Raw genomic sequence first — 72,089 nt, forward strand, 5'->3', positions numbered from 1 at the left:
CCCGACCCGCCACTAACCATTCAGATCAAAGTCTTACCATTCCGATCAAATAAAGTAGTTAAAGAACAGATCAGCCAATGTTCTACCTCTGACAGCAATCGTACGATAGTTATGTCTGGCAAAACTAGTGACAGTCTCCCACTGAAAATCGTACGATCGGCAATACACGCAAAGATATTATCGGCATACGACAGAAATTTTCTAACCTGTCCGATTGACCAAACGACTGATCTCCGCCGGACGAAAAATGTCGGGACTCTCCACACACGGTCCGGAAATCGTACGAATCCACTATTCGTACGATCGGATCGTTGCGTCTATGGCCAGCTTAAGGGAGCTGCAAGTGTACTTAAGAGCCTCCTCCTGAGTACAGTGAAGAAGTCCTTTGGTAGGTTTTTAGGTGAGGTGAAGGGAGAGGTAATTGGCTATTGCCGTGGATTATCCTATCAAGGTGAATTAGTTCATAGTTTATTATATGTGATGTCGCTGTGTCAGATACAGATTTGGATGAAACCTGAACTGAATCCAAACCCTTCCCTAACATAAGCATGTCGAATGATTTTAAGGATGTGGATTGGTTGAACCAGGCAGTTGAATTTAGCCAAATCCAAAAAGGCAAATCCTGACCAAATCCCAAACCAAATCATGTATTAATGGACAATGCCAAAAGAAAACCTGAAAGTACATCAGCCCACAAAAATAATTTTTTGCCTAATAAAAGAAAACACAATTTGAAGATCTTTTTTTTTTTTTTTTTTACCCGAAAACTAAGATCTCTTATGCTTTTTGCCCAAAAAAAATCACATTCCTCGTTTGTATTCATATTAGCAGAAATCTGGCTTTTGAAACAAGTAACATAAGACAACGAAATTACAGACTTGTCTTGCTGTAGGAGACTGTTAAAGCACTAATAATTTCATATTGGAAAGTTGCTTATAATTGTTATTAGCCAAAAAAATAGTTTTTTTGGTTTGACGTGTCCTTTAGGAGGCTATTTATTAGGGATGCACCGAATCCGGGATTTGGTTTGGGATTCGGCCAGGATTCGGCCTTTTTCAGCAGGATTCGGCCGAATCCTTGTGCCTGGACGAACCGAATCTGAATCCTAATTTGCATATGTAAATTAGGGGTGGGTAGGGAAATCAAGTGACTTTTTGTCACAAAAGTAGAATTTCCACTTTTTCCTTTCCTGCCCATAATTTGCATTTGCAAATTAGGATTCAGATACGGTTCGGTATTCGGCTGAATCTTTCACCAAGGATTCGGCCGAGTCCCAAATAGTGGATTCGGTGCATCCCTATTGTTTATCAAAGTCCGAATTTATCTCAATATTTTCTGCTACAAACTCCAATCAAATCCGCTCAGGTTTTTTACGCTTATTACATTTTACAGAAAATTTGTTTTGTGGGAAAAAATCTGTTTTGTAAATTTTTTCAGATTTTTCATCCGATTTTCAAAATTGTTTGGGTTTTTTACCCGAAAACTCAGATCCCTTATGCTTTTTGCCCAAAAAACCTGAAAATTTTAGGGTATTGCACGAAACCCAGCACACATCAAAAACTCATTGGGACTTCTCCCATTGACTTATATGCAACCTCGACAGGTCTGAGATGCTGGATTTTCAGATTCTAACTTTTCCATCCTCTGAGTTTAATAAATTCTGAAAAATGTGTGATTTTTTTAAAGTACGATTTTATAAAAATAAAAAATCACACATTTTTTGTAATTTTTGCATGCAGAGTATAACCCCCTATATGTTATTGGCAAAGAATAGATCTGAAATGACTGGGCAGCAATATCAAGGTATTTCTTTAGTCAAGTTATTATCTTATATAGCGTCACTTTAAAATTTGTATCACATTCCTCGTTTGTATTCATATTAGCAGAAATCTAAGCAGTAGCTTCTAAGTTTTCCATTTTTAAAAGTGATGGGTGGATATTGCTCACAAAAATCACACATGAATACACACTGAACTGACAGGCTGAATGCGTGTATGCTTCTGTGCCAGTGTTTTTTAGTGCACAAATACATAGGGGCAGATTTATCAAGGGTCGAATTTCCATAGTTAAAGTACACAAAAACTAGCTCGAAATTTGGATTTTTTTAATTAGAATTTTCACTTCGACCTTTGATAAATCTGCCCCATAGTGTGTTTCCAGCTCATTGAAATAAACCCCATGTGCCATAAACCTTATCGAAGGCTTTAGATCAGCAGCCCTTTTCCCTGATGTCTGACTTGGATCAGATGAGTATACTCAGTGCTACTTCTAAGCATTTGAATGTTCTAACTCCAAGTTAGTGCATTTGTTGTGATGTGTGTTACAAAATCTGCCTCACGTATGTTATTATGGGGGAAAGCATGCAGCATGCATTCAAACCCTTGGACTCGGCATCCTTTCTTTTGGGTTCCATTATGGGGCTAGTCCAACTTTTTTAGAATCACTGTCCTAGACCATTTTGCTCTGAATTCTACCATGCAGGACTGCCATTTTAATAAACAGCATACAGCATTTAGTCCCTGTATCTATGACCCTTTCTGTAAATGCTGCTATTTAATGATACCTTTCAGTGTTCCTCCCTCTTGAGCAGTTGTTGATTTTCCAAACAGCACATACCAGCTGTGTCAACAAGGTTATAGAGACTGCATTATTTAACACTGCTTATGTTGTGTGTTACTGCCATATTCCCAAAGTCTCAAGTAAACACATCTTTTCCCACGGAAGGCAAGGCCTCTATAGGGAAATAAAGTGTTTTTTTGGTATTAGGTCATTGCAGAGTCATTGTGCTTCCTTGGTTTATACAGTAGTTTCTAAAGAGAACTAGTGTGGCAGCGCTGCATTAACATATAAGAGAGGTGGAGGACACATGGATATCCCCTAGAATACTTTTAGCTTTCATATCATTCAAAGGGTGCAAATGTCAGGTATTATAAGGAATAAGTAGGCACACCTCTTTAAGGCATGGAGCAGGGCTACAACGTTGCTGTCCCTAGCACGTATTCAGTTACTATCCCTACTTTTGCCTTACGCAGCAACCATGCACGCACGCCCTCGGCTGCACGCCGTTGCGCACGCGCGTCCTCGGTTGCGCAGGGTTACGCACAATTACGCACGCGCGTCATCGGTTACGCACGTGCGTCCTCAGTTACGCACAATTACGCACGCGAGTCCTCGGATGCGCGTCCTTGCGCACAGCTGCGGAGGGGACCTAAATTGCCAACGGCCAGCTGGGTTGCCTGGGGCAACTGACAGACCTAGCCTGGCACTGGTCCTATGCTAACTAGAATAAAATAATTATTTTTTTTGTTTTTTTTTCATGCAGGTTTATCTTTGTTAATCATTTTAACAGCAATTTCATAGAGCTCTGATAGTAAAAAGGATTTACTCCAGTTGAATATGTTTCTTGGTAACTCTTAAACCTCTGTATTTGTGTGCATCTCACCCTAAATGATTTAACCCCTTTTAAACCAACTACAGTATTTAGCCAGCTTGCTTTCGATCCGTTATTATTTTGGTGGCCTGACAGTTAATAACTCAATAAGGGTCATTTACCATGTAGTGCTTATTCAAGATGCACTTGTCCAGGTACTCTGCACATTGAGCTGGATTAGTAATCCATTGCAGGCAGTAGGCACAAGGCAGTCCTTACCACCTTCCCAAATAGAATTTCTTTGCAACCTGTGTCTCTGGCACTCCCTGAATTATGTTGAAGCTTGGGACCAGGTAGAGGGCAAAGGAGGGGGTGGCTACATGCTTCAATCCACATGTCCCCCCTAATTAATGCAGCACTGCCAAACACAGGTAATCCGGTATCTGAGCCGAAAGCAGAGCCTCTTGTGTTTCAGACCTGGGTCAGTAAGCTCACCTACAGGCCAGGGTGCAGAGTACGAGAAAGTGGTGGCTTTTGTTTTTACACACTAGATCCTACCTAGCCCATGAGTGATTACCAGGGCCGCCATTAGAAATCACGGGGCCCCGTACAACAAAATTTTTGGGGCCCCCTGGGCCCCGCCCACACTGACGACCAAGCTCCGCCCCATATCCCGCCCACATCGCAGTTAAAAGACCACACAGACATCAGCGCTAAAAAAGTAACCCCCCCCCCACACACACAAGTTGTAAAAAGCTATTGATGGTCAGGGCCCCCTTATAAAAAAAATTGGGGCCCCAAAAAAAAAAAAATTAAAATTTTTTTTTTTTAAAAACATTGGTGGCAGGGGCCCCCTGTTAAAAAAAACTTGGGGCCCCAACAAAAAAAATGTAAAAAAAACTAAAAAATAAACAAACATTGGTGGCAGGGGCCCCCTTCTAAGTTAAAAACAAATTGGGGCCCCAAAAAAAAATTTGAAAAAAAATTAATTTTTTTTTGAAAAAAAAAAATGGCGGCAGGGGCCCCCTTATAAGTTAAAAACAAATTGGGGCCCCAAAAAAAAAATTTGGAGAAAAAAAAATTTTTTTGAAAAAAAAAAATGGTGGCAGGGGCCCCCTTACAAGTTAAAAACAAATTGGGGCCCCAAAAAAAATTTAAAAAAAAAATAATTTTTTTTTGAAAAAAAAAAAAAACTGGTGGCAGGGGCCCCCTTACAAGTTAAAAAAATTTGGGGCCACCAAAAAGAAAATTAATTTTTTTTTTAAAAAAAAAACCCAAAAAAAAACAATGGTGGCAAGGGGCCCCTTACGAGTTAAAAAAAAAATTGGGGCCCCAAAAACAAAAGTTTTAAAAAAAAGATTGGTGGCAGGGGCCTATAGAATATTAAAATAATACATTGGTGGCCAGGGGATTAAAAAAAAAAAAAACACAAACTGGTGTTCAGTAGAATTGAACTCATGGCTTCAGTACTTCAACTTCGCCTCCTTTCGTGACTTCGGGTCTTTTCACCGCTTCAGGACTTCGGCTTCGGCTGTTTTCGTGACTTCGGGTCTTTGCGCTGCTTCAGGACTTCGGCTTCGGCTGTTTTCGTGACTTCGGGTCTTTTCGGCGCTTCGTGACTTCGGGACTTCGGCTTTTTCCGTGACTTCGGGTCTTTTCGTCGCATCGGCTTCGGCTTTTCGGCACTTCCGCATTCGGCACTGAAGAGGCAAGACGTACGGCTCGGGCGCTCGTAAGGGGGGCCCGGATCTTCAAAAAAATGCAGCGCTGCCGGGCCCCCCTTCATGCCCGGGCCCGGTACGCTTGTCCCCCCTGTCCCCCCCTGATGGCGGCCCTGGTGATTACTAACCTCTTATATCTGTATCTTGTGTAATATCTTTGAGGCAAACATACAAAATATACTAATTTTCAATATACCATAAGTGCAGCAGCATGTCATTTACAAGGTTATAATACACTTTTACTTTTGCTTTTTAAAAGATTAGCATTATTTTGTTAGTGTCTTCAAACAGCTTAAGTAGTATTGTATAGGGAAGATGAATCTGCCAGTACTCCCAAGTAAAGACAGTTTGCTAATACATATTTACATAGGCCCAACACAAACTCTACACAAGACCAGTAATTCCCAACACAGAGATGTGGTAAACAGATGTTAACACTCTTGCTCTACTGTAACCTATTTCGGCAAGCTTTCTATAATAAAGTAACATTATCAAGTATGGATTATTAAAGCTGCACCATGAACACTCAGCTCCCTCTGGAATTTTATCAGATTGGATTAATGATGATTTACAAACACAATAATATCAACCAAAACCAAATTCTTTAGTAATCAATTAAAAACCTGACTGTTCAGAATTTAATAAGAGAATTTATGTAAATTTGTAATCATGTTATAACTTCTACTATGGAGGACAAGGAGAGCCCTAATTATGGTTTACATCCCCTAAATGGTTGCCAAGAGGCATAAAGATTTTGATTTTTAAAAATGTTGTCAAAAACGGTTAAATCTGCCCAAGCTCCTAAAAACCTGATTGCACAGTGGAACAATGCTTAATGCTGTTGGAGTCCATCAATGCATTAATGTAACTACCCATATCCAGGCTGGGAGGCAGGCTGTGCAACCGGGCACCCCACCCAGGCCCGGACTGGCAATCTGTGAGTTCTGGCAAATGCCAGAGGGGCTGCTATAAGGTCCCATAGAAAGTCAGTATTTAGTGGACTGGTGGAGGCTGTTTGGGCCTCTGTGTGGGCTGATTGGGCCTCTGTGTAACGGAAATGCCAGGGCCTATTTTAATTCTCAGTCCGGACCTGACCCCACCCCTTCTGATGCGATCTATGCAGCAAATTTGCACTGAACTGCTGGGGGCCAGAGGGGGTGGAGCCCCAGATGCAATCGCACCCCCCCTGCAATTGGCAATTCCACCACTGCATCAATGGGATCCAGGGTACTATTTGCAAGGAGTGTGTATGTTCTTTCTATGTCTTTGTGGAGTTACCTCCAGGTAGTGTGTGTAAATGTGTTAGTGACCTTAGACTGCAAGCTTCACTGGGCATGGAATGATGTGCTAATAGTATTCCAGTCATGAGGCAAGCTGAGAAACTTGCCTCAGGGTATGGCAGAATAAAAGATGAATTTACATTTTTGTAACTGGAAATGTGACTGGTCTTGTGCAGAGAGTGCAATTGCCTCTAATTGTGGCAGGCCATGGACTTGCATTTGGTCTAAACATTTATTATTTATTAACCTGATTTTGCAATAAAATATCTAATTGTAATGAAATTTTGATCTGCAGGAAAACAGTACTTTTATATATTGTGCTTTAAAGAAACATCAAATTATAAAGAAAGTCGTTTTATGTGCGTTTTCAGAACGCTAGATGAATTCTCAGTTTTAAATCTGTCCATTGCTATAGCAACTGTGAATGTATCAGCAACTTCATTTAAAAGAACTTTCCTTGCAGTGATCATGTAAAACCATATTAAACAATGTATAGTTGCAGATGTTAAATAGCAGTATCAAACTGATGTTGAAATGCAAAATGCAGAATGAATGGCACTTGTTGAAGGGATGCATAACTAATATAGTGACTGGCAGACAGATCAGTTTTGCATGGTAGACGCATACCAGTATAATTCAGGGTGAGAAAGCATATGGATATTTAGAGAGGTTTTTGTTTTTATCATGATTCGTAAGATCTAGCATTGTATTAGCTACTCAGAACTTAAGAGACAAAAACTTTTACAGCTATGATATCTGTTATCCGGAAACTCGTTATCCAGAAAGCTCCTAATTACAGAAAGACCATCTCCCATAGACGCAATTTTATTCAAATAATCCACATTTTTAAATGGGGGAATGTAAGAAATGGCCTAAAGTTTGCTACTTGTCTAGTAACCTATATATGTTTGAAAACACACCTCTGACTTCTGTTCAAAGATGTCTCCCCAAATCTGATATTTATTATTATTCTCGCTTGAAGATCAGTGACTTCTACATCATAAACACTGATCAAATAAAGCTATTCATAGATACAAATGTAGATAAAAGTAATATTTCAGATATACAGAAAACTATATTTTCACTAGCAGGTTTTTAGAATGCCATGTGATTTGGCTTTGTATCTTTGCAGATGATTACATTTGCACCAGTTTCCTTCCTCGTCACGTGGTTTTCCTTTAGCCTGCAGTCTCTGCAGAACAGTCCTGTGGGATACATCGAAGTGCTGCTCTCCTGAATTTTAGAAAGCTCAACCCTAGCTAATGCACAAAATCCATCTCTGTATTTTACATTTGCCTAATCCCGATAGGTAATTAGCGAGTGACTACCAAGAGATAGCAAACAAAACACAGAATTATGCTAAATCTGCATTAAAAAATTATTTGTCCTGTTTCTAAATCTTCCTTTTCTGCACATTTGCATCATTGTAGTCTTTTCATTTTAATATGGGGTAAAATTGTACTTAATAAGAGATAATATGCCAATCCTATTATTATACCACGGCATAACCTTTTTGTATGCTAGCAGTAAAATAACATATATTATTAATTTGTGTTAAAGATGGATATCCAGTCCACTGAACATCAGAATGATTGCTTTACTCACTGTATTTCATTGTCGATCTAATTAATTTTAAAGGAAAAGTTAACCTTTACTTTCAAGCAAATGGAAATAATCTGCATTTGCATTTATGTTCTGCTTCACTCATAAGTACAGCTAAGGATGCCTATTAGGGCTAAGGATGAATTATTTTTTTTACCCAGTACAGTTTTGCAGTGAAATCTGCAGTTTTGCCATTGGCAAAGTTTTTTTGCAAATTGGCACTAGAATTTCACCATGTGCAGGGTCGAACTGGGCCTTTTGGACACAGAGAAATCAATTTACAAAAACGTATCTTACTGTTTATCACGTGAAAACGCTATTGGAAAAACAGAAAGTGAATTTGGAGAAAAGTTATTTCTCCTTGGATTGAATCTCGTTCATGAGTTGTCATGTGTGGTAACTTTTTCTCACTAATTTGAACCTGGCCCATAGTTTGGAAAACACTAAAGCAATGGCAAACAGCACATTTTGATTGTTGCTTCTTTTAGTCAAGTAGCAGTTCACTTCCCATCATCTTAAATGGCAAGAGCTCTAGAGCAACATGCTTAGATAATTATTGGCTGAATAGTGACTATGTGCATTTTCAGGGGATTATAACCTATGTAAGAGGTGACCTGTGGTGTTTCCAATTCAAATTAACAATTGCATAAAATGCCCATGTGCCATATTCCTAAGTCTTACTTGGCATATCCATTTATGATGGGGCTAAGCCTTTCGACTTCAGTAGCTCTTGAAAGAAGCTGTTATCTTCTAATATTCAGTCTTTACAAACATTTATGAGAAGTCATTAAAGTTCACTTACAGCGTTGCATCAAGCTTGGTTTGCTTTTCAGCAATGCAGTGTTTCCTTGGAATAAAAATGTGAGAGGGTGTTGATATAATGAAAATGGGCATGATAATCCATTTAGGAATAGTACAAAGTCAACATTAGCCAGTATCACCTCTGTTATACATAATATTATATTCTTGGACGAAGCTCCAGCTTTTGCCGCCGTGCTAGGTTTGGACTGGTCTGTCTGCACAATTTGTATGCTGTACTTCACTGGGTTATGACAGGCTCCCTTGGAGATGCATTTAATTTATTGAACTAACTGTGCCTGCAGCAATTATCTTAACTCACTCCCTGCCAGAACAATCAGCTGGGAATAGTAATGTGCTAAACAAAATACACAGTTCTCAATACAAGCCCGCTCTCAAGTTCTTGGCTTCTTTTAATCTTTGGCCTCAGCCTTAAGCTCCCCATAGACGCGACGATTCTTCTTGCCGAACGACCGATTTTAGAGAAGTCCGACCAATACTTCTAAATTATCGTGGAGTTAGTGGGATTCGAACGATCGTACACCTTACGATTTTTCGGCCGACATCTGTCAGGAAATTGATCGGCCAGGTTAAAAAATCTTTGTCGGTCCCAGTGCAATCTATCTATGTTTGCAGGGCCAAGCAGGCAGCTACTCTTTGTTTTCCTGGCAAATTGGTCTTTTTAGTTGATGGTCAATTTGTACGATTGTACGATCGTTCCCAGAAAATCGTGGTCTCACGATGAGGATTGGATCTTTTAAAAATCTCAACATCTATGGCCAGCTTTAATTATTGTGACGTTTAAGTATTAAAGAAACAGCAAAATAAATAATTTTTGTTAACTATGGCTAAACTGTTAGCCACAAAACTGGCCAGATTTGGTCAGGATTTTGTACATACTGGTTTACAGCTTGGTTATGTATGCCAGTCAGGGGTCAGTTTTGAGGACCCATCCTGTGATCCTGTCAAATCACAGATGATCAGTCTGTCATGTTTGACCATGTCAACGAGTGCATAGTTAACTGGCAGATGAAGAAATGGAAAGGGTCCTGTAGCTCCTCTTCACTTCCTTCAGTTAACATCATTCAGGCATTTGGCCCAAATTAACTGAACAACAGAATGTATTCATGCATGTGAATGGACACTCATCAGTATCAAGGATGATATATTGGCAGCAACTTTTTCTAGTTTGCTGAAATACTACATGTTTATAGGCCAGATTACATTGAAATGATGATATCGTACACAGCAATCAATGGAGCCCATAGGTAAACAAGGGCCAGTAAATAACATGGAGGGTTACATTTGACCCACAGGTCTCTACTTGGATAGCCATGATTATAAGTTCATCCATTGTAAGGCCAAGACTTTTAAGGAACACACAGACATGAGAATGTAAATTTGTATTTTTTTCAAAGTGCAAACATAAAATAAGCAAGAAAATTCACACGTTTCCTGATAGGCAGGTAATGTAGTAACAGAGATAACGCTGACCCAGTATATTATTAATTTTTGCTAATGGATCAGCATTTAGCTTTTACTTATCTAGTACAGTAAGAATAATAAAAGTAGACATATTAATGGTTGTTATGGGTTACTGAACTGCAACAAACATTGGTATAACTAATGTAATGCTCAGCATACAAAAATGAAGGGAACCCATAGTGACTGGAGACAAGTACAGCTCCCTGTGATAAAGCAGAATACTGCCTGAAGGGAATGGAATAGAGATCATACAGAGCAGGTCAGATAAGGGCAGAAGCTTATATTGGGGATGGCATGAGCTAAACAATGTCTATTTTCAGGTGAAAGGTTAAGGCAAGCAGCAGGAATAAATGATAGAGAAAAGGACAAGGTCAAAATATATTGGGCAGTAATGAAATGCATCAGATAAATCTAGAAACAGGATCCGAGCTTGGATGCCAAGCAAGGGCACTGCAGCAATAAATAATCAGATGTGCATCAGAAAACTAGATGGTATGTGTATGTTTCCTTATAGCTAATGTTATCGTGCAGACACTCACTTCTCATATAACAGCATATACAGTAACATAATGCAGAGTAATATGTGTACACACCACCAACGGATTGTCATGGTGCAAGTACATGCCTAAGAGGCATAAAAGTGCAAACATATAGAACAAGAGTGCAAATGTGCAAGTGAGATCTTGTGAAAAAACAGAGGCAGACTAGAGTTTCTTAAGACATTCATGTAGTATCACGTCACAAGGTGAAGGGGGGGATTTTATGGTAGCAGAAGACTGGATCAAAGCTGATCCTTTCTGTGTCTTGGGGCATTCTCAGGCATATAAATTGCACCACTTACAAGTGATTTGATTTATTTTATTTTGCACAGTTTGTTGCCTCTTCCATCTTCTACCATATCCTTTTCCCAATTCCCAGTTCTGTTCTTATTTTTGTGTTCCCCTGGTAAACTGGTGCATCTTGCAATCATACACACGCTCAAAATGGCAAAATCTTTTATCTGTAATATGCAATTTCATAAATTCTTTATTCAAATGGAATCTGCACATGAATGTAATAAATGAAACTGCAAGTCCAAATAAATACAAGTTATTTATTTCCAGTGTTATAAATGCATATTCTAGGATGCATGTTGTGGACTTGGGACCTAAGGGTTTGTGCAGTGTCATATATGCCTTCAATGAAAAGAAGTTACTACACTTCAATCCCAATCTCACCTACTCAAGTGAAGTTCCTGTTAAAATGAGTAACCCACCACAAGGCTGAGGTAACCAAACACCCTAAATATTAATACCAAGGGACTACTGAACAGTTTGATGCCGAATATGCACAGATATACCAAAGTGGGTGGACTATACGTTCCCCAGATGAAAACAGAGCATATGAATTTTTTTGGCTGCCAATTTGCCTTCTGTGAAAAAAGCCCCCTGATTGTATATTATGTGCCGTAAGACCCCTTACAGTACAGACTCCCCAAAAACCACATATTTTTGGAAAGTACACATTCTATTGAATCCAAAAATGGGTAATTATGTCTTGCTACTCCAAACCACAAAACTACAAACTATGCTTACATAAGGAACAACAATGCAAAAATCAAGTACAATTAGGCAAATAAATGAAATAAAATAACTGATCCAACAGAGTGCTTAGTGGTCAGAATACTAGCCACGCTGTGATATCAACAGTTTTAGGGGAAAAGCAAAATGTACAGTAAATGATAAAATAAAGAACTTAAAAAAGTTTAAAAAGTATGTGTGTGTTTGCGTATGCATTTGTGTAGAGCTCTAAAAAGTGTGTAAATGTGAATGTGTGCAAATATATGCAAAAGAAAAAAAAAGCCAATTTTTAATAAAATGTGCAGTGTGTAAAAGCAGGAGGGTCCTTGGCAGCATTGGACGGTCCCAGGTTCACAGATCCTAGGCAGCAGGAAGTAAGTTGGTGGGCACTGGGTGCCTGGAAGTCGGGTCCTGCGTTGGGTGGTGCGGAGCTGCCTGGTCCTGCAACAATTAGGTAAGAAGTTAGGCCCTGCAATGACAGTGTCGCAGCACTGACATGGAAGTCCCATTGGCTCGTTGCTTAGGGGAGCCATCTGACCCACTGCACAGCGGCAAAAGCCACTAGTGCAGCGAGGAAGCATTTTAATGTGAAGCATGTAGCTACTATGTGCTTGGCACTTAAATCATTTTTCTGCCAGCACGTAGTACCTATGTGCTTGGCAGGTAAAGGTTTACTTTTAATTTTTAGTGTGATGTAGAGAGCTATTCTAAGACAATTTGCATTTAGTTATTTAGCTTTTTTTCAGCAGCTCAACCAAAAACGTGTAGTTGGTCCTTCATGAAGAGCAGGTGAGCACTCTAACCAGGGAGTAGAACTTAAATTTCAAATAGGTGCCCAAACATAATTGTATGTAATGTACTGCCAACACTAACATGACATTTTAAACTCTATTAGCAAGCATAAGTCATTTTGAGATAATATTCTGAGAGTTTAAATAAATGGTTAAGCTAAGCAGAAACATGAACCTCAATTAGGAGGCATTCTCCTGCTTTGTGAGGCGTCATGGTCCAAAAAATGAGCAAGAGATCCAGGATTCATCAGGATTTGAACAAATCAGAACTTTTTGAAGGATTCAAATCTGAATCTTTACAGTTGTATGACTTGAAAATACTTGACAGCTGAATGAAGTTATTTATTTTAAGGTTACATATTTGTATTTATTGAATATGCAAATGAAGGTTAGTATTTAGATCAAATTTATTGTGAAAAACAAATTTATTGTGAAAAACGTAATATACGGGCAAATCCAAAAACAAATGGTTTTATGCATTACTATATAACTATATATTTTCACTATATTATAAGTGAAAGCCTTCTTAAAACAGACAGTATTCAAGTGCCTCATAAAACACACACAGCATTGCTTTAAAAGATGAGGGGATTTAAAGTTGACAAGGCCAAGTCCCATAAAGCCATGGTCCAATTTATATTAGGCTCTTCTTTTTGGTTTGGGTTCCCATTTCTAGCCTTGACAGGGATCCAATGGTCTGGTTAGATATGAACTTATTGCTGTCACAAGAAAATGTTAGCAGAGGGGAAATAAAAAAAAAAAGATTAAATTCTGGCATAAGAACCAATTTTGCATCCACACATTTTTGGTGAATATCTACTGTATATGGGTCAATAGCTATACTATAGGCAAATTATTAAAAAAACACTGTGCACTTGAATATAGTTGCGCTTGGCTCCTCCTGTTTGGAATTGAGTGCTTCTGTGCCTATTGATCCAGGGTGCTGTGGGAACCTAAAGCCACCTTGAGTCAATAGGAGCAGTGCAGACGCACATGTCACTCTTACACTGAACACTGGAAATGAGGCCAACAAGACTTTTATTGCAATTGCATCTAAGTCATGTTGAAAGTGTGAGTGCAATTGTATTCATTTTGACACATTGGCACAATTGGGTCATATGTAACTCCCCATGTAGACCTTAAAAACTTTGGAATTCTGTGGGGAAAATGCTGCATTGTTGGAAAAAGCTGCATTGGACTGGAGCCTTGGGGGCCCACCAGGGCTGCATAATGAAGGGCCCTCCTGGCAGTCCCTGGGGGCCCCCTCCCGAATGCTAAACGATTGATGCATGCATGTGCAAAAAACGCAGCGACACAGCACAGCAGCTGGTCAGCCGGGGGAGAAGGTCTCTGCTGGGGCCCACCGGGTATTTTCCTGGTGTCCCGCTGACCCAGTCCAACTGTCCGACCCTGAGAAAAAGCATGACGATTGTTCTATAAATTTCACTTTGCTTACTGTACTTACAGTTTGAAAAGACGCCTTTTTTCAATTATGAGTAGCTTGCACTGTAGGGTTTATTTTCTATTTGCAGTGCAAATAAATACCCAGGAAGGTATTTGTACAAACTCAAAATATAGCTTGTCTATTTGAAAGGAGATTACTATGTATAGCTGAAAGAAGCTTATATGTTTATAAAACCTAGGGGAATGTCTTTTTTTTTTGTTTTATTTTTATCAGCCTTAAGTGCTGCATATGTGCCATTCCTGTAGACTTATTAAATAAGAGCTGACATCTGGACCCTGACTAGCCTGCTTAATTATTAAAGCATCTTCACTGCTACAAGTCATTTCCAGAAAAGAAGGCAACCTGCGCTTTCTCAGACAGCCAATTTTATTGGATTTAGCCTCAGCTCATTTTATGTGATCAGCCTAGAAATCTCTGTTACTCTTTGTTTGCTAAATACATTTTTTGTTGCATAGAATTCAGTAGCTGGTTGATATGGTTTGATTGCTGAATTGCTCCCAACTTTCTCATCTGAATTACATGCAAATTGGGGGGCTGTATATGAATCATGGAACATCACTGCTAACTGCAGGCAGTGCTGTATTCTTTGGAGAGGCACTGGCTTTTGCACAGCAATTTGGAAAGCCAGGTAGGGTGCAAAAAAACATGGTGCTTTTTGCCAGTTTTTAACACCTGTACTGCACACTGTCCTGCACATTGTAAATAATCCCCATAGTCAGAGCAAACCATTTCCATGCCACCTGTATATAGAAAGCATGCAAATCTCACAGTCCTTCTATTGCAGTTTTGTTGACAGCCAAAGAGGGCTTTAACTGGAAATCACCATAATAGGGACAACTCCCTAGGTATTTTTATAGGTCTTGTCATAGCCAGTACAGAAAACATATCAGCAAATTCCCCTGGTACTATGAATGTTTTTGCAGTGAAATCTGAGGGTATGGTGGCTTCAAGACCATAAACTACTACAAATACTATCCAATCTCTCTCAGGTTGGAAGTAAAAAAAGACCATGTTTGTATTCTGAAATTTTCTTTCTTTCTAAGCAACTCTATTGAGCATTTAAAGACAAAATGGGGTACATTTATCAAAAAGTTAACTTATCCATTCATTTCTATGGGATTTTGAAAGGCATATTTATCAAAGGGCGACCTTACACTTTCACTCATTGATAAATACTCTTTTAAAAATTCCATATAAATGAATGGATAGTGGTGGAATTTCACTCTAGGGGGCAGTGTCAGACTGGCCCACTGGGATACCAGGAAAAGTCCCAGTGCGTCCAGGTGTCAGTGGTACCTCATGCTTCTAAACATTTGGCCTATTTCATGGCCATTCCCTATTTCTATGAGAAAAAAAGATGCTCAATAGATGGAAAAATAGAGGATAGTTTGTAAACAAAAGAGACTAGGAGAATAGAGGTTGAGTGAGGAGAGGAAGAAAAATAGTACTAAGAATACCTTGGAGGACAACATCCAGGCCGCACCACTTCAGCTGAACAAGCCTGATTTGGAGAAAAATGAATGAAATCCAATAAAATTGTCACAAATTTGTCTCAAAAGAAAAAAAAACTTCTTTCCTGACTTTTACTGACTAAAATGTCAATTAATTGGCAGGTATTTTTTTTTAGATTATTTAATGAGCTGTCAGATAGGAAGGAAATGCAAGAAATGCTGATTACATTAGAAATTAAAATAACCTCCTGTTTTCAGTTGTCACATCAATATACTAATTTCCAAGTCTAAACTGATGTCAGACCTTTATCCAGGAGAAACCAGCAGTGAACATGGAATCCATAAATGATTTCAGGGAAATCAGCAAAAAGGGGTTCATTTTGACAATTACAAAATGGATAAATGTGGTTATATAAGAAACTAGGACCAGTAAATTAGAAGCATTCATGCTATTCTCATCCAAGAACAATGATTGAAAGAAAAATGTTGAATCCCCATGCCTCACAAATTTGAACAGCTGTCTTCAGGAAAACATAGGACCATATTCACATAGACAATGTCAGATGCATGTATAGTGAATTCTGTGCTGTCCCTTTAAAAGGGCAATTGTTGTTACTGATTGCTGCTTTGTTACCAGATAATCATAGAATTTGCCTGCTGGCATTCCTTATTTTGTTTTAAACACTAATAATTAAAACTTAACTGTGTCTATCTTCAACATGTCTTTACCTGACTTTACTGACAAATTTTATCCACTTGGTCCTTACTTCTGGAAGGAGGACTAGTAGTCCTAGTCCCTAGTAAGTAAATGTATCTGGCTCCAAAGTAGCAAAGTAGACTTTCACATGAAATCAAAAGTAGAGAAGAATGAAGAATGGAAAAAGAGGAACGTGGACCTGGCTGAAAGTTGATCTGATGTGCAGCTCTATGACAGAACAAATAGCTGACAGGGTTCTGTGAATTAAAAGGGATCCCACAGGGGATAGCTGTTTATATGGATTATTCCTAGAACCAATAATCATTGGATATTCAAGTGCTACTGCACATGACACTTCCATTTTGATCATTTATATATCATAGATTCTATTGCCAGCAAATATGTTTTTTGGTTATAGATATATTATGTTTAAGAATGGGGCATGTGTAGTAGCACTTAAAACTTGTGATGGGTCTCACACTGTCTTGACTTATTCTAAAGCTGGTGAATAGTAGATCACAGCAACATCCACCAACGTCTACATCATACTTTTGGGTAATTCCCATTTAGATTTTTAAAGCATTATATTGAAAAATGGGTGTTATCGAAAAATGACACTTAGTCTCAAAATCAGCAAAGGTACATTAACTATGGCACTGCAATACTTGAGGGTAGATCTCCACTTAAGTCTGGACATTGGTGATGCACAAGATGGAAGTCTCTAAGACTGCACCTGCACCTTCTGCTTGACAGGGTGTACTACCAATGCACCAGTGAACAGTAGTGAGGGACAAAAACAGGGTGGAATACCAGTGCACACCAGTAGTAAGCGAGAGGGAGCTAAATGGCGGCTTCTCAATAGGCAGAGAAAACCCATTCCTAATTTCTAATATACTTTACTTTCATATACTCCCTGTATTATGAGAATCTAGTGCTTAGGAACCTTGTGGTGTAACATGTTATTGATGATGGGAAGTTGGGAATATATGGACTGTAAAGCAGAAGTGTTAAATTAACTATCTCCCTAGAAGTGAAAATTCACACACGTTTCAAAAAAGTATAATATAACTGTTTAACTTGCTGTTGCTCTGTGCCCTAGGAGTATTTGGTTTCCTTAATAATGCCCCTTTTTAAAAGACACTCCTTTGGGTTTATCGGGTAGCACCTCTGCATGTTTGGACTCAAAAATAGAAATATACTATAGACAAATACTGGAGTAGTAAGAGACAATATAGGTAAGGACCTGCTCACAAAAGCTTCCAATTTAAGAGGGAAAGGAAGTGAGACAAATACAGCAACTCTACAGTAATTGTAGAGTTACTGATGGTTAGCGTAGTAATGATAAGTGCATAGTGAGACATTGAAAACAAGTAGTTAGGTGTGAGTGAAGAGGAAGTTAGTTAGGAAGGTGGTAAATTATTGAGGGCTTGGGTTATAGGCTTGAGAATAAAGTTGGGTTCATTTAAAAGCCTAAAGGCTCTAAGAATGTCTAATGGAACATGGCACATGAAATGCAGAAGTGAGAAGAGGTAACAAGTGAGGAGGAATGAGGGTGGTCATGTGCAGATGAAATGTTACATCTTGGGGTTTGTACTTGGTGATTAGAGAGGTTATTATATAGGTGTGACATGGTTGAATGTATGAATGTGGCAATAGTGTTCATAATTGTTTTATTGAGGAAGTGTATCACTAGGCTTTGCTTGAAACATGTTGTGTGATATACTTCTTCAATAAAGGAGACATATGGGATATGTGAAAACTCCCCTAATTTTGTAGGCAATAATAAATAATATATGTTGCCTGTTTTACTTTGGGCTAAAATGATCATTTACTTTAAAAAGTGCCCCCCCTTATTGGAGGTCCCTATTGATCTGCTACAGTTGCTATGTGTTTCAAATGAGGGTGGGTGTGTCCAAATGATCCTTGCCAGAAACACAGTAGCAGGGAATAGTCAACCACAGCCCTGTAATCACACAAGCAAAGCCAGGCTTCAGTTCATTATCAGGTCATCCTAGCTGCTGATTGGCTGCTATCCTACAGTTCAATGTGTTAAGTGCTGCTGGCTTCCCTGCACAGCCTGGGAAAGGAGGGAGCAGGAAGTGGAACAGTTGGCGGCACTAGTAGGCTGCTCATTTTTTAAATAAATCAACCTGGAACACTACTTTTTTCTATATTGCATAAAGCACTAGCACTAGCACAATGGGTCGGATTCAATTCAGTGAGAAAAAGGTTTATCAAGTGAAAAGTCATGGACTGAATTCAATTTGAGATTAGTTATCTCACAGTTTATCACGTGAAAACTCTATTGAAGTCTATCTGCAAAAACTGGAACTGTTTTTTTTTATCCTTAAATTGAATCTTGTCCACACGTTTTCATGTGATAAACCATAAGATAACTTTTTCTCACTGAAATGAATCTGGCCCAGTATGTCACCTTTAAAATTGCACTGACATATTTTTTGTTTTAAATTTCACATAATATAAAGTCTATCCTAAACACCTGTTCGCTTCATTCCCAGCAGTCTGTGGATTGTAAGCAGGCTGCTTCCTCCACTCTGCAGAATGTTCATGACAGTGGTGCTACTGGATGATGTCACAGCCTGACATATTCCATTTGTTGCATTTCCCAGTCACAACAGACGAAACTTGTCAGGCTGTGACTTCATTCTTGTACTTAAAAGCCCCTGTGGAAGTCTTATCAGATGAAAAATGCCAGGCTGTATTGTAATAACATAGTATACAGTCTGTGCTGTGGCATAGTATTCTATATTTTGTGCATTACTATAAATTAGTAAAAAGTGTGGGAGACTCAAATGCAGTAAAGCATCTCCTACTACAGTAAATAATATTGTGTAAAGCAGAGAGATCACCAGTCAGAATGCAGCCTATTATGGGATATTGTGACAATGGAAGGACACTACCAGTGTAGAAATCGATTTATGAAGCACCCAAGAGCAACAAGAACAATACCAAGTCGGGTCACGAGACAGAGGCAACTAAGCAGCAGATTTACTGTCTTCTAATTTATGATCTTAATTTACATGACGCAGAATATCTCACTCGGCCACGAAAAACTATAACTTTATTGTTGGAAGTCTCAAGTTAGCAGACATTGACCATTTTCGAATTGTAGATATAATACCCAGTGTCAATGCAGGCGAGAAGCGACTGGAAACAAGAGAGCAAGGAGGGAGTCGTAGTCTTTCGTGCAAGGCGTTTCCCTAGAAGTACATCGGTACCGCATGTCTAAAAAAACTACGATTCCCATCAAACCATGCGGCCCTACCCTGTCACCCTGGTACCGCACTATTTCTGCCTGGAACTACAGTCAGCCAAGACCTTTTAGTGAGCGAAGCACAAACTGCTGCCCTTTTACGGTAGGTGACGGCGCCAAATAGGCGGGACTTATATGTATATATATATTCGAAATGACGTCAAAAGGCCGTACTGAGATTGGGAGGTGGAGTGGCAGAGGGGCAGTCGCTGGTGGTGCTACAGACAGGGTAGTAGCTAGGCAAGCACCGTTATTTGCTAGTAGGTGACAGTGAGAGGAAGGAGACGTGTAGATAACTTAAAAGACACTTTTGGTTTAAAGGGAGTCTGTGCCCTGGTTCAACCTCTTCATTTTTTCTGTGTTGTCTGAGCTGCAGTCTAGCGCGAATCGCTAGCCCCGAACACATCCTCGCGTTCTCCTCACACAGCCTCTCTCTCACCGCAACATGGTGGACCGCGAGCAGCTGGTGCAGAAAGCCCGACTGGCGGAGCAAGCCGAGAGATATGATGATATGGCGGCTGCTATGAAAGCCGTAAGTGTGGCGATTGGGAGCTGGAGGGGAGGGGGTGTACCGGCCAACCTAGTAACTGCTCCTCCACTTTGCTACTCGAATTGACCATTTACTACTGCACTAGGGCATTTATACGTCCTCATTCGCACGGGTGTATTTGTATTTTAGAGCGAGGTGGGCATTACTGATTAAATATATATCTCTTGCAAACTGTCACTTTTCTCCTCACTCCCGACTGTCACCTGCTGACCTTTAGTCCCGCTCTTACTGCAGCAGGGAGTCTTTATGGCAGAGGTGCGCAGCTATATGTCCCTGTGTGTGACTGGACTAGCTTGGGCATTCCTGTCTTTGGGGACGTCTTTGTGCAACGCGTAGGATTTCCCTAGAAGCATTAGTATGCACCCGGCATATGCACCCGGCATGTACACCCTGCCTGGCTAGCTGAGAACATCTACTGATGCTGAGATTTGTAGTCCAGCAACACCAGGAGAGACTAGAGCAGCCCGAGTGTATGTACAGTGGGAAATCGGTTAAATATTTAGTTGCAGAAAAGAATAATTGCGTTTGCGGCCGTGTGCCTCTATGGAATGTCATTTATTTTTCAATGGACATGTGTTGGCTTCATGCTATAATCTTTGGTAAAGCTGTGAGGGGGTTGCCCAGGAATATCTTTCTATGGCCCCTCCCACATTCTGCTCATTTGCTACATTCTTACTGCCTGCCGGTTACATTTTGAGACCCTGTCTTGTCAGATTTGCATTTTTGCATGGGCTGCTGCTGCTCACATTGGGGGTCATTCATCAACACTGGCAGATGGGCAGAACCCCATGGCAACCAATCAAATTGCTGCAATCATTGTTTTACTTGCGGCTGGCTTTAAAAAGGTAATCACTGATAGGTTGCTATAGGTAACTGCCCGTGGGCAAATTTGCCCAGTGTTGATAAATGAGCCCCATTACTGAGTATCTGTGACTGACAGACTTAGACACTTATTAGGAGTTTATAGCCTTCTATGCAGAACAAATAGCTTAAGTGGGAGCACTTACCGGACTTTAACTGGCTTCAGCATGCTGCACGTGCACCGCCATCCCCTGCAGTCATGTCTTGTCCATATTAGATTCAAAGAACAGAGCACCGAGGAGGCCAGTTGTTAAAAATCTTTAAAAAAAAAAAAAAAAAAAAAAAAAAAAGTCAAGATTTATTCAAAAATTAATTTAAAATCTCCATAATTACAGCAGCAAAACACACACTTAGGCTGCCTGCTTGATGCGTTTCGTGGCTCCCTGACACTTCATCAGAAGCTTCTATGCAGGCAACACTTTAATGGTAGCAGTAGCCATTTCTCCATTTACCCTTGAGCCCAGTAGGTAGGGAATGCACCATGCTGTCATTGCAGTTCTACTGGGGGTGAGACATCACATGTACATAAATGTACTTTCGTTTTTTTGGGGGGGGGGTGTTACTTCGCAACTTCTGAACAGATGCATGTTAAGTAGCCATTGGAAATTAGGGACAGCCTTTCCTCTTTCCCTTATCCCCATCCTGACGGTAATTCCCTGTAGGTAGGGCACTTTTGGGTCATGCAAAGCCTCATGTTACTATGGTATGTGCACATAATTGCAAATCACAAACAAATGGAATATGTATTAACCACCTATCTGAAGTTGACTAGAACTCGTGCCCCCCATTTGATCCTTGGAACATATCCGATAACCTGCCTTTTGTGTGTTTTACCTATGCTTTATAGCCTCCATGCTGGATTGAATCCAGCATCAGCCGTTTTGTATTTATTTCATGAGCCTATTAAACATGTTGCTGAAACAGGAATTTCCTTATTGTGGCCCTTCTGCTGTTAAACTTCAAGCTGATGGGGAATGCTAATATTTGTAGTTTAACAGTCCAAAGAACTGCATGGGTGGACATTGCTGGCAGTAATTAATTTGGCCATTTTCATCTTGTAGACAGCTTGACTATTATTATAAGAATAACATTATTATTATTTCCACTTTTCATTTTAATTGAATTGCCAGTGAATGTCAGCAGTAATCTGTTCATATACAGAACTACTTGATATAAGGAAACATGGAGGCATTGTGCACTTTCCTTTTATTTTAAATCTTTTTTTTAAGAAATAAGTAGAAAGAAAGGGTTAAAAGCCGGCCTCCGATATGATATGTGTGAAACAAAGCAGTAGTGGGAGGCAGTACCAGCCCTTCCAGAAGATTCTGCATTTGTCATATTGCAGAGAGAGGCTGGACTGGTTAAAGGAGGGAGGGGAATTGAGGTGGGGGAGGCAATTGTTTGAAAGGATGGCAAAGTCCTTTTTTATTTTTTATATCTTGATTGTAGGGATTTCCAGTTTTTGCAGGCAATGAATTTCCGCCATATTTCCAGTGAGCACCCTCTCTGTCTCTGTCTTCTATTTATAGTGGGAAAACAGCCATCCTTTGTATATTTGTATATATTCCACTATTTGGACATTTGTTCTTTTTAATCATTATGGGTTTTTTTTTGTTTTTTTTACCCTTTTTGGATTTATCTTTTCTTTAGAGAAGTATCTCAGATCTGCATGTAGTCACGTTTGGTAGCAGCATGTGCATACTCTGTTCTTTAGAAAATGATTATGCAAATAACATAAAATGTTACATCCACGTTTTTGTGAAGCTTTACCATCAGGCTATGGTTTGTCCTTCTCTGCCCTCATCTACCTTATCTGAAAAAGTCGCTTTACTGATTTCCATAGCAACCTATGATGTCAGAGGGAGACTAAATCTGCATTGCACCCAGGTGGTTACCAGACAGGGTAATTGGCAGCATTCCAAGGTATTAATGTCATATTACCATTCTGACGATTTTCCTAAGTGCTTCTGATTTATACCCCTTATCAGAAGTATATTAAAACTCTGCAACTTTATCAGGGTTATGAAAATAAATTTAGGTGCTCTTATTAAAATATCTATACCCTTGCCAATTAAAGAAAGAGAGCATGTAAATCAGCTAAAGATATGAAAACCACACTAAACTGCTAACTGTTCTGACCCATCCAGGGCCTTCCATTTGTGGAGATTTATAGTCTGCTTTATTATGGCTATATTCACAAGGGCTGTGGCACTAAATAGATTGGTCCATTATATGGGAAATAATGTACCAGTATCTGCTTTGCAAATTATTAAAATGCTTTTATCGGTTTCCAAAGCCATACAATACTTTGCAAATTGTAAGTATTTTGTGATCCATTCATTAGACACTTTTGACATCTCTATTTCCATACAAGTTCCTGTGCAAAGTAAGCTCTTAGAAATACTCTTATTTTCATATTGTACATGATTATGATCCTCACATCATGAAAAGAGATTCCAAACAAGAGCGAGTCATTATATATTTTTATATCTGAAATATCTCTACTTCCAATTTTATTCACACTTTCCATTGCAGGATTCAATAGATGGGTACTCGGCACACAGCCTGTAACAGGCTCAATGCATCAAACCCAATCTACAGAGCTTCACTCCAAGGACAGGCAATAAATCACTTCAGTGGGGAACATAGACCACTCTAAATGCTTGCAAGATAGCTTTATTACAGTTCAGTATACTACAGCATTACAGGATTCATCAGATACAGCGGAACCTTTGAATCTGAAAGTTTTTTTTCTACTTAATAAAAAAAATGCACAAATTCATCATGCAGCAAATTGGCATCTAATTCCTATGCTAAGTGATATCACTCGGACTGGGAAGAATAGGTATATAGATATACAAATAAGTGCAATATCTGTAATATAGATAGAGATATTGCTGAATGCTACACTAGGCCTCTGTAAATAAGTACCGGTAACAGACATTTACAAGTACAGATATATGATAATTCCTTACTGGTAATTTGTGAATTTACATCCCACTGCAACTTTCCAATTACATGAAAGCAAATGTATTCAGAGGCTGCAATTGATATATACAAGGTGCACCCCATACAGGTAATAGAAGTCTGAAACAGGACTCCATAGTTGTGCCAAAAACTGTGCAGCATTATATGGCATTAAAAGCAGTCATACATGTCCAGACTATATGGTTTCCTTACAACGAATTCTGTTTTTGGTTATGTGGGAGTAGAATTGCATGCAGTGAATCAGGAAGATTAAGCCACGGTTTCCCCTTTTTTTTCTGGGATTGAGAGCTGTCGGGGGATTAGGTTTATTAGTTGCTGTCACAATTATGGCACTTCCAGTTGCATATGACTTTAGGTGTGGCTATCAGGGGTCACTAACTCAGTCTCTCACACACCTTGCACACAGGTTAGACCAGTGATCCTCAACCCCCTTGGATGTTGGTCCCAGTGGCCTCAAAGCAGGTGCTTATTTTTGAATTCCAGACTTGAAGGCAAGTTTTTGTTGCACTAAAACCAATTGTACTGCCAAACACAGTCTCCTGTAATGTTCCAGCTCACATAGGTGCTACCAGGTAGCCAATCAAAACTCTTTTTGGGCAGCCCATCAAAGCCCTTATTGGGCAGCCCAGGAACTTTTTTCAGGCTTGTATTGCTCCCCAACACTTTTTAGATTTGAATGTGGCTCACGGATACAAAAGGTTGGGGACCCCTGGGTTAGACTAACACCAAACACCGTCACCAACCAACACCCACAAAACTCATACAAAACTTGCTGCCACCAGTATCAGGACTTGAGATATTTTAATTGTTATACAACAAACACACAGGCTTTCATATGGCAAGGCTTTTATGAGTCCATAATCAGTCCATGGTTTTAGAGCAGGGCATCACAGGTTGTGATCCCTTTACACATGGGTGATTCCAGACCTTATTTAGCAGAGGCCATGTTAACTATCTGTGGCTTTTAATGACAGAATGTTTTTTCAGGATACCTTAGACTGTTTTAAAGGCGACATATAGGATAAATGAAAAAACCCTAATTTTGTAGGCAATTATGAGTAATATATGGTGTTGCTTTTACATGGTCCTAAAAATTAGTATTATTTTTAAAAATAGCCCCTTTATTAGAGCTCCCTATAGATGTTCACTGGTCCCTGTTTCAAAGGAGGGTTGGACGTGTCCTAACGGTCCCTGCCAGAAGCACAGTAGGAGGGGGACAGCCAATCACAGCCCTGCAGTCACACAAAGAAATACATGCTTCAGTTCCCTATCAGGTCCTGCTAGCTGCTGATTGGTTCCTGTCCTACAGTGCAGTGAACTGAGAGCCGCAGGCTCCCCTGCACAGCCTGGGAATTCAGGGAGCAGGAAGTGGAAGTGAAGGGAGGGATTATTAGGGCTTTTGCAGAAATATTCAATTTATCAGCCTGAAACACTACTTTTTTTAAGCAAGATTGTTCTATATGTAAATGAGTATAATGCACTGGTGCGTTCTTATTTTTTGCACAAAATGTCTCCTACTCTTACAGGCCTGTACCATGACAGTTGCATGATAAACACAATGCATTATTGGAAAAATAGTGTGTGTGTGTACAGCAAAAGTTGCAAGCGGAATAGTGAATTAAACGCACAAGTGAAAAACTATAAAAAAAAAAATAAGCTTAGCAACTAGGTCATGTTTAAGTCATGTATTTGCCCTTTATAAAGCCTATTGAAATAATTTCACAGAAGAGAGTACAAATATATTCTATACAATATATTCTCCTGTCTAAAGGCGTTACTAGGAAGTGACATCACATCAGTCTCCTAGTAATTGTATAATCAATCAATTTTCCAGTTGTACATTACTAGTGATGTGGGAATCTGACCCTTTTCAGTTCGCCAAAAATTTGCAAAACAGCAAAAAAAGTCACCAAACTACACAACGATTTTTTTTTTTTAAACTATCCATTATAGTCTATGGACATTTTTTTCTGCAAACAGAGGTGAAACTTTGCTAACATATATTACAGAACAACCCACAGTCACTTTAATCCATTATTGAGCTAAGCTTCATTTTGCTTTAGCCTTAATTGTCCCTTCAACTTTATAGATGAGACCACAAGGACGTATCACCACATAAATTACTGTATAAGTTGTGTTGTATCCACACAGTTGCAACGTAGTACCCATACCTAGATGTACAAACCTCTTGCCCTTAGTGTTGGTGCACTGCATGTACTCTCCCCAATCTTTCATTAAGAATTTGGGTACCGTAAATCCCACATATGGTGGATCTGTCCATCCCTAATCTGTCTATCTATCTATCAATCTATATATCTATGTATATACATATAGACTTTTGTATGTATATGTGTATATATATATATATATATATATGTGTATATATATATATATATATATATATATCTCAAAAAAACCGGCACTCACGAAATGGAGGTCAAGCGTGCCTGGGTGCAGTCCAAGATCGGTAACATCAATTAGAAGTGGTAGAGATCGCGCTCACAGGTCTTAATATTGAAAAAGAAAATTTATTGTGGACAAGTGCGAAAGGCTGTTGTCTCAGCCGAAACGTCAGCACTTGTCCACAATAAATTTTCTTTTTCAATATTAAGACCTGTGAGTGCGATCTCTACCACTTCTCTATCTGTCCAACTATCTTTTGTACATGAGTACATTTAGAAACCGTTTATGCTGTTTTTCATAGTTGTAAAACTGCAACAGGAAAGCAGTGTAGGAAAGCAGTGTCTCTGTGCATAAAAGACAGGTATATGGGACATATACGGTATATAAAGCCCAAAGAGCATAACCAAATTAATGGAATAATCACCCTATACACACTGTAAAGATCTATACCAACTAGTAATGTTTAATAGAATAGTAAGAGACATCTCTTGACTGACATCTGCTCCACTGTTTGTGTGCGCAGATGCAGGCTGATCAGATCCAAATAAATAGAGCAGGTGCAGGAATCGCATCAACTTCTCTCAGCCTGCAAAAATATAAAAAACATAATGCCTATGTATGGGTGTTGCATTGAAACCTAATTACCCCAGACTTATGACGGGAAAGCAAAGGCTAAGGAATAAATGTAAACTTTCTATTTTTTGAAGTTTAATTTTTCACCTTCTAAATCAGCTCTGGAGGGGGGGGGTCACCAACTCTTTAACAGTTTTAAATTGATACATGTGTTATCATTTGTTATACACACTAGAGACCGTAACATTAAACTTTAGATTTTAGGAAAACTGGAAAAATTAAAAGATGGGAAGCAATTAAAAAAGTCTTATCAACTTATCAACTGGACTGAAAAGTGTTTGGAAGGTGAATAACCCCTTTAATAAGACTATCTTTTATTTCTAAATGTGTGCTATTATTTCTGTTTTTAAAATATAGGTATGGGATCTGTTACCCCATGAGCTATAAATTACAGGAAGGCTATCTGTCATAGACTCTGTTATAATCAAATAACTCATATTGTTAAAAAAAAATTTCTGTAATAATGATGAAAAAAAAAAAAGAGCAACCATGGCACACCATGAGATTGGTCAGCTGCGATAAATCTTCTCTTTGACTATGAAGAGGTGTATGCTCACTGCCTCTGCTCCAATAGAAATCAGGCATGCGCAGTAGGTGCCTCTTTGAGGTCTTCATAGTTGGAGAGAGAAGAGTGCTCAGAAAGCAAGAGGGACGGAACTTAACATTTGACAAGGATGTAACAAAAATACCTGCAGTTGAACTGACTGTAGAGAAATTAACTGGATTTGAATGCAGGGAGAAATGTATGTTATTCTAGGGGCTATTTAGTGTCCATGAAGACCTATATGTCCCAGGTAGCAATCATAAACTGGTGACTTGTTCCTTTAGTTCACTTTAAGGTCCTTGGCTGTGCAGGGCGTTCAAGAGGATAGGTCATGCCATAAGAATTCATAAAAAGTTTAGGGCTTTAAAAATAGAATGGCTCCCTTTGGAAAGACTGGTGTTTACTGATATGCCTACCACTCTGCTACATCATATTTATTCTTTTGACTGTTAATATTGTATGGCCAAAAATAATTTGGGGGTAAAAATATCTTCCAAAACCTTTACACTCGAAGTGCTATAATTCTCTATTTTCTATATAATTATTATTTTATAGCAAAGATTCTGTGCACAAGACAAGCAAAAGATCAGTAGCTCTCACAGCCTGCTTCCCTTTTAGCAGAAGGTTAGTAAAACACAGATGACTGGATTTGGCAGTTTCTAAAGCTGGCCCTAGACATGAAGATATACCGGCAATATCGGTCGAACGATAGGACGTCCCAATCTCCCGACCTGCCACTAATCTTTCAGATAAAATAAAGTAGTAATCGTACGAAACTGTCAGACAAAAGCTGGTGACAGTCTCCCACTGATATTGGCAGATCTGCAATACATGCAGAGATATTATGGGTAGCCGACAGAATTTTTCGAACCTGTATGATCCACCTATCGCCATGGCACGAAAAATGTCTTGACACTCCACACACGGTCCAAAAATCGCACCAAACAAAGATTCGTACGATCATATCTGCACGTCTACGGCCAGCTTTACTCTCTGCATTAGATCAGAAAGTGGAACAGACTACACCAAACAAAACTATAGACATTTTAAAATACGACAAGATGAGGGCAAATCACTTGCTAGTCAGTGTTAACCAGGCTGTATAAATAGGACCACCTAACCAATTCATGTCAGACAAGGCTAAAGAAACTGAAGAAAATAACTAATATTCGGTCAGTAGATGCAATACAGAGTTTAACTTGTTAGGGGATAGAGTGGGGAAAACAATTTGGACATCGGAATGAAGGGTGGCTTGGTATTAAAGCAGAGGAAGTAACACTTCTACAAAATATTACTTTTTTAAATGTTTGTGTTTTGTTTTCTTTGCACATTGAGATATGTGCAAAGCAATAAACCAGAAATAGAGGGCAATTTTTATGTTCGGAAAGATGTGTTTCTTTAGATTTGGCCACCTACTTTGCTTAGTAAGCTCTTCGCTGGCAGCATCAGCTTATGCATGGCCAGTTTAAAGGAGAAATCAACCTGTGGGGAAAAAACCCCTACCCCCACCCCAGGTAGCCCTCCCTCCTCCCCCCAGGCTGACTCCCCCCCCCAGTAGATGCACCATACTCCATACTTACCCCTCGTTGCAGATTCTTCCAGCGAAGTTCCACGCGTCCATCTTCCGGCTCCTCTGTAAGCTGACTGAGATCGGCAATTTCCATGTAATTCCGCGCATGTGCAGTTGTCGCAAACCATCAAATTGATCCAACTGCGCATGCACCTAAATACCGATCTCTCAGTCAGCTTACAGAGGACACGGAAGATGGACGTGTATAACTTCGCTGGAAGAATCTGTGCCAAGGGGTAAGTATGGGGCATCCCCCGGGGGTGGGAGTTAGCCTGAGGGAGGGAGGGCGGACTAGCTGGGGTGGGGGGTAGGGGTTTTGTTTTTCCCCACAAGTTGATTTCTCCTTTAAGGATTAACAGGATCATTGAGGCTCAGTTAAGGGGAAACCTGATAAAATTTAAGGGTGATGACATTGAGGTTAGTTGCCCACAATAAATCTGCTCTACTGCAGGTGACTATTTCAACATGTACCATAGCCCTAACATACCCCTTCCCACTATCCTACTTGAGGCTGTAATCCAATGGCCTTAATATAGTAATAATTCGGGTATGGAATCTCTTATCCAGAATTTTTTTCCCCTCTGTAATGAGATACTGCATTAATACTAAATTACACTATGTACATTGCAAATAATTAATTCTACCACATGCATGGCATAAGTTCTGCTGAATGCTTCGGACCTGGGGTTTTATAATTTGGATCACCATACTTTGTCTAATGAAAATAAAAGCATGTACAAAACCCAACCGTTTTGCTGTCAAACATGGATTTATGCAGGTTAATTTCCATCAAATGCAAGATGTGGTCTCTGATAAGCAACTAATCAGTGGCGTAACTAGAAGTTACTGGGCCCCACAAAATGTCTAGAGGTTGACCTGTTTTACCAATATTTATTTAAATTGTATATGAATTAGGGCCTCATGGGGTCCTTATACCTCCTGGGCCCCCCTGCAGTCGCAGGTTCTGCTTCCTCTGTAGTTACACCTCTGAGCACAGTACTATATTTTAAGCCTTACCATGTGTCATAGATCTGTAGTAGTCCTGGAACCAGAGGGTTATATAATTTAATTGCTGCTTGGCAAGAATGCAGAATTTAGAACATGACTGTATTATGGCCAGAAATAAGAATATAAGTAAAATCAAGAATACCAAAAACTAACAATAAAAGATAACGTGTGTGTTTGTGTTAAGCATAGTAAACCCATCTGAAGCCTCTCTAATTTGCCTCAGAGGGAATAATTGCTTCCTGACTCCAATCAGACCAGACCCTGGATCAACTAGTATTTATCTAGAAGAGTGTGCTGCTCCTACCTGCAAAACTGTACATATTTTTGACAGCCCGACATAATGTGCCCAATATAGGCAGGTCTAAAGAAGAGTGGCAATATAAGTTTGGCAACACCATCTACATGTCATCTGCAGAAAGGCCAATTCCCCAACCAAGAATGGCAAAGAATTGTGGGTCCACCAACATGGTGCATTAACTTAGTGCAAAGTCGGCTTGTATACAGTAGGTTATGGGGAGAACTGCGTCCCTGTGAAAAGAACTGCGTTCCGATTTATACTCCACCATAGGGTTGGCCGACACAAAACTGAGGATTGCCATATCAAGCTCCATTACGGGCCTAACTTAGTCTTACTCCAAGCCTCGTGGGTCATTAGGAGCTACCACGTCTCCTCTCCGTGATGCTACTACCTGGAAACTTTCTGGTAATCAGGTCTCGTACTCAAAGGCAACACAAAGGAACATAACTCTGCTAATACATTATGTCACAAAGATAAACACATATTTCCACAAACAAAGTGCAAATTAAAGATCACAAAAACAATTAAGGGATAATGTTTCATCCGTCCTCTTGGAGCCACAGTCTGTAATGAGTAAATCTAGCGGTTTCAAGTTTTTCAAGGGACCATGGAAGAAAAAAAAAGTATAATAAAGGTATGTAAAATCGGGGTTCTACTGTAAAAGAAAATCTGAAGTGCAGGGAAGTGTGTGTTTTATTTGGATCTTTTTGCTAGAATGTCGGTGGGCAAAGCTGTCATCTGTCAGTAAAGAGTTTCATAAAACACATTTGTTGCATCTGTAACAACCTGGTTTGGAGCCAGGATTTAGTCTTAGTATCTGAAGGTGTAACGTCAGTACAGGCCAAAAGGTCCTGAAGATTGGAACCCCTGCGCAAACCTAATGTCAAGGTCTTACTGTCCTTAAAAAGTCTCAACTTCTCATCAGATGCCACCAGTGGCCAAAGGTTTTTGACATATGTATGTGTACACATACATTTATACATATACACTCTCCCCCCCCCCTTCTATGTCCCTTTCTCTCTCCCTCTCTTCAATAGCAGAAAGCACTCATGTAAATTTTTGTTTAATAGTGGTTTTCTCCTTGCAACACTGCTATGCACACATTAGCTGCATTTCTGTTTGTTAAACCGGAAATTCGGCTTTTCTAGCGCAGAGAGCACAATTTCTCTCTGTGCGCTAGCGATGTGCCCCAGACCCCCATCAGTGATTTACAGGCTGAAACGCGACTGGGTGTGGTCTTTATTAGTAGACCACTCCTGGGTGGGTGTGGGGTCCATAGGAATCGCTGTTGTTCGAGAATTTCCACAAACCTGTATTGCTAAGACTAGAGTTAGATAGTAAAGACTATATAGAAATAGGGATGCATGGAATCCACTATTTTGGATTCGGCCAAACCCCCGAAACCTTTGCAAAAGATTCAGCCGAATCCCGAACCAAATCCGAACCCTAATTTGCATATACAAATTAGTGGTGGGAAGGGGAAAAATGTTTACTTCCACGCAATTTCCCTCCGCACTCCTAATTTGCATATGCAAATTAGGGTTGGGATTCAGTTCAGCCAGGCAGAAGGATTCGGCCGAATCCTGCTTAAAAAGGTTGAATCCGGGCCGAATACCGAACCGAATCCTGGATTCGGTGCATCCCTATTAAATAACGCAGGGCCTTCCACACATTACACTTAGGGGCCGATTCACTAACTTCGAGTGAAGGATTCCAAGTTAAAAAACTTCGAATTTCGAAGTTTTTTTTTGGGCTACTTAGACCATCGAATGGGCGACTACGACTATGACTTTGAATCGAAGGCTTCGAAGTAAAAATCGTTCGACTATTCGACCATTCGATAGTCTAAGTACTGTCTCTTTAAAAAAAACTTCAACCCCCTAGTTCGGCATCTAAAAGCTACCGAAGTCAATGTTAGCCTATGGGGAAGGTCCCCATAGGCTTGGCTAACTTTTTTGATCGAAGGATAATCCTTCGATCGTTGGATTAAAATACTTCGAATCGTTCGATTCGAAGGATTTTATCGTCCGATCGAAGGAATAATTATTCGATATTCGACCCTTAGTGAATCGGCCCTTTAATAATCGTTCTGTACATTGAAAGATCCAACTATAATTTACTGTAAAATGTAAAGTTGGATCATATTCCTTAATGAATAAATTAACATGTAAATGTTCATGACTCATTTATTTAATCGTATTCTCTTTTGTGCTGTGTAATCAAGCCCAAAAGCCAGGGCTTGGGTGGGTTCAGGCCGACAAATTGCTGGTTTTAGTGGGTGGTGGGCCAAACTTTGCGCACACCCATACCCATACAAAGCATTGGTGCACTCCTATTCCCTTTTCACTTTTTCTGCTGTCAGTATTTTATAAACATACTCCTTAACTGACCCCCTCCAGTGCTGCGAGAGATTGGGCAGGGATAGGTACAGTATATAAGAAGTAACGGCTTACTGGGTACATGTTAGGGACAGGTGTGTGTTAGTTTTAGGACTAGATATGAAAAACCGGTTATATTTTAGGTCATATGTATTCGGAAACATTTTAAATTCAAAAGGGTTTGCAAACTTACAAGCACCACTGTAAATTTGTATTTTTATTTATCTTTTAGTCCCTGTGGTTTTCAAATACCATTTTGGTTTTAAAGTCGCTCCCTGGTTTATAGTGTAATTAACCACTAGCAACCGGAAGGCAGTTTAAATCCTGAGAGCTCCTGAGAAAAGTGTACATAATTGGAAAACCATGAACAATGTGATGAATTGCAATTTGACTTAGTGTTCTACTGTCTACACTATATAAAAGCTTATTTTAATTTGAACATTCCCTTTAAGATTAAACATTCTCTCCTTCATCTCCTTATCTTAATTATGAATTAACTTAGATGCATGCTGTGTTATTGAACAGAATATTGAATATGCATTTAAATTAGCTGTTAACTGAGCAGGCACTTAATGTAAAATATATACTGTATGTTTAATTAAAATTGCAGAATCCATTACAATAATATTGTTCTCTGATTGTGGAAATTTATTTTAACATATTGGGAACAATGTTTTCTCTAAGCTGGGACTTTTTATGCATTTACAGTTGTAGTCTACTAATATTTTTGAAGTCATGTGACTTGTGCCTGCACTTTAGGAGAGAAATGCTTTCTGGCAGGCTACTGTTTTTCCATCTCAATGTAACTGAATGTGTCTCAGTGGGACATGGGTTTTTACTATTGAGTGTTGTTCTTAGATCTACCAGGCAGCTGTTATCTTGTGTTAGGGAGCTGCTATCTGGTTACCTTCCCATTGTTCTTTTGTTTGGCTGCTGGTGGGGAAAGGGAGGGGGTGATATCACTCCATCTTGCAGTACAGCATTAAAGAGTGATTGAAGTTTATCAGAGCACAAGTCACATGACTTGGGGCAGCTGGGAAATTGACATTATGTCTAGCCCCATGTCAGATTTCAAAATTGAATATAAAAAAATCTGTTTGCTCTTTTGAGAAATGGATTTCAGTGTAGAATTCTGCTGGAGCAGCACTATTAGCTGATTCATTTTGAAAAAAATTGTTTTTCCCATGACAGTATCACAGATGAATGTTGCTAAAAATGACATATTTTACATACTGAACTTATTGCATCAGGCAAAGTTTCATCATCTCAATAGCACCAATGATCCAGGATTTCAAACTTGTCACAGGGGGTCACCATCTTGGATAGTGTCTGTGACACTCTGAGCAGCTGTTGAGAAGCTAAACATAGTGGTTGTTGCAAATTATCAAGCAGAAAATGAGGTTGGCCTGTAATATAAGCTGATGCTACAGGGCTGATTATTAAATTCTGATGCTAGTTGCACTGGTTTCTGTCATGCCATGTAGTAATTATCTGTAATTACTAATTAGCCTTAAATTGTGACATTTATATTCTACGTGTACTGTATATTTTGAGTCGGTCCCTAAGTTCAGTAAGTGACAGCAGCACAGAGCATGTGCAGTGAATCAGTAGAAGAAAATGGGGAGCTGCTTGGGGCATCTTTAGAGGCACAGATCTTCCCTGCTATAGGGCTGTGGGTGCCTTAGGCCTACTTCTTTAGTTAGGCTTTAGTTTTTTAGTCATTTAACTGTCAAATGTTCTAACCTGTCCAATCGACTAAATAATTGATCGCCACATTATGAATAATGCCTATCCACACATGGCCCGAAAATCGTACGAACCTTTGTTTCATACAACTTTATCTTTGCGTGTGTGGCCAGGTTTACTGCTATATGAGTCTCTGGTGCAGTTGCACCAAAACTGATTGTCTAGTATTAGATTTGGGCTCATTGGTCATTCAGGGGGTTCTGTATTGCGCCATTGATATGGTTAACTCATGGTGCTGACTTGTTATTCGTGTGTGTATGGAATCTCATGGGATCGGTAGTCTCTGATGTATGGGATAGGATGCCTTAAATTTCTAATTGACTGGAGCAATTTTTGATATTTGAGACATTTCCTCAAACCATGTTCATGTATATTATGTTATCTGTCATATATTATCTGTCATTATTCACATTTTGTATAGCTCCCTCAACTTCCTGGTTTAAAATACGATTGGTTTCTGACGCAGTACAGGTCCCTCCTCACTTTGGTGAAGTCTGTCCCTACAGAGCATGAATGACTCACAGCAAAGTCAGCCCAGTTCTCTTAGATGAATATTTTTTCTAAACCATGGTATTGAGTTTACAAAACTCTTGTAATTTACACCGCTTTTTTACAGGATAGGAATAAAATGTAAGCCAAATGAACAGGTTTTTGGGGGTGTAATAGTTTTTTAAACCCTAAACAGCTCTCCCTACATAATTGGAAAATTACTGAGACATGTAAATTTAGCCTCTTTTTTTTTTTTCAATGGAAAAACATTGTACTGGTACACTGCCCTCCCTGTAAAACATCTTAAACTCCTGCTTCTTCAAGGAGTATAATATTCTTAAAATCATTATTAGGTTTGTCCCTATACCTGGAAGCTCAGGCTGATGATCAGGGTTAGGGCAAGATTTTCTGTACCATTTCAACCCCACCCATTATAATACTGATAAATAAAAATCTATGTCTAACAAGTAAAAAAAGTTAGGGCAAGAAATGCACACTTAGGTGTGAATTATGGCTGAATTAATGACAATATTTTCTTAAATCTATAACTTGTGTTATAAGACAAAGAGATCCTGACTAAAATGTAAACTTCAAACTTAGTCTTGAACTAAAATGGTATGAAAACATCTTCTCTATTAAGTGGGATACAACAGTGTTTGGAACAATGGTTGACAAATTACTTTTTTTGGTACTGACTTGATTTTTCTTTCCATAATATTTTTATTTATTGTATTATTTTTTTGAGTGAGTAATTCTGCCATGTGAATTTGTGATGTTATAAACTCACTCAAAGTGTGTGTGTGTGTGTGTGTGTGTGTGTGTGTGTGTGTGTGTGTATATATATATATATATATATATATATATATATATATATTTATTATTATTTTTTTCTTCATGAATTCATGTCCAACATGATTCAGTAAATAGGGTTGTGCTATACATTCTTTTTGCCTATTGGTTTAAGTAAGAAAAGTCTTTGGGTTTTGCTGTAAGAGAGCTGTGAAAATGTCATCCTGCCACATGGTGGCAAGATCTTCAACATCCTGATTCTATGGAACAATAATAGTTGTATTAAGGTGATTAAATTATCCTTAAAGGAGAAGGAAAGGCTTCGTACACTTGGGGTACAAGTGATTGTATTGGCTTATCTGAAACCCAGGGCTGATGCTGCATTCTGCACCGGCCCAGGGTTATACCAGTGAGCACCTCGGAGCGACCTTCTTCCGTCTTCTTCTTTCCTTTGTGCCACTGCGCATGTGCAGTAAAACGAAAAACCGAACTTTAACTAAAAAGTCGGCTATTTCGTTAAACTGCGCTTGCCCCGGCAAATTTGAAGAAAGAAGATCCCGGAAGAGGGTTGCTCCATGGTGCTCACTGGAATAGCCCCAGGCCGGTGCAGTTTTCTGCTGATAGGAGCACCAGTCCAGGGTTTCAGGTAAAAATATACAATCACTTGGGGGTGCCTAATATTTGTCACCCCCAAGTGCACCAAGTCTTTCCTTCTCCTTTAAGGGTTTGAAATGTGCGTGAATAACTTACCACACCAGGTTAACTGAAAATTTCCCTCAGATTAGTGGTGAACTGTTTTTAAGAATCCTTAGCGAGTGTATTTGCTTTAGAATATTATCACTACTTGATACTGTATATTTGTCTTTTCACATTCGTTTACTAACTGTATCAGCACAACATCATATCAATGGTTACTTTGCATGTTCTTTGAATAACAGACTAGAGGAGGGGTGAAAAAGTGCAAGGTATGGTGGGAAGGAAAGCACTTGTGCTGGTTGTTTTCAGTATGTGAAGCCTCAATATACTTTGGCATAGCATCCTTGCATGTTCAGTTATTTGTCCATCCTAGCGTTGATATATAAGCTCAAGTCAAGAAGTGACTTTATTCATAATAATAGCAATAGACACTTTTTGCAGCATAATTTCTCAGTTCATTGTGCATGATCCTTTGCTTTCAGGAATATAATGAAAATAATGTTTTCAGAAATAAAATTTAGGGCTAATGTTCCTCACTGTTTTCTAAATGTAATTGTGGATCTGGAAACTTTGTTCTTGCAGCATAGAAGAATGGATCTGTTATCTTGTTACCGGCCCATTGTTCTCTTGATTGGCTGCTGGGGGTTGACATAATTCCAACTTACAGTGCAGTAAAGAGAGGTTTATCAGAGTTCAAGGCTAATGGCACTTGGGAAAAGTAAGAAGTTGGCTTACCCTATGTCAAATTTCAAAACGAAATATAAAAACCTGTTTGCTCTTTTGACTGGTACAGGATTTTGCATAAAGGGCACCTGTTGCCTGAATATATTATATTATTAAGGTGCGGGCTATAGTGCCCGCTCTATGGTTGGGGGTAACCGATTTTTTTTTTTTTTTTTTAATTGCCCCCCACCAGCAGTAGGACATGTCTGTGAGAGAGCATACGCATAATGAGCAAGTTGTGGCATTCTCTCATTATGTACATGTGTGTGCCCTAACATAGCCACTCTAACCCAGGACTACCTCCAGGGTTGGGTGGCTTAGCGCTGGCGGGGGCATTTAAAAGAAAAAAAAAATACTTTTACCCCCAACCAGAGTGCAGCTCTATTAGCCCTCACCTTTAAGGAGCGCTATTACCTGATGGCATTAAAAAGGTTCCCTAACACAGACACGCTTTAAGTATTCCTTTTTAATTGAGTTGGATTTACACTAAGGGGCAGATTCATTAAGGGTCGAATTTCGAAGTTAAAAATACTTCGAAATTCGACCCTCGAATTGAAATCCTTCGACTTCGAATATCGAAGTCGAAGGATTTAGTGCTAATCCTGCGATCGATCGAAGCATTTTTCGTTCGATCGAACGATTAAATCCTTCGAATCGAACGATTTTAATCCAACGATCGAAGGAAAATCCTTCGATCAAAAAAAGGTTAGCAAACCTATGGGGACCTTCCCCATAGGCTAACATTGACTTCGGTAGGTTTTATCTGCCGAAGTAGGGGGTCGAAGTTTTTTTTAAAGGGAAAGTACTTCGACTATCGAATGGTCGAATAGTCGAACGATTTTTACTTCGATTCGTTCGATTTCGTTCGAATTCGAACGAATTTAACCAATTCGATGGTCGAAGTACCCAAAAAATACTTCGAAATTCGAAGTATTTTTCATTCGAATCCTTCACTCGAGCTTAGTGAATCGGCCCCTATGTGTAAGAAAATGTAATTTGTACATCTAATATTCTAAAATCGTTTATCAATTTGTATTTTCTTGCAATAAATTGTATATATTTTTATACAGGTTACAGAGTTGAATGAAGCACTCTCCAACGAAGAACGAAATTTATTGTCTGTTGCTTACAAGAATGTAGTTGGAGCTCGACGTTCATCCTGGAGGGTTATTAGTAGTATTGAGCAGAAGACATCTGCAGATGGCAATGAAAAAAAGATAGAAATGGTGCGAGCTTATCGTGAAAAAATTGAGAAGGAATTGGAAGCAGTTTGTCAGGATGTGCTAAACCTATTGGATAATTTCCTCATCAAGAATTGCAGTGAAACCCAATACGAAAGCAAAGTGTTCTACTTGAAGATGAAAGGAGATTATTATCGATATCTAGCTGAAGTGGCCACTGGTGAGAAGAGGGCCACAGTTGTTGAATCCTCCGAGAAAGCATATAGTGAGGCTCATGAGATAAGTAAAGAGCATATGCAGCCAACTCATCCTATCAGGCTTGGCCTGGCCCTGAACTATTCTGTGTTCTATTATGAGATCCAAAATGCGCCTGAACAGGCTTGCCATCTGGCCAAAACTGCCTTTGACGATGCCATTGCCGAGTTGGATACCTTGAATGAGGACTCCTACAAGGACTCAACACTCATCATGCAGCTTCTACGTGACAACCTAACGCTCTGGACGAGCGACCAGCAGGACGACGATGGTGGGGAAGGCAACAATTAAAGTCTAATGAGGGACTGGCAGCCGCACGCTGATGCTACTACCGCAGTCTTTATTTTTTTCCCACAAGTGGGGGGTTAAGGGTTGGGGGATGGTATGGAAGGGACATCCTCCCCAGGGAAGACCCTACCACCTGTCTTTGATTGCCTCTTCGACATTTTTGCCAAAACACCACGAATGGAAAGTTAGACTGGCTGTGCTGGTATGGAATGGCAGCCTCACACTGGCACATGGACTGTTCTGTAGTTAATACAAGTGGAGCTGTTTTTATTTTTAAGTTATCGCTAGACATATTTAGGAAGAGTTTTCACAGTAGTAATAACATGAATGGAATGGCTTTTTTAAAATAGTTTTGTGGTTCCAGTAAGTTATTTTATATTTATTTTCTTTTCTAGCTAAATGCACGTCTTGCCTTTCATGCTATTTACTATTTGTCTATTTTAATATGTTGCTCTTGTGTACTTTGTGCACTCCACATTACTCCAGTTACTACAGTGTTCACTCCACAGTATTTCAAAGTAGAATTTTTTTATTTTAGAGAAAGATTGGTTACCATAGTATTGCATTTTCGTTAAGTCCATGTTTGCATTCTTGATGGTTCATCGTTGACCATTTTAAGCAAAATTTTAAGCAAAGGGGCAGTGTCGGTTAGTGAGAACAGTTATGGGACTGAATAAAGGAAATAAAATAACTTTTGTAAGCATTTTAAAAAGAATTAAGATTTCAGGTCTGTATGTAAAGTACACTGCTGTTTCACTGCCACATCTTAGAAACAGTTATGGATTTTCCCCGACACGTTAATCTCTTGTCACAATCTGCATTTTCCTAGGAGGATATAATGTTGTCTTTATTATCCATTGAGAATTTTATCGGTTTTATTTGAAACCTAATCTAATACACTTTTAATAATCAGGCTTTCAATTCACCTGCGTAAACAAATGCTTCTCTGTGTTTCCACACAGCTGTATTTTGATTTGTTTACTTTGCGTTCTAGCTTCTAAAAGTGAGTGGTCCCATACAGGAGTACACTAGAGTATAAAGGGTTATCACTAGCTCAAAGCATATTAAATACTTAAGGCAAAGATATTTTCCCTTTCTAGAAAACAAATGTCCAGTTAAAGGCAAGTTAATTTAGGAGCAAATACCTATAAAATCTGTTCAGGTCAACTTCAAAATTGCAAGGCATGAATATGCAAGAAAGTAGCTCAAGTGTCTTTGTTAAAATAATTCTTACTGTGTGCAGCAGTAAGGGTTGTAATCCAAATGTTTTCAAGTTTATGTATTCTTGGTGTCTGCATGAATACGAATGGGTTTGCCCAATAAGAAAAATCCTGCTTTATGTAATTTCCTGAATGGCTTGTTGACTCATAACCAAAGTTCTAAACGTTTTAGTTTAGAAATTCTTAAGCAAATCTGTATAGAATTTTTTGTTGTTGTTTTAACATTGGAAGGACTGATGCCTTTCAGATTAGCAGATTATATATATTTTTTCTTTATGAGCCATAGGTAATTACAGGATCTCATTAATATTCCAGTTAAACTCATGTTCATCTTTGCCACTATATAATAGAATCCAGGAGATATATAACAATGGTACAGTTAACGTCTGTTATTTTTTTTGGAATAACAAACCACAGCATAGTTTGCAGTTAAGGAAAACACATATAAATGCCTAAGAAAGACTTGATTGAATTGATCATTTTAAATGTCCAGTTTGAAAGTAATTTACTGGAATTACGTTACTATTTTTTCTGGCTGCTTATAAAACCTTAAATATTTTGAAAGTTCTCCAAGTGCTTGGAATAAAGAAATGGGTTAAAGCAGCATTTTTTTTTTGTATCTGCAGTTGCCTATATAACAGTTTCTCCAATTAAATAAATACCGCTGCATTAATCTCAATACAATATTGTGCATGCTAGTGTTGTAATTCTATAACGTAGCTTGAAATTAAATTATACAGTAGATGTTATGCAAAAAAACTAGTCTGCAATTTTATTGCCCTTTTTATTTTACTATGTTTTTTTTTATGTGCAAATCATGTCTCTCAATTGGAAAGAAGGAAAGAAAGAACGGGTGGATTGTATTCTACCACACTGCAATAGGCACAAATTTGGTCTAATATTGATGTTGCTGTTGTGACATGCGAATATAATCTTGCTTAAAAAGGAAAAAAATCTTCAAAAAAAAATGTATAAAATTGAAATGAATAAAAAAATAAAAATTTGACTTGGGATGGTTGGGAAGTGGGTGGGAACTTAAACACCAGTGTTAGTCATGGTGAGACTCTAATTATTAATGTGTAGGAAAATACTGTTTTTGAATAAGCCTTTGTTTGTGCTTCTTTGTCATGGTAATGCAGTGAATTAATTTAAGGTCTAATTGGTGGATTCACATTTTAAAATTTTTTTCCCCATTTCATTTTTTTTTTCTTTTTTAACAATTTCTGTGTTTCAGTACAGGTTTGTTTTTCTTTTGGCACACGGACCATTTCTAGCAGTTTTCCTCAGTGATGGAATATCATGAATGTGATTCATTATGTAACTGTTGCACATTGAGCAAATAAATTTACAGATCTGATGTGGGTGCTGCTTCAGAAAATTGTCTGGACTTCTTTATTTTAGGCTCTTTATTGCTTTTACTGTATCCTGGATTTTACTTTGATTTGTAATGTGTACCACTTACTTTTGGGTAATGTTTGTGCATTTTAATCTGAAACTTGAAATTTTTTATGTTCAAATATACGTAAGAAATGTTTTCCCTTAATTTCACAAACTGGTTTACGGTATATGCAAATCTACTATAAAATCTGGAAATCCCCCTTCCTTCACCCATTGTTGTGACTGTTTTGTTAGCAGGAGTAAATTATACAGTGGAATTATCTGTATGAATATATCTGTAGGACCATACATGGAGTATTTTCTGCCCTGTTTAGCTTAAGAAAATAAAAAAAAACATGGATTTTCAAGACAATAGCAAAAACTATGCTCATTACAAGCCCTAATTCTTGAATTCATGTTGAACAAGGCTGTTATATGTTTTTTTTTTTTAATTCCTATGAGAGTTGGATTCTTCAGACTCCCCTGTCCCCTTTTGGAATTTAATAGGTTTGGACTAGTTTTGTAGGTATGCACCATTAGAACACCCTCTTTCTCAAATAAGTCAGTGCATCGTCCACGTACAATTAATTTTTTATTTTTTTTTGCAAAAAAAGAAATTCTTAAAATATGCCTATATCCAAATTAATTTAAACCCAGTTCCTCCTTAACCCGTTCCATGAAGCTTCAATAATAAACAGTGGACCAACTTGCAACTCTCAAAAGCACCTAAAATCCAATGCTCCCTGTTTCTAACCTAGAATCCACTTACGGTTGGTTTAAAGTATTGATAAAAGCTTAAAGCTATCACCACCTTGTTTGGCATTATTAACTAACTATTTCAAGAATTGCCATCTCAACTGTGTGTATTAATCTTTGCACTCAAAATGCTTCCCTGATGGAGTATATGTTTTAGGAATATTCGCATCAAGATTCTTAATGCTAGATGTATGCTCATGTAATTTAAGCTTAATGACATTTTATATGAAACAGGCATTTAAATTTCATTTTGTTTGAATGTGTTTGAGAAAGGGCCTTAATGGCAAGGAAATGCTATGTGGACACTGGAAAAAAAGACGTTGGTGTGGCCCTCCATATATTTAATAGTGTGGTGTGGGTTTGGAAGACCAGCACAGCATGTCCAAGCAAGGACATGCCCACACTGTCCTGAAATCAGTCTGGTCTCCCACCCTCCTGAGACAGAGTAGATGCAGAATTCAGTTTATCTGGCTTTTGGTCTTTATTTCCAGACTGAGAAGGATCTCAATGATTGTCCTTAGTAGGCTTTTCAAAGCCTGAATTCCTTTTTTGGGATTACAAAGAGACTCTCTGCTAGATACTGTATGTCATGACCTAGATGAATGAGAACAGTCTTCTGTTGCAGGTCTATTCATTTTGTTCATTTTAGACAACAAATATCTCTGCAGCTGATATAGTGGCACCTTTAATTAAGAACAATGCTGATGTTTAGTGTCCTCTTGGTAGCTTCTAGGTCTTTCCTTGCTTGGCATTAATCCATTGATTGTTCAAATACAGGCAATCTAAGGTGATTGTACTGATCCGTGCTGGCCAAGAGAAGTGTGATGTTGGTCGAGCTATTTTGCAGGACTACTTGACATGAATATCTGCTATTTTTCCATCTGTGTCCAAGCTACCTGTGAAGGAAGCAAGGAGCAGTCTTTGGGTCATGATTACAATCATGTTTGGCATTCTTTGAATTGGTGTCTTAGATACCATTATGACCTTTTAGCACTCAGAATGGAAAAGATGTCCTGAATGTTCAGGTAATGAAGGGCATCCAAAGAGTCCCATTTGAAACTTAAGAGGCCTAGGTTTTCCACCTTTCCTGAAAGGTGGCCTGTTTTTTGTAATTTATTTAAAAAGGTATCAAGGCTTGATATTTTATCCTGTCTCCGCCTTATTTGGTTTTCTATACGCTTAAAAGTGATGCTGTGCATGGGAGATTTTGAGAAAGAATAACCATTTCAAGGGCATTTCCTCTTCGCCCTAAGGCAACATAACCTCTTCAAGTATTTTTATATTTTGAAACTGATCCATGTTCCCTGGTATGTGCTAAATAGGCCAAATGCCATAGTATGAGAAACATCCTAATATCATGATGCTTGCGCCACCAGTGTACTGTGGCTTGAATTCAGTGTTTGGGGGTCGTCTGGCAAACTGTCTGAGGCCCCTAGACCCAATAAGAACAATCTTGCTTTCATCAGTTCACAAGATATTGGGCCAGTCAATGTGTTCTTTGACAAATTGTAACCTCAACAGCACATGCCTTTTTTTCAACAATCTGAGGAGCTTCTTGTCGACAGCTTGGCTCCAAATAGGAGTCTTTTAATTGTAATTTTACTCACAGGTAACTTTAGACCTTCTTTGATCTTCCTGGAGCTGATCATTGGCTGAGTTTTTGCCATTTTGGCTATTCTATCCATTTGAATGGTAGTTTTCTATTTTCTTCCACGTCTTTCAGGCTTTGGTTGCCATTTTAAATAATCTGAGATCATTTTAGTTTAGGAATCTATCATTTTCTGCACTTTTTTATATGTTTTCCCCTCTCCAATCAAATTTTTAATCAAAGTACGCTGTTGTGAACAATTCCTGGAACAACCCATTTTACTAATTTTCAGAGAGAAATGCACTAAAACCAGCATGCACAACATCCAATACCAGCATGGACATCATTCCTTAAATAAGGGAAGCTAATGACACCTGTTTTTGTGTCACAGAATAAATGACCTCACTAATTGAACTCCGCACTGCTATTATTTGTAACTAACTATTATTATTATTTTAAACAAGCCTCGATTAATTATTTAGTTACACAGAATCAGAAGCATGTATGTCATGACTGTTAGGTCTGTTGGTTTTCTATTAATCTACTACACTTACAAGTAAATTATTTGCCATGTAGACATATAATTTCTACCAAAAACAGTGATTGATCAGGTAAGTGATGTTGGACCATTATGATTCTAAACACAACTGTATATGCCCACATATCTCTGGTGAAATAAGGAACCTCAGTTCGGCTCATTTATAAACACTGGGCAAATTTGAACCTGGGCAGTAACCCATAGTCAAAATCTTTCACTGATTGGTTGCTATGGGTTACTGCCCTGGTTCAAATGTGCCCAGTGTTTATAAATGAGCCCCAGTGCATTTAAGGGTTCTTTGTCTTCCTAGCCAAAAGGCCCATTAGGGATAAACATGGAAAACAAGGAAGCCGGTACAACAAGGCTCTCTAAAGGGCTGATAAGCTGCTTTGGTCGTCTCAGGTCCCAACACTGGTATCTATCAAGGCTCCAATTACTGTTCAGGGACTTGTCTGACCACTGTGTGTGGAAACTCAGAGTCCAATTGCTTTAGACTTAACTCTGCTAGATACTGTATATCATGACCTCGATGAATGAGAAACTCCACATCCAGAACAGTCTTCTGTTGCAAGTCTATTCTGCTCCAGCAGTTCAGTGAACACCTTGTTATCTAGGAGTAGGAGTCGTTAAACACACACATTTCTTCTCTCTACTTGGTTTTTTACTCAATAGGGTGACTAGGATAGGGATCAGACTTGTGTGTCTTGCCTGTTGGTTATGTGCTACACAAAAAAAAGTTATAAATGTATAAAAATATTTTAAATGGAAATGGATAAAGGGTTAGCTTCTATAGCCGTATTCCTTGTAATCTTCGGGAAGAGAGCTGCTTATCGGCGCATGCACAGTTAGAGCAATCTTCCGTTTCGCGACAACTGCGCATGTGCCAAAAGTCATGGAAACTGCTGAAGCGCCGGAAGAAGACCCGAAGATTACCGAAGTGAAGAACATGGCGCCAGTGAACTTCAATGCCCTGAATCTGCACCAAGGCTAAGTAAAAATTTAGGGGCATTTACTAGGGGTAACAGCTAGGCAGGGGGGAGCAGAGAGCAGGCCCGGACTGACCATTTGTCTGTTCGGGCAAATGCCCGTGGGGCCGCTCTCTATTTTTTTTAGTGGGCTGCTCGCTCCTGAGCTCTAAACTTAATTAGTAACTTACTTTCTACATCCAGCGGGCTCTAGGACCTCACCTCTATTCTCTCTCCTGCTGTGGCTGAACCCTCCCACTCCTCTCAGTTCCAGTGCTGCTGCTGCTGCTGCTGTGTGTGTCCCTGCACGGTCAGCATGGACTGGAGTTTGCAGTGGAGTAACTAATGTGAGGGCTCCAGTCCTGAAGGGCCCAGCTGCCCACTTTGCCTCCTTGCTGCCACCGGTATCATTCTTTGTTCTTTTGTTTTATGTTAGGATAAAGTGTATTTTTTTTGTTTTATTCATTTCACAGTTGGTTGGTTTAAGAGGAGAGATAGGAAAGGTAAAATTAGTTTTGGAATGGAGAGAGAATGAGAAGTCAGAAGGGTTCCCTTGGGTATTAAAATAAGGAGTAGTAAGTGGCCCAGGAGCCAGATGCATCAATCACCAATACACTAAGCTTCTACACATATACAATTCAGGGTGGGGTTGTATATAAAGTAAAGTTTTCCTCATGGGATAAATCTGAAAAAAGGGATCACAATATGAAGTGTATCATTTTATGAATGCTGGCTCAGTTATGAAGCACACAACTTCACAGCACTGCTAAAGATTTGAACACAAAGCAAGATAATGATCTGAAAGTATACCTTTAATTTAATGACATTATATAATAGTGTCAATGTGCAACTAATGAAGTGTCCCCATCCGGCTCTGTTATGATCTGCATGGGGACAGGCTGAGCCTCACATCAGCCCAGAGGGAACTGGAGAAGCCATTGCCAGAGGGAGACTCATGTATGGCAATTGTAGTACGCAGACTTTACATACTGACCCTGAATTTCTAGTGTTACACACAGTGTTGGACTGGGTCACCAGGGGCTCACCCAAAAACCTTTACACCAGGGGCCACTCTCAGTATTATTTCTCCTCACTCAACCTCTATTCTCCTATTCTCTTTTCTTTAAATACTATAACCTATTATTCCTCTATAATGACCAGGAAATAGGCCAAATGTTTAGAAGCAGGAGGGGCCACTGATACCTGGGCCCACCTGGAGTTTTCCTGGTATATATATATATATATATATACACCCAAACAGTCCGCACACTCTCAGTCTTTAAATTCCACTTATGGTGCTGCACTTTGTTGTGTGTACTGTTTTTTACTATATACAAATGGATTATTAAGAAGTGGGCTGCACACATCATTCTGGATGAATATATATATATATTTTTTTTTTTAAAGGGAAAACTTTTTTTCCAAAACACACAGTTACAGTTAATAGTGCTATGCCAGCAGACTTCTGCACTTAAATCCATTTATCAAAAGAGCAAACAGATTTTTTTTATGTTTAATTTGAAATGTTACATAGGGCTAGACATATTGTCATTTTCCCAGCTGCCCCCAGTCATGTGACTCGTGCTCTGATAAACGTGGGTCTGCACCTGTAAGTGGACATAGGTGGGCTTTGCGCAGTTATTTTTGTGTTTTGCGAGGCGGGGTCATTTGAGACATTGCATTTAATTCGATTAATTAAAAATTACACTATAGTCTTAATGATGCTTTACTGTAGTATAGGGATATTAGAAGTCCAAGCGGTTCTGTGACCATATAAAGGCACAAGGCTGCAGAATCTTTAACATATTTTACATGAATTACACTTAAGTCAGAAAGGCAGCTCTTTATGTAAATATTGTTTTGCAGTTTTACCCCAATATATGAGTGGATGTCTACAAGACCATCGTGTGTTTACATGTGGGCTGCTTTGATTTTTTTGCCCGGGCTGCTTTTTACCCCCAGTCCGGCCCTGGCAGAGAGGGTGGGTCTATGTAGGGTAGCGGAGTAGGGTGTTTTTTCAATTAAGCGTTTAGATATCCTGTAAGAATATAGGAGCTTTCAGTTATTCTATTGCCATATACATCTGCTATGCTAAGGTACAAGGAAGTTCTTGAAACAGATTGTTGGCTTATTTGTGCTGTAGGGGTTTCTTCAGTGTGTAAACATTTGCAAAGATGTGCAAAGTTTATCATATGATATGTCGATCATAATTCAGTGAGTAAAACTCTATTACCTGAAGGAAACCCTCTCAGACATGGGAAGAACTCCTACCAGAAAGTCATGACCGAGATCAAACCTAGCAACATATCATCCCCTTGTAAGTGCACACAAGGGGTGGATTTTGGCCCAAAAATCCCTCTTGCGGGTTTTTGGGCTGATTTTGAAGGTAGACAAATGCCTACTGGAAGGAAATTGAGGTTTTCATCACTGGTGTAGAAAACACACCAAGGTGGGCATTTCCACGGTACAATTTTAGCTTATACAACATCTTGTGATTCAGAACTTACATGTCTTATGTTCACAAAATTAAATTTAATGCTTGGCATTTAAATCTATCTGTTCATCCAGCTCTCACAAATATACCTGTAGTCTTGTAGAGAACCATAAATGGCAGTTGACCCCTGCTAATCTTCTGTGTAAGAAGAACAAAACCCACTGTATTCTCCATAGCTTCACTGTTATTTGCCTTTTTGTCCCATTCAGCTTTAATGGCTGCCACCATGGGTACACAACTATAGTAATGTTCTTAAAGCAAACAGAAATTTTCTACCAGTGCAGGGTAGCAGAATATTATTTTAAATAGCACAAAACACTTATTTATAAGGCAATCTATTTTAATAATTAAACTTTCTAGTCTGCAGCTTTACAATGTGGAGTTTAGCAGCTATACACTTTCTAGTGGCTCAAGCTACTATTTAAAGTCCATTCTAAAGAGAGGCAAAATATATTTACCTATACATTTATCTATACATATGTTTGGAGAGGAAGGACCAGCACTAAATTTAAATCCGCAAAATGTTTCGGTCCACTTTGGAACCTTTATCATTGACACTAATGGTATGTGTAATTGACCATGCACCTGAAGATTATTTTTTATAAATATACACCTTTGTCTTCCTGGACAATCATATCACACATCGTGAGTAATTGCTAGTGGAAATATGCCCATCCCTGCTCTTTCGAGTGAATTAGTAGGAAAATATTTTTTTTCCCATGTTCTATTAATTGAATACATTTCTCAGACATGGGGGCATTCGGCAGAGCAGCATTACCAGTATATGGTCCCATAAAACAAGGAATCCTGGCTTTTGATCCATAAGGGCTACTCGATAAACTATAGATCCAAATTAGAAAGTAGTGATAAGTTGCTTGATAACCGTATTAGAAAATACTAGCCAGCTTATTAGTAGGGGCAAAAATGTCAGCTACTTTAACTTAGCACAGTGCAGGGTACACAGCAAAAAATGGACACTATGGATGCAGGTTTTTTTGCTCCCGAATGAAACATAAAGACCTGTGCTTTCTCAATGAATACAATGTTGCCAAGGAATTCAGCTCTGTCTTTTAACAGTGCTGTATCCATGATGGGTGGACAGGGCATGGCATTGATAAATTACCCCTCATCAAGGCATAGAACAGATGAGTTCACTATAATTAACTGCAATTGGCAAAGTCTAAAGCTAATATTTTGGTGTAAAATGCACATACCCCAGGCCAAATATTTGGCATCCACTCCAGTTCTGTAGGTGGTCCTTACAAGGTTTAAACATTAATGGGTTACAGTATTTGTAGAACGCATTTAAATTATTTATACAGTTTATAACCAATATTACATATTTGCTGCTTGCTGGTATAGGAAGCCATATATAACACTGCAAATTTGTGCCAAACTTTTGTTTGTACACATGTACCACACAATATGGCCCCACACACCTGGGGTTCCTTCCAGGTGCGTGTGGCCTAGTGCTGACAAGGGCCATTTTTTAAAAATATATAAATGATTCCGCCAACTGGAGTGCAGGTTCTATAAGCAATAAAAAATTCAATGTAAATAAATGTAAAGTCAGGTACCTGGGATGTAAAAATATGCCCACCCCTTATGCCAACCCACTTATACCCTTAATGGGACTGCAAATCACCTCCCTAGGAGGGGGTCATTCTTCCACTGTACAGAGCGCTGGCAAGGCCCCATCTAGAATATGCCGTACAGTTTTGATCTCCATCACTCAAACAGGACATTATTGAATTAGAGAGGGTACAGAGAAGGGCAACTAAGCTGATAAAAGGTATGGAATATCTCAGCAATTAGAAAAAACTTGTGAAGTTGAGGTTGTTCACACTTTAGAAGAGGCACTTGAGGAGTGATATGATAACTATGTATAAATTTTTAAGGAGATCATATAATAATCTATCTAATGATTTATTTACCAGTAGGTCTTTCCAGGTGACACGTGGGCACCCATTCCATTTAGAAGAAAGGAGGTTCTGGCTAAATATTCTGAAGGGTTTTTTTACAGTGAGAACTGTGAAGTTGTGAAATCTGAAATATGCACAACCTCTGTTTATACATTATTTCACATATCTGAACTGCCTTGAGAACAACAACCAACATAGGTAGTTTGTCTACAGAAAAGTCTGCACCCACAGCACTATTCACCAGAAGGTGATGACCACAAGCTACCATTCATTTGGGTCTAGATCAAGAGGTTGATAAGGAAGGACAGTCAACCGTCTCCTTTTTGCCATGTGCCTGGTAATATACATGATCACTATTAATAAGGGGAATAGGGCGTTTTGCCAGTCTCTTTGATCCTTTTCACATAGCTTTATTTGGATTTCCCCCTCTATTTGCCCAAAATAAAAACAAATTACTTTTTTGTTCCAACAAGCCCAGGCTTTGACTATTTCTCTCAATCTTACCTTAAATATTCTTCATTCCTAAGGTGGATCTTTTGGTTGCAGAAGTGGTTATGTAGTGTAGGGGAAGACTTTCCCCTTGGAGTCTCTCTTGGAAGATGGCATGTGTATGAAGAAATCCCAACTGTAGACTTTCCATGATATGCATATGTTATCCATAACGTTTCATAATTTGTCGTCAGAGCTATCAGTAAAAATGTTTCAGCACAGCACCTTGAGGTTAAAAATGCCTTTATTCAAATTCACATGGCAGACCTGTTCAGCAACGTTTCAGGCCTATGCGGCCTTTTATCAGAGCTATCAGGCCTAATACCTGAACAGCAACTATTGGATTAATGAACAAACCATCCCCAGCAATGATTTGGGGGACTGGGTATAGGTCTAACTAGAAACAAAGCCATTTATATTGATTTCAATTTTTGTGGACTAAAATTTTATTTTATTGAGATTATATTGCCAAAAGCAGCCTCATCTGTTAGGGCAGCAGCACACAGAGTAATTTTGGGCACCATGAGTACCATGCTTTTAAGTAGTTCGAATACATGGCACCTACAAACACCACTGACTTTCATGTGAATCGCCAGCAAGGAGTTGTAATGCAAGCCTATATGTACATTTTAAGGGCTTTGGTTTTGTTTTTGTGGATATGTAAATATGCAATGTTTGAAATGCCTTAAATTGCTGTGTGTGCCATTGCTCTTACAAAAAACTTTTAACAGCTGATGAAATAGAAAGGCTATCAGCTTTATATCTGGCCTGGGAATTCACCTTAACTTAGATTCTGCAAACATTAATTCAAAAGAAGCTTATCCATCAAACATTTTGTCATCACTCTTTTTTTTGCTTTCATATATTCCAAAAATGCTGTTTCTTTACTCTACTAGACAGTTTCAGATAACAGAAATTTCAGAGGCCCAAACAGCCCCACGGGCCCAATAAGTAGTGACTGTCTATGGCATCTTACAGCAGACCTTCTGGCATTTGCCAGAACCCAAAGATTGCCAGTCCGGGTCTGCCTGGCTTAAGCAGTAAAATAGAAAACCTCTCAAAAAAGTATCCCATTAGGAAGATGTTATCCTATACTATGAGAATAACAGCAGTTACAAACAAAAAATTATAAACTGCCAATTTTTAGAGCTCTGGTGTTCAGATGCAAGATATGCAGTCTCTACTTGTGAGCACAGTAGTCAATATACACAGCCAACTGCAGAGTAGCCTCCTCTTTAAGGCATAAGGAAAATCAATAGGTGCTAACCATCCTGTCTCACTTGCAAATTCGTCTTTGGGCTGAATTTAACCTTTTGCACTAATTAGTGAAACATATTACAGGATCTCAAAATGTCTGGGCCTATTATCAACTAGAGTTATCTTCAGCACAGCAGTATCTTCAATTAGTACTATATTTTCTCATCTCTACCAGATTACTTTCTTTATGGATTTTTCTTTCTCCAAACCTTCTCTCTGTGTGAATCAGGGAACCTTAAAGGGATACTGTCATGATTTTTATGATGTATTTTTTATTTCTAAATTACACTGTTTACACTGCAAATAATTCACTCTACAATATAAAATGTCATTCCTGAACCAACAAGTGTATTTTTTTAGTTGGGTGTGTAGGCAGCCATCTCAGGTCATTTTGCCTGTTCAAGAAAAGAGAAAGAGCCAGCACTTTAGGATGGAACTGCTTTCTGGCAGGCTGTTATTTCTCCTACTCAATGTAACTGAACGTGTCACAGTGGGACCTGAATTTTACTATACATGTGCTGTTCTTAGATCTACCAGGCAGCTGTTATCTTGTGTTAGGGAGCTGCTATCTGGTTACCTTCTCATTGTTCTATTGTTAGGCTGCTGGGGGGGAAGGGGGGTGATATCACTCCAATTTGCATTACAGCAGTAAAGAGTAACTGAAGATTATCAAAGCACAAGTCACATGACTGGGGGCAGCTGGGAAACTGACAATATGTCTAGCCCCATGTCAGATATCAAAATTAAATAAAAATATAAACTACTTAAAAATTAAGTATAAATCTGTTTGCTCTTTTGAGAAATGGATGAATTCTGCTGGATCAGCACTATTAACTGATGTGTTTTGAAAAAAAAAATCCCCATGACAGTATACCTTTAACAATAGAAACTGGATAGCAGAGCACTTGAAAAATGCCCATTCTCCATATCTGTCCTGAATAGTAGAATGTACTGCATGAAGTCTGGTACCTCTTAAGTCTACAAGAAGAGCTGTGGTTTGTTCTTCGTGTTCCACGTTTCACCTTTGCCATCAGAACCATAATTCTGAAAGTGGACTTGATTGTCACCACAGTGTATGGTATCTTGTGTCAAATACTCCAGTGCCTTCAGAAACAAGTGTTTGTATAGGTGCTATTAAGTTAGCAAATTTATTAAGACCAAGAATCAAACTGTTTCCCATGGGATTTGAGTGCACTGCCACTTTTCAACCTAAATTGATTAAGCCCCAAAATGTTGTTCTCTCTACATTCTTCAGAGGATGGGGAATTGGAGATCCACAAGCTCTATCCTGCAAAGAACCCAACTATAGATTTCACAATGATGAATTCATTCTAAGGGGCAGATTTACTAAAGGGTGAAGTGGAAAACGCTGACAACAATTTGCCAGCATTACTGCCCGCAGGGATATCGGCATTTTACTAACGGACGCGTTTGCACTCTTATCGCCAAGCGACAATTCGATCTGGCCAGACTTGCCTTCGACAGCTCAGCTCAGACCAGGCAAAGTGCATTGGAGTGCATAGATCTTCCTCAATCTCAATCTTCTGTTACTTACATCATATTCTGTGAGTGGAAAAAGCATCAAAGTTCAAAAAACGCTGGTGTCTTTTCCTTTTATCAGAGTGATAGCCAGCAAAAAATTTTTTGGGGTAACTGGGTTCCCCCATACATTTTCTAACATATGGAACATAAACTATACAGTGGGCTCATGTGTAGGGCATTATAACAACTCTATTGTCTTTATTAAGGTTCCCTGGACTTGTGTAATTAACAGTGTGAAATGTAATGTATTTGCTGCAACATATAACATACAGTCGTCCTTTCAACTTTAAATTTCCCGCTGTATGCAAATTATCCTGAGCACAAGACTTCTAGGGAATTTGTGCTAGGCAGAAATAAACGCTAGTGCATCTTTGCTTTGAATTGCTCGCATTGCCGAAGTAACGCTAGTGAAAAGGCGCCAGCGTTTGGCGCCAACAACGAAACTCCCCATTTTAGTGAATTAGCGTTGTCTGAGCGATTTTCGCCTGGCGAAGTATATCGATGGGAGCGAAGCGGTCGCTGGCGACTTTTTGCAGGGTAGTGAATCTGCCCCTAAACGGAAGTCTCTAATAAAGGTAAACACAGGGTCTAAACCAGTATACATTCTGGTAATAGGTTATACTGTATACCATACACAATTATAGCTTCACTTGATGTTCAGACATTCAAACAAGGACAAACATTAATTAAGAACTGTCTTGATTGCTGTCATTTTATATGTATAGATTGCAGTAGGAGCGCATCCACATACACACCGAATGTATACCTTTATTTCAGCAGCCAATCACATGAAAACCTCTCTAGCAGTCCAATAGCCTCTCTGTTGGTAAGGCTCATACGTATTAAGACAAATAGCATCAATGATATATGTTTGCCTGTGCTATGTTCATACATGAAAAAAAGCTGTAGCACTTGAAACACTTTCTTAATCGACAAGTTGCCATAGAAACAAAAAAATGTTATGAATATGTCTTGAATTCTGTATAACATGATGTATAAAGTAACCCATTGGGATTTAAAAGCCCCGTCTAGTTGATTGGACTGCAAATCATCTTTGAAGAGGTTTACAGGATAAAAAACAGCTTTCTATTTTGCATTCTGTTTTTTGTTTTATTTTTTATTATATGTATGCTGTGTACACATGGGCACATATCTCTACCAAAATGGTAATCTCAGCCTGTACAGAATCAAAATTCCAATCAGAATTGGACATGCTGGTAAATACATGACTGCATCAGTGAATACAGTAATTGTCTAAATGCATTAATCTGCTTGATCTCATCAGTCAGGCAAATTGCAATCAATAAGTTCAGGGTCTTCATTGACTAATTTGGCTACCACTTTGGGTGGCCTGTTTGTTCTTCCATTGTGTCAGTTGGGAAGATTTTTCTATAATTTTTGTATTCCTTATTCCTACACATTCAAGTATTTTTGTGCTAAACGTGTGAATTTCGAATTCGAGTTTTCATAATTTTAGAGATTGAGTGTAAAAAAACTTGAATGTAGAAATTCAGGATCAAAAAGCTGGTGAATTCATATAGAAGTCAATGGGATTTGTTCTGTGCTAAATGTAAGCAATTTTTTCAATTAAATCTTTTTGTATTTCTTCAAAAACTATTTGAGAGTTAGGAGACATTTTATCAAAATATAAGTTTGGAGCTCACAGCAAAAAAAAAAAAAAACTCACCCACTTTCTTTTTATTCCATTTGGATTTTTAGAAGTGTTTTTGTCAAATTTTGAACTCACCCATAGATAAATATGCTTTTACAAATCCCATAGAAATGAATAGAGAGCGGGTGAGGGTTTTTTTTTTTTGAGGTGACTGCCTCCCCTGCCTGGCACTCAGAGCGATTCGTTTTCCAAAGTCGCCCGAAGTTGCCTCACGAGGAAAGTGAAGAGCTCAGCGGGAAGGCAGGGGAGGCAGTTGAGGGAGATGAGTCGCCTGAAGAAGAGGAGATTTGTTGCTGGGAGACTAATCTCCTCCAATCTGCCTATGTGCATTGACACTAAGGGCTATTCCACACGGGGAGATAGCGACGCGTTTGCGGTCGCGGCGACAAAGCGCCGCGACAGTCGCCGCGACCGGCGCAGGCGACAGTTTTGTATGGGCGCCTATGTAAAAACGCCTGTGCTAACCACACGAGGCGATGCGCTTTTCAACAGTCGCCTGAAAATGCCTCGCCAGGCTTTTTCAGGCGACTGTTGAAAAGCGCATCGCCTCGTGTGGTTAGCACAGGCGTTTTTACATAGGCGCCCATACAAAACTGTCTCCTGCGCCGGTCGCGGCGACTGGCGCGGCGCTTTGTCGCCGCGACCGCAAACGCGTGGCTATCTCCCCGTGTGGACTAGCCCTTAATGTAACAACAATGACTCAGTGTCATGATACCAGGAAAAACCCCCATGGGCCCAGGTGTAAGTGGCTCCTCATGCTGCTAAACATTTGGCCTATTTCATGGCCATTCCCTATTTCTATGTGAACAAAGAGGCTAAATAGATGGAATAATAGATTATAGTATATAAAGAAAAGAGACTAGGGGAATAGAGCTTGAGTGAGGAGAGGACAAAAAATAGTACTGAGAGTGAGCCCCTGGTCTACGGTTTTTGGGTGGGCCCCTGGTGTCCCAGTCCAACACTGCATTGACTCAGGGGTCCAGCTGACATTGCATTGCCATGGGAGAACTTTTTTTGTTGCACAAAACAGCATGACACATTTCACTGATATGTAAAAGCAAGAATTCAGATAAGAAACAGCACTGTCATTTACCATCATGCATTTAAACAAATAATTATATCTTTGGCCAATTTGCTCTGTATTGCAAACCCATGTTAATGCTGAAAAAAATCTACTTTAAGTCCCTAACTTCCTTTTCCCTAGTTACTGGGAAAAAGCTCATGTATCTAATTTCTAGTTTAAGTATTTGCATATCCAATGCTATGGGCCAGGAGGCGCTGTGACCACATCCTGTCACACTCTGGTATAGTGAGTGAGAAGGGGCGGATCTTCCTCTTTGGCTGTTGGATGCTGATCCGGTTGGGTGTATAGAAACAAATAAAACAAAGATTTTTTTGGAAAAGTTAGTCTTTTAGGTTTTCCTTCTTGCCGGTCTTTTCACAGTCTCTCCACTGTCCAAGAAGAATCCAAAATATGCAAAAGCAAGACCAGTGCCTGTGGCAACAGAAGTTTAGAAACCAATATGGTGCAGTATTTCTGTTAGAAGGGATGACGCCCAGTGTTTAGTTACAATTAACCCTAAAGGTGCCTAATACTTTTACTCTCTCCCTTTTACAGTACTACACACACTGCTCTAGTGTTCCTTTGTGGTACAATTTATTGATATCATATCACATAAACCTTAGTGGACCTCCACCAAATAGCAGCAATTCCTACTCACAAACCAAGGTTATGAACATGCACGTAGTTTGAATCCCTGTCCTGGTTTAGCTCAGGCTCCGCACCAGAACAGGGATTCAAACTACGTGCATGTTCATACCCTTGGTTTGTGAGTAGGAATTGCTGCTATTTGGTGGAGGTCCACTAAGGTTTATGTGATATGATATCAATAAATTGTACCACAAAGGAACACTAGAGCAGTGTGTGTAGTACTGTAAAAGGGAGAGTAAAAGTATTAGGCACCTTTAGGGTTAATTGTAACTAAACACTGGGTGTTATCCCTTCTAACAGAAATACTGCACCATATTGGTTTCTAAACTTCTGTTGCCACAGGCGCTGGTCTTGCTTTTGCATATTTTGGATTCCGGTTGGGTGTGCCCAGGGGAGCCTGGGTACAGCAAGGCCCAGAAAGCCATGTGCCTAGAGGGACCAGGTCCTCTAGTGTCTAAGTCGGGGAGCAGGGAACCCCTGAATGAGGTTAGCTAAACAGGGTTAGTTCTTTCATAGACTCTGTAGCAGAGTAGGGTACAGAGGACAGATAGTAAGAGCAGTTGGAGCTCCATCGAGGATTGTAGTAGGGAGTAGCTTCCCAAGGTTTTTGAATTGCCTAGAGTGAAGGGGCCACAGTGTATAGGGTGTCAGGATTAGAAAGGTGTTCTCCCTGACCACTCCACTGGGTGGGAGTCGGACCACTCTGAGGTATATTGCAGAGGAAAATAAATATACTACCTGACTACCTTGCCTGATGGGAGTCACTGTCTCTGCTGTGTGTAACCTGTTTCATCCTCTTGTGTGGCATTGTGTATGCCTTGTACCTCTGTAAGTAATCCCTGGGCTCATTTGTCTTGTACAAATAAATAGTTATTCGTTTGGTCTATCACAAGAATCTCCTGGTGCCAATTATTTCTATTTGGTGTAGCAAAGTAGCGTGACAGTTGTAGTTAAACTACTCCACCTGGGAAATCTTCCATGTAGCGAAGGCCTTAGCCTGAAGTGTTTTGAGTCGCATGTAACCCATGCTCTAACAACTAACTGGACAATAACCCCTTTTTGGTCTGCCTAGTCAGATTAGCGTTACATTTATATATATATATATATATATATATATATATATATATATATATATATATATATATATATATAGCATATGCTCCATATTAGAGAAAGATTTGTCTGTAAACCCGTAGGTCCCTTGGATTCTGTTAGTAGATCCCATATAAGTATTAGGAATATCTACCTGCTGTTTCTAAGAATAAAGTCTGCAGTGCTAAAGTGCATTCATTATACCCCTTTAACTTCAATGGGTAGTAACAATAAAAGAGGCAGAATAAAGAAACACAGCTCTGACATAATAGCTATAGAACGGCAATTTAGCTTTTGGCATCTAAATCTTAAATCATAATAATCCCACTTTAGGTGGTCGAGAAGCACTTCAGTTCAATTGCATGTTCGTTTCTGCAGCAGTCTTTGTTCTCAAATGACCTAATCTCAGAATTGTACAAAAGTATTGTTCTGCAGCCTGTAGCACTGCAACAAAGGAGGCATCCAGATATAATATACTAGAAAAAGAAGAGTGAAAAGAGCTGTGATTGTTATCGGAAAAGGACATACATGTATAAATTCACGGTTTATTTTATATTCCTTATACAGGTAAGGGATCCATCCTCCGGAAAACCCATTTTCCAGAAAGCTCTGAATTACAGAAAGGTTGTCTCCCATAGACTCCATTTTATCCAATTACGTTGGAATTGCGTGTGGCGGGTGTCCATGCCAGAGCCGCGGCATGCATCCCCGCTAACCACTAGACCCCCAGGGAAGGCCACTGGACCACCAGGGTAAGGTTTCCTTACACTTAAGGTGTGAAGATCCAAATTATGTAAAGATCTGTTATCCAGAATACCCCAGGTCTTGACCATTCTGGATAACTCCTACAGTGTACAACATGTACTCCAATATCGATAGTGATTGCAGTAGGTTCATAAAGGGGTCTTTAATCATAAATGAGACTTGCTAACATTAAACAAATAAAGTGGTAGCCAGTAAGCCATTGTGAAGTTATCTGTTGTTTAGTTGGTTGCTTGGTGTAGGTATTCTTTACCAACCTACATTGAAAATGTTAACCCTTCACTTGGTAAATTCATCTGTAAAGGAAGATATGATTAGTGATGCTATGGTTGGATTATTTGCTTAACTGTTAACACAGAAGTGTATAGGATATGCAGAGTTGGTCTGTCTTTATTTGTAATATCTGAAGGAGAAATATAGTTTTATTGTTATATAGTTACAAAGGGTGCAAGAAAGTAGTACTTTGTAAGAGGCTGCTTTGTAATAGTGGAGGATCTGATTGGCTCATACTGTATGCTTCCCCATGCTCTTCTTAGAGGGTACTATAGAAGTTCATATGGAGCAGCCTACTCAGCAGGATACTCTTCTACACTGACATGCTAAGAATAAAGAGTCATTTACCCTATTAACAGTGCTCCTACTGTATGTATTGTTTTAGCCCACTGCATTTAGCATTACTAGATTTACCCTTCTAGTTAAGGGTAGATCAGCCTAAGCAAATGATATGATGTGGCATCATCCATACACTCTCTGACACTTGCATAGAACACTAATAATAATAAACTGCATGTACGAATTAAAGGCATGTCTTCAAAAGAAAGTATATCCTGTCTTTGTATATTGCTGCTTGTTTAATTCTAGTTGTCACTGTCAGTTCTTCATAACTATTATTTTTAACGAAAAAAAAGGTTTAAACCGCTAGCATGGCCTGAACCGTTCCTTTTTTACTTATCATCCCAGTTTTGTTTCCCTTCATATATAAAGACACCACGTAGCCATTATGCCAGCACACAAGCACAAAGATGGCTCCAGCCGTGCCTCTCCATATCAATCCTGCTCCTTTACATCTGGTGCTGAATGCTGGAAACAGAAAAGCTAAATTAAGCATAAATAAGGATAAAAAATCCAATCTTTATTAATGACTATTAAAATACGTAGGGGCAGATTCACTAGAGGGCGAATTGTCGCCAGCGACCGCTTCGCACACATCGCACCACTTCACCAGGCACAAATTCGCTACCACTATGCTAATTGACTAATATTTGGTGACTTTTCTCTAGCGTTACTTCGGCAGTACGAGCATTTCATATCGAAGATGCGGTAGCGTTCGTTTGTGCCTAGTGAAAATTCGCTAGCGGTATTGCGCTTAGGTCAATTTGCATACAGTAATTTAAATGCAGGTCTTTGCCTGGTCTGAGGTGGTGAAGTCAACTCTGGTGAAAGAGGTAACGTCCGCACTTTACAGAATTTGCAGAGTAATGACCTTTCGCCAGAGTGAAAAGTTCGCCTGGCGATAAAGTGTGAACAAACACTAGTGACGGTTTCTTTCGCTAGTGAATTGGTGCCTGCACCAAGTGAATTGGTGATGTTGATGGTAACGCTGGCAAAGTTCGAGGCAACTTCGGATGAATTCGGAAAAGGAAGTGCTTCGAGTGCCATCCCGCCGGAGATTTACATTCTAGCCAACGGGAGGCAGTTCAGGGAGATTAGTCGCCCCGAAGAAGAGGATATTTGTAGCCGGGCGAATAATCTGCCCGAATTGCAGCGTGCGACTCTGCCCTAATTTAAAAAGTTGTTATGTTTGCTCCAAAAGATTACGACACCTTCAAATGAGACTTTGTATTCTTATTTGTGCTAATTGTTTTGCTCTTTGGACTTTTATTACATCCCCCCTTTAATGTTTTGATGAAAAGTAACATGCAGTGGCCTCTAAATTAATCGCTAATTAGGCAGGTAATTTAAAAGGGAAGCATCAACGCTACTCAAAATGAATGGCTGATTAGTAATCAGATCCAAATCATGTTTCAAATTGCACTGGTTATTCTGCAGCCATGTGGACTACAGCTCAGCTAATTATAGGTCAGCCCCACAGCAGGTGTCCCCTAATACAAATCCATGATTTACACGTTATAGAAGATATGGTATCTATTATCCACAAACTCATTATCTTGAAAGCTCTAAAATACTGAAAGGCCGCTTGCCAAAGCAGTTTTTATTTTTTTACTAATTACTTTTTTCTCTGTAATAAACAGATGGTATCTAAATTACATTGCCAACAAAAGAATCCTATTTGGTTTGTTTATATTAAAATGCTTTTCAGCAGCATTAACGAATGGTGCTCCAGATTATGGAATGACCCATTATTAGAAAACAACCTCCAGGCATTCAAGATAAAAAATATTTTACCTGTACTTTTATTTTAGGCCAAATTTTAGCATTATATTCACTTTCTTCTGATTTTAATATTGTCTACAAGCAGCTTATTGATTTATTCTTCTCCAGAATGTAACTCCTTGACCTCAAAGTCAAGAGGCTTCCTCTCACACTCCAAAACTTACAGGTTATTTAATTGGCTCTTTATAAAATTGTTCAAATTGTGTTGTGTGAATGTGACAGGGTCTGATCAGATTTTAGCCATAAATAAATTAATCTCTAGTGTTCTAATCGTAAAAATAGAATTGAATACATATCATTATTGCAAAAATATATTTGGTGAATTTATTTAGGTACTATTATATATTGTAGCAAAAACCTGCATATGATGAAATCTTAAAGGAAAACTATACCCCCAAAATGAATACTTAAGCAACAGATAGTTTATATCAAATTGAGTGGCATATGAAAGAATATTACGAAACTTGAATATATATTTTAGTAAATATTGCTTTTTACATCTCTTGCCTTGAACCACCATTTTGTGATTTCTGTGTGCTGCCTCAGAAATCACCTGACCAGAAATACTACAACTCTAACTGTAACAGAAAGAAGTGTAGAAGTAATAGACAGAACTATGTCTGTTGATTGGCTCATGTGACCTAACATTTATGGTTTGTTTGTGTGCACAGTGAATCGTGGGATCCCAGGGAGTGGCCCTTATTTTTTAAAATGGCAATCTTCTATTTAGGATTACTCAACAGCACATACTACTAAAAAGGTATATTATTATGAAAATGGTTTATTTTCATGAAGCAGGGTTTTACATATGAACTGTTTTATGCAATATCTTTTAATAGAGACCTACATTGTTTGGGAGGTATAGTTTTCCTTTAAACAAGTAATTCTGTCTGCAAGCACTGCAGTGAATGATCCAAAAAAATATCAGTGCCTAGAATAGCAAAGTGAGCAAGAACCACCAGACAACATTTTCAAGTAACACTTCTGCAGGTTTTGTGTTACTTTGGGGCAATAAATCTAATGTATTTCTTATTGTAATTTTACTGGCCTTATCCATTATACCAGGGCTCCCCAACCTTTTTTACCCATAAGCCACATTTAAATATAAAAACAGAGTTGGGGAGAAAAACAAGCTTAAACAAAGTTCCTGGCAGAACAAATAAGGGCTATGATTGGCTATTTATTAGCCCACTGTGTGGACTGAAACCCTACAGGAGACTTTGTTTAGCAGTATAACTGGTTTTAGGCAACCAACATGTGCCTCCAAGCCAGAATATAAATAATAAGAACCTGGTTTTAGGCCACTGGGAGCAACATCCAAGGGGTTGGTGAGCAAAGGTGGTTTTATTTCTTACACTAAAATAATGCACAGTATGTAGCATTTAATTGTACAATAATTTGTATAGCATTACTTGTGCGTGTTGGGTTAGACAGCTTTGGAGAAGAACATAGTGTCCCAGCTATTTTAGTTTGGTATGAATACCAAATGAGGTAGCTTGTTGGGCAAAACATCAGACATTGACTAGGGTGTGCTTAGCTGGTTTGTAACAAGCTATTAAATTTTTGTTTTAATACTGTTTTTAAGCTAAGGTTTTGGTTACGGTTAAGGTTTTTGTTCTCTAATCAAGTACAAATACTATGTTCCAGGCCAACATTCCTTAATTTAACCAGTAACCTTCTGTTTGGCACTGTATCAAATTATTTAACAAAGTCTAAGTAAATCACATCCACGGCCTTCCCAGAATTGAAGTTCCTGCCCACCTTCTCATAAAAGGAAATTAAATTAATTTGGCAAGATCTATTACGCATAAAACCATGCTGGCACAGACTCATAGTATTATGATTTGCTATGAAGTTCAGTATCTTATCCTTTATTAACCCAAAAAAAAAGCTTTCCTACAGCTGAGTTTTTGAATGAGCAATGTCATGTATTTCCTGAACCAGATTAACTAGTCCAATTTTTATTTGGATTTTGTTTTAATTAAATTAGTTTAATTTTCATTGACAATTTGTGCCTTTGCACCATTCAAGAATAGTGTACAAAGTGGGCATAATGTTCCATGCTTGACATGGTTATTGGCCTTAGGTGCCAATACTACTTGGCTTCTGGCAGCTTTGTTGTTGCATATTATTAGTATGATATATGTATAATCTGTGAAGTTATGGAAATGACTGCATATCTATGCATGTATTAGTATCTAGCGTTAAAGCCTCACTGAATGGAGGTCTGATAAGCAAATGGCATTATACATTTCTAACAGATTCCAGGTAAATATTTAAGGATGTTCATGGGGAGTTTCTGCTCGTGTACACTGCATTGCAGTGTTTAACACAAAGAGGAAAGCACGACTGCCAGAAACTCAATTGCAGAAAATAAATTATATTTGATCCTCTCTATTGCTGCAGCAGGACATGTGCCAGGGACATGAGTTACACAAATGCATCAACTGACGTAAAGAGCTAAGAAAACACAACACACTTTGTGCAATTTCATTTCATACAAAAATGCTTATGACATTGGAAATATAACTGTGATTGGAAATATAACTTGTTCTCACCTTCTGATCACCCCCTCCCCTCTGAGAAGACATTCTGATTAATTTCATTGAATTGGAAAACAGCAGTAATGCTCAGGAAACTTTTTTTTACCCTGCATATTGCTTGGTAGTCATGAGCCAAGTACAGCATGTGCTGCCTCATTGAGAACAGTTAGTCAACCTGCAAGGTCAATGATGCAGTAAATTAGCAGAATACTGATAATTTCTTCCTTTTTTTTCCTTACATTTCCTTGCCCGTTATCTCTTATCTTCCTACTGTTACATAAATGAAATTAAATCAGCCTCCAGTGATAGTTACTGTGTTACTTGTTTTTTTTGATTATTACTATTATGTTGCCAGCTGGGTCTTACATGCTAGTGGTTAGCTGGTTATTCATGTACTTATCCTCTAGGTTCCCACCTGGTATTTGTGTGTTTTCATAGGTTTCCTGCCAATATGTTCTGTTCAGTGCAACATAGAGACAAATATACACAAAATGTCAGGAACAAAAAACATAAAAGGGCCAGTAGTGAATGTGAACCTCTTTAGAATACATGCACAATGCTTCTTTGCTTGTCTGTTTCTCTATCAGTAATTGGCAAATCTGTGGTGTATCAAACATCCATATTCTTTGAATAACTGCCCTATAGGTAGAGTACAGAAGGAAGAAAATAGGGGCAAAATTATGACGTTTTAGAAGAAATGTTGAAACCTTTTCCTGACACTCTATTTAAAGGTACAATATAATCTTATGAGATCTTATCTGCTGCCATGGATCTGGACAACGTTCCCTTGTTTGTTATAATGTATACAGGAGCAGTGGCCAACTCCATGTTGTAGCTCACAGCCTTTCCAGCTAAACAGGTGTAGGTACTGTTATGCCCCATTGCTGTGTAATGATTTATAAATGTTGGTAAAGGTTCATACTTTAACTTACCTTCTCTCACTTTGTGACCTGGGTTAACAGAATTTCTCCAGCTACTGTATGTTTACTCTCTTTTGTATTTTTAGTGCTGATAGCCTATCTTATATCTGAGCAAATAAAACTACACCATTGCACATCCGGAGTCACTTTCCTGCCAGCAGTGATGTCATCATGGGGACTGAAGGAAGTACAGACACTGGTGTTTGTCCTGATCTCTTGCATGAAAACTGTCACTCTGTCTCACACATAAACACACACAAAATATAATTATGGGCAAACATATCATGCTATATCACTCAGGTTTCCTCTGTGGCCATCAAAACATGAATGTGCAATTTTAAAGTAATAACTATAATAACAATTGTGTAGCTTACATCTTTCTAACTGGTAATAGATCAATCCAAACTAATTTCTTATTGGTTGCTGCCATTCCAATTGTCCATTCCTGTATGTGTATCTGTATTATTTGAATATCACTGAAAAGAGAAGTTTTTGAAGCTTATATACAAACACTGGGCATGAGGCAAAATGCAATTGTTGGACACAAATCACCGTTTTTTTACCCACATGCAGTGTTATTTTGCTGGATTTCCAGCCTAAAAGTTACCCCTTGTTAAGTAGACCTACTGATAAGGGAATGTGCTATGTGAATTACAGACAAATTGCGGCAGACATTTTCAGAGTAGGGAGCCAATGTGCATGGTAGTAATAATAGCAATAGGGAATGATTCACTTAGCATAAATTATTATTGCCTAGTGGTAGTGGGACCCTAAAACTACTATCTTGTCATGGCTGCCCTTGCCTTGATTAGTTTACTTTATCATTATTCATACGATCAGGCTTTGAAGGTACTGTGGCCATCCCGAATCCCAGTAGGCCTCTGTCTGAGTGGACCCTTGTTGTAAAATCCCAGTAGTTGAAAATCCCAGTAGGCCTCTGTCTTCGTGGACCCTTGCTGTAGATACAAGCTCCATGGGTTGTACTGACCCCTGCCTTCAAGCCTAATAAAATGCACCATTGTCCTCCAACAGGGTGCACTTCTCCTGCAAAGTAGCGAGCTTTGAACCATTTGGATGCCTTAGTCAACTTCTTCAATAGACAGGCAGTTCATTGTGAAAGAGAAACATGCCAGCAACATGCCAGTCTGATCCACATTCATTGACCCCAGCAGAGTTCCAGGTCTCCCTAAATTCTAGTGGGCAGGGAATAGCACAGGTGGGCCCTAGAGGATAAGGACCTGGTCTACAAATGAGATGGTCATATTTGTATATCAAAATAAATATCTTATCTGGAATTGCACCCCCCCTTTTCCAAAATATCTGCACTTCTACTACCTACCCATAGTTCCATGAGACTCCTTGTACCATAGAGAGAATCTCAGAGAACACTGCAGAAACTGAATGTATCTGTATGGTTCAATTATATTCACTAGCCAGGATCTGATTTTATTGGTTTATATATTTTGTTTAGGTGAATATGACTGCTTAGTAGTGTTACCCTTTCAACACCCCTTTGTCAGTGTTACACTCCACGTGTGGTGCTTACCTGATGGCACCGGGTCAAACCTGAGCCACTCCTCAGTGGTATTGGGAAAGACTGGGTACCTGGTACTTACTAGCGCAGTGCCTCCACCTAGTGGGGTCTGGGAATGCACCTATGGGTGGCCCCACAAGGAATACAGTAATAAAACACACACAGTTAAACTGAATAACGGGTTATCTAAAATAAATGGGTGCCTAATACATGCAGCACTCCTAACCGGTGGCAATAGGGCCTCACTAACTAATTTGCTTGCACAATCTGTCAAAGGCAAAGTCCTTTAATGTCCTTTAGGGCACTGTCCCTTTAAACAGGATACTCACTCCAAATGCTCTTGGATGAGTTCTCTTCAGGCGAGTCCAGCAAATTCAGACATACAGTGCGACTACCAGCCCCTTTGGATGCTTAGATAGGAATCTTCGGCTGGTTGTTCCTCCAGTTAGGGTGCACCTGTCCAGTTTTGACCCAGACAGCCTGGTATTTTGAATGGCTGCCAGGGTCAAAACTTATTTGGAAAACCGGGGCAAGATTCCCCATGACGGACACGGCGATCAGGCAATCACCGCGTCATAGCCCCGCTCCATAACATCACATTCCACCCCTCCATGTCATGGCCCCACCCCTAAGTGGAACTGCCCCGCCCCTACATGTCATGGCCCCACCCTTGCCCAGTCTCCAACAGGGGAAACGGTGGCAACCCTACCTCCAGTCTGCAGTCTGTATTCCTTTCACACCCCAAATGCGGTGCTGCATCCGGCAAGTGGGGATCCCCTATTGGAAACTTTGTACAGAGGGAAGTCTTGGTGAACATCGCGGTGATACGCACATACGAGTGACCCAAAAGGAAGGTGATGTCCCAGCGGTAACTACACACCGTAAAGTAAGGTGGCGTTCCAGTGGAAATTACTTCGCATACAAGGTCGGTACAGAACTTTGTACAATTTGTATTAGCTGAACATTGCCAGGCCCTGGGTATTATCTACATGTCAGTGGACTGCAGCTTCTCAATATTGCGATTGCTATATCGCTAACCCTGGCCATTTGGGACTTATTTACGGACTAGAGTGCATGCAGATTTATTGAGCGCTCTTCATAAACATACAGATTCCACTTGTAAGAGCAATCACCAACCCTTAATGTGGGACTCACCTCTAACAAGTTGAATATTCTTATTGTGGCACTAGTCGTGCTCATATTTCACCTTGGACAATCCTTGCCCTCCATGTGGTTGGGAACTTCCGTGCACCTTCTTATTCTAGGAGTCATTCCTCATATCATGATCAAGGATCTATTTATGTCTGTATAGGCTGCCCACCCTTATCGCATAATATATGTGGTCATAATCTATAATATATTGGTGTAGGTTGACCTACTAATCTGCTGTTTAAAGCTAGACAGACAAATACTCCTATTTATTTTATATGCTTATATTTTCCCCATACCTGATTTATATAATCAGTGTAGGGGTTGAGCATTTCCAACAGAGGGATCCCTCTTTCTAGATGTATCCCTCTTTTTGTGTGTATATAATTTAACTAGCGAGTCTGAGGACACCCCCAATCCACTTGGTCCATTATTACTTATTGGCATATATACCCCGTTTAAGTCTTTTTGCTTATACTTACTGTGCCTGATCTCTCTCAGGAACAGTTATCTCTTGATTCTATCTTGCTGATGATGTGTAAAATCCTGCTTAATACATGACAAGAAATCAGACTACTGAAGTTATGCATCCTCCTGCCATTCCATAGCACTATCTTGCATTATTATGCTCGTAGTGCCTCCAACTCTGCCATCTTAATTTGTTATGAACACTGCTGAGAACTAGGCAAATAAATCCCATAAATCACTTTGATTTATGATGAAGTACATGCAGTAAATAAAATGAATAAAATTGGACATATATGCAACTTCTATAATATATTTACACTATAGTGTACTTGTAGTTAGCCTATAGTGTGTGGCATAGAAGGAGTTAGCTATCTGCACAGCTGGGTTTGCATTCCAAGGACACATGTTTTACACTTCACCATCCTTCATTTCCATAGCAACAACAGCAGTTGTGAGACAATTATTCTATCCGCAGTTGTGAGACAATTATTTTATCCACAGGCACAAAGAATTGGTAAAAGCAGAGTTTTATGTCAGCAATGTTATTGAAATGACAGTCGTCATTATGTACTGAACTGTACTGTGTTGTTTGGGAGGACTGATCTTGTCCAGCAACCAAAGCCTTGTTTATTCTAAAACAAACACAAAGTCTTGATTTTTGCACGTTGCACATGGACCCACTTCTGGCAGCCTTAGTTAGCGCATTTCATTGAACTGCTGTGTTAGATGTAATGATGTAATGAATATATCTTAATGGAGATTACTGCAAGAAAATGGCAATTGTAACATACAATGAGTGGCTAAAAAAAACAACCAGGGCCTGCTACAGCCTTCAGCTAGCCATACTTTCATATACTTTCCCCTTGACTATCAGGTCACACCCCTCCTGGCTTATTGTTATTATAAGAATTATAAACACAAGTCACGGGAGTTGAAAAGTAGCTTGTGCTCAGCCTGCAGTGAGTCAATGGCTGTTGTTAAAACAGCCAGCTAAAATATTGAAACCTTCACAGACTCTTTAGAATGTATGAAATAAGTTCCAGGAGGTACCAAAGAAGGACTGTGATTGGCCATTTGGTAGACCCTATGTGGAATGGCAACCAACGGGTGGCTCTGTTTGAAACTAATCATGGTTTTATGCAACCAAAACTTGAATCTAAGCCAGAAATTCAAAAATAAGCATTTGCTTGAAAGGGGACTCGTCACCCAAAAATGTATTCCAAACCCTATTTTATCATGTTAGTCGAGCAAAATGAACTTTAATTACACTGTATAAGTTATTTGAATCTTTTTTCCATCAGTCTGGGAATTCATAATTATAGCAAGCAGACAGGAGCCATTTTGAGGATACTGTTATTAAGACAAGCCTTGCATCCTCTCAGAATCTTATTTGTGCACCAGGATGGGGGACCTGATGTCCGTCCCCATGCACTGGCTACACAATTAAACGGTGAAGAGAGCGGGGGAATTGCGGGAGAGCAGTGACTTCTAGGAAGTGCTGAATGGAAAGTGAAAGTATTTGCCTGCCCCGCCTCTTTGCCTAAGGCATATAGGAGGGGCATGCAATATTTGATTGACAGCTGAGATTTTAAAATTTGTTAACAAAAGCTATGAACGCTTTCATAAAAAAATTTGGATTTCATGTTTAATTTGAAAAGGATATTTTCAGCTATCCCATTAAGCCAACCTAAAGGAAAATACAAATTTTGGTATGGAGAACCTTTACTTTTTAAGATTTGTCTGGCATACTTCTGTTATATGATCTCCTAAATACCTTGTTGTACACAGATTAATTTAAATAAATAGTGTCACCCCTAGGTAAAAAATGCTTAATATTTAGGTCACCGTTAGCTAATGCAGCTGTAGTTTCTGTGTAAGATGCTGACTCAGAATAACAACTAAAGCAGGAATGGTCAGTCATTACTCTGACTTGGCTGGCCTAAGCCCCTTCCACTAAATGAACAATAGTTATGCAATTTCTGGGGCATACCATAAGGCTACAAGCTGTGCTAATTACTGGCTCTGCTTCAGATTGGTGGAGCATGCAGTAAAAACTAACATTTAAAACTTTGCTAAAATTCTTGAAAGTTGACATTACTGCAAAGGCTAAACAAATAATTAAAAAGCACCCTCTCATTTCGAAGGAAACTACAAATGCCCTTATAGATGTCTTTCGGTTTGAATCCAAAAGCCCAAAGACGAACTCAGATAGCAGAGACCTAGTTGCTGTGTTTACAGACAGCTCTGCTGCTGCCACATTGCGCAGTTTAAAAAGATAAATTTTTTTAGTTAGTTATGGAACTAGAGATGCCCTCATTAATGCATTCATGATCAATGATCAAAGTAAATATCACCAAGGTTTGCTCCTAATGCCTCTTCCCTTGTCTTGCCAGGGCTCTGAAGAACAAAGCATGCTCTTTTCGGGGCACAGAAAGCTAAAGGGAGCGTTATTCAGGACTCTGTAGAAACTGGCACATAAGTGGGGATCCTCCGGCAGCTCAGAGACCAAACTATCTGCAATGTTATGTGAAGTTGCTCCTGGCTGGTAGGGTGTCTTTATCAAAGTCACAGTGTCCTGCAAATAAAAATAAATCTATCAACCTTTCTTTTGTGTGTGATTGTGCATCAAAGGAGTTCCCAGGGAGGGGTATAGTAGTGTACCTACTCTCTCATAGAAACAGGACACCTGTAGCACCCCAAACGAATGAAATAGGAGCAGGAGTTCCTTCAATAGCAGAATACAACTACAAGTATATAAATAAAATATTTACTAAGAGTTACTCTGGGCAAGACAGGGCCAGGCCGGGCAGGCAACTCAGAGGAGCGGACCTTGTTCAGCTGGAATAGGGATAGGCAACAGGGAAGCTATGGGCCCCCAAGCTTTGCATCCTAGGCATGTGCCTCTTCTGCCTGCCCCTAATTCTGTCCCTGGGGCCAGACATTGTATAGTGAAGAAAGCTCAACAAAACATCCAGAAGCCTCTAAACTGTCACAATAGAGTTAATATGCTATGTGCTGTCAGGGAAACCAGTGGCAGTATGTATGAAAAAGCAGGGTTTTCCTATATTCTGATATTCCCCTGCTGTAAAAAACAAAAGGAAGTGAAGCAGATTAGCAGCAGTAGTTGAGAGATGAAAAACCCCAACCAGGGGCGTAACTACAGAGGAAGCAGACTCTGTGGCTGCAGGGGGGCCTAGGAGGTATAGATGCCCTATGAGGCCCTAATTAATGAGCAATTTCAATGTATATTGGTAAAACAGGACAACCTCTGGATATGTTGGGGGCCCTAAAATGAATTTGCTGTGGGGCCCTGTAGCATCTAGTTACATCACTGCCCCCAACAATCTATGTTCTCTGAAGAGCAGATTCTACTAGAATGGCTGTCCCTTTGGCTACACAGCAACTTCAAACACACAGCTCTTACCAATGCGCTGTAACAGTACATAATATTTACATAAATACAAAACACTTCTATTTTTATATTGTTTTTTTTTAGGTTCAATATGCCTTCTTTGAGAATTTTCAGTTTACAAAGGAAAAAATATTGACATTGACAAATACAGTTAATAGCAAACGAGTCTTAACTGTAAAACGGGAGAAGGTTTGGGCAAGTAAGATCCTAGGACAGAGGGTTAGAAAAAAAAGGAAAACTACAGAGCCTAGATTCAAGCATTTTCAAAATCCGAGAGCTCAGTAGTTTAGGGAATAAATGTTTGCCTAATAGACTGGACTGGTGAACATAAAAATATAAGAAAAAAATGTAAAAGTAATGGTACCTAGTTAGGGCAACATCTAACAACAGTATCTGCTCTAAAGCAGTTGCACTCAAATAAAATATCTACCGAGTCACTTCTAAAGCCAAGTTGCTTTTATCATGCCTTTACATGGGGAAGAACTGGTGGAGAAAAAGCCTCCAGGAGAATTTTATACAGTTGAGATAAAAACCCATTTTTTAATGTTTTAAGTAGTTCAGCTTGGTGATAAGACTTCACTCTGGCTAGGCGACTTCAACTTTAGTCTAGACCAGGGGTCCCCAACCTTTTTACCCATGAGCTACACTCAAGGATAAAATAATGTTGGAGAGCAACACAAGCATGCAAAAAGTTCCCGGGGATTCCAAATAAGGGCTGTGATTGGGTATTGGTAGCACCTACTGTATGTGGACTTGCAGCCAACAGGAGGCTCTATTTGGCAGTATACATGTTTTTTATACAACTAAAGCCAAGAATTCAAAAAGAAGCATCTGCTTGGAGGCCACTGGGAGCAACATTCAATGGGTCCAATAGCAACATGTTGCTCACGAGCTACTGGTTGGGGATCACTGGTCTAGACACACTTCACTAGACACACGAAACGTGTAAGGTGTTCGGTTACTTGATGTGAAATAAAGCTTTTTTTACCTTACACTGCGTCCTAGAAGTTCCTGGAGTGCGTGTCCAACAGTGACTGTTGAAGTATTTCTTCCCAAGCTACAGGTTCGGGGCACAGCACCCGGACCACCAACGAGGAGTGGTGAGTGACCCTGGTTTTTAACTGTGTACGGATAAAGGTTCGGGGCATTTGCATTTGAAATGTTTAATAGTTATATATAAATGATTACAAAAAGACGCTGAAGGAAATGGGAAATTGAGTTGTAGCACCTGTATCCATTTGGTCTTCACACTCATATGGCCTCTGCAGTTAGTATTCCCTGATGCTACAAGTAAACATAGGGGTTTGTCCAGGGGCGCTCCACCAATGAGGCGAGTTGAGACACTCGCCTCAGGCGGCAGCGCCCCCCTGGTTACCAGGGGCGGCAAAAAT

The 72,089-nt window shown here is 39.2% G+C and overlaps 1 protein-coding gene across 2 annotated transcripts; it reads left to right on the forward strand.

The window, feature by feature from the left end:
• The first annotated feature begins 19,446 nt into the window (after nucleotides 1-19,446).
• ywhag.S (tyrosine 3-monooxygenase/tryptophan 5-monooxygenase activation protein gamma S homeolog) lies at nucleotides 19,447-41,486 on the forward strand. Of its 2 annotated transcripts, none has more exons than XM_018248195.2 (2): nucleotides 19,447-19,596; nucleotides 38,240-41,486. In XM_018248195.2, the coding sequence occupies exons 1-2, from the start codon at nucleotides 19,462-19,464 to the stop codon at nucleotides 38,894-38,896; spliced, it is 792 nt and encodes a 263-aa protein (XP_018103684.1). In that variant the 5' UTR covers nucleotides 19,447-19,461; the 3' UTR covers nucleotides 38,897-41,486.
• The last annotated feature ends 30,603 nt before the right edge of the window (nucleotides 41,487-72,089 follow it).

The sequence above is a fragment of the Xenopus laevis genome, chromosome 2S (genome assembly GCF_017654675.1).
Source record: "Xenopus laevis strain J_2021 chromosome 2S, Xenopus_laevis_v10.1, whole genome shotgun sequence".
NCBI lineage: Eukaryota > Metazoa > Chordata > Amphibia > Anura > Pipidae > Xenopus > Xenopus laevis.

Bases quoted from the DNA above. Each gene is read 5' to 3' on its own strand.
- ywhag.S (XM_018248195.2), top strand. From the start codon at position 19,462: ATGTCTAAAAAAACTACGATTCCCATCAAACCATGCGGCCCTACCCTG. The intron at 19,597-38,239 runs GTAGGTGACGGC...ATTTTTATACAG, and splicing joins CAAACTGCTGCCCTTTTACG to GTTACAGAGTTGAATGAAGC.